Raw genomic sequence first — 72,089 nt, 5'->3', positions numbered from 1 at the left:
TGTTGTTAATAGCTCTAGAATCAATACACATTCTCTATTATTTATTCTTTTAGGTGCTAATACAATAGGTACAACACATGGACTCAAACTTTCTCTAATTAATCCCTTTTATAGCAATTCATGCACTTGTCTATTAAGTTCTTCATTCTCTATAGGTGTCAATCTATATGGTACTTTGTTTGGTAAACTATCTCTATGAATCAAATCCATACAATGACTTATACTTCTTACTCACCATAAACCATTGGGAATTTCCTCTACAACAATCTCTATATACTCATTTAGCCATTCTATAATTTCTTCTGGTACTCGGCTACCACTATCTATTGTAGCTTGTTCATTACTAGCTTTTGTTGCTCAGTCATTACTACCAACACTCGGTCCTCTAGGAACTATAGAAACAAAAACTTGGTTTCTTTTTACTTATTTTTCAAATTGTTTCCCATTAACCATGAAAACTCTCACAATAGTACAATTAACCTCATTTGGAATTTCAATCAAAGGAAGCAATATTTACTTCTTCCCATTCACCCAAAGGGTATATTGATTCAATCTTCCATCATGTACAATGTATCTATCATATTTCCAAGATCTACCCAGAAAAATATGACAATAATCCATAGGCATAATATCACATAGCACTTCATCAAAGTCATGTCCAATCTTGAACTTCACAATGCATTACTCACTTACCAATATCTTATGCTCATCTTTCATCCATGAAACATGATAGGGTTTAGGATGCTTCAACCTCTGCAACTACAACATTGTAACCAACTCTTCTGATGCAAAATTTGTAGAACTTCCAGTATCAATGATCACCTTTTAGCATTTTTCAACCATCTTACATCTAGTCTTGAAAAGAAATCTTCTAAGGAGAGGTTCCTCATCACTTCCCTTATTACATAAGGTTCTTCTAAGTGTTAGATTTTCTTTAGCCTCAGGTCCACTCAATGAACTCTCAATGTCTTCTTGAATCACATCATTTCTATTACCTTGCCCTCTTTTAGAGGATATACATTCAAAGATCTATGTCCTTCTTTACCACATCTAAAACAATTACCATAGAAACCACCTCCAGAATAAGAATTACCTTGTCCTCAGTAAGAACCAGTACTAAGAACCAGTACCTCATTGTATGCACTACCACCTTTCCACTCAATCTTGTCTTTGTCATCATTCTTCCATTCAGATTTTCCTTCATTTTGAACAGAATTTTCTGATCTACCACCCTTACCATAATATCTACCTTTTCCTCTATGGAATATACCACCTCTACCTATTTATCTTTATTCATGCTTCTTTCTCAAGATCTCCTCAAATTTCAAGGCATATCGATATGCTTCTTCCATACTTTCCAATTTCACAAGACTTATCTCATCTTGAATTATAGATCTCAAACCATTTAGATATCTTACAATTTTCTCAACATCATCATTCACATGTTCAGATCTGATGTCCAATCTATAAAATTCCTTAGTATACTCTTTCACACTCATGTCTCTTTGTCTTAAATTTTTCATCTTTCTCAATAAGCTAACTTGGTAATTAGTAGTAAGGAATTTGTCTTGTTCACCATCTTCACCCAAGTTTTGATCTTTTCCTATACTCGCTTTTTTCTACCAGTTTGCAAATGCTCCCACCATAGTCAAGCGTGACCTTTTAGCCTAGTAACTGCAAGTTTCACCTTCCTATTATCAGGAGTGTTTTCATACTCAAAGAACTTCTACATATCAAAGATCCAATCCAATAGAACATTGGTGTCCACTTTTCCATCATAAGGAACAACTTATACATTAGGCTTCAAATGTGCCCTAAATAATACTCTCAACAATCTTTCCTCATCTTGATCTTCTTCAAGTTCTAGATTAAGATTTGGTGCTACTACTTCATCATCACTCACATCCTCAAGATGCCCTCCTCTCCTGTGGGTTATCTCCACAACATATACTCTAGCTACAATTTGTCTCAATGTATCCAATATGGCATTATTGGCATTTCCTTTACCACAAACCATCTTTACAAACTAGTTTCATGCAAGATCATAACCCTCTACAAGTTATAGGTCAAATCCACAGATCTATAACCCTACAACCAAATCCAAATTAGGTTTCTACATGATCCAATATCCACAAGGATGAACCTCAAGCTCTAATACCACTTGACATAATGAGGGAAAGAATAAATAGAGCCAAAGGCATGCCTAGCAATCCTAACCAACCTTGCAAAGTTAACACAATGGAAGGGAACACACAAAGAGAACAACACTAGAGAGAGAGAGAGAGAGAGAGAGAGAGAGAGAGAGAGAGAGAGAGAGAGAGAGAGAGAAAAATATTCTTTTATTGAATGATCAAATGATTAGCATACATGCCCAGCTATAAGGCCTTCTAGGTCTACAATTGCAACTTTGCAACCAACTCTTCTGATGCCAAATTTGTAGAACTTCCACTTGTGTGTGAGAATGTGGATCACGTACATGAAAAAAAAACACACTTCAATATAGACATTATATCATAGGGTTAGCACATATAATGAATCAGAATTGAGCATAAAACCTATGAAACTATCTTATTGCTCTCTAACTAAGGAATGAGTATGTAAATGGAATTAATTGCTTTTAGAATTAAGACCAAATCAGTGACATTGACACCCCTAGAATGAGAGGTTCAAGCTAGCATGAATGCAACATTCAAAATTAGAATTGAAATGAAATTAAGCTAGCATGGAGTAAAAGCAAGCTAAGAAACAAATCAATTAAGCTAGAATTGAAATATAAAAGAAATGAAATGTTAGAATGCTTAATCTAATAGAGTTTCTTTGTTCTAAAATTACCTACCTTAGCTCTTAGAATGCCTTGTATTTATATATTTTTCCAAGGGCTTGGGGTAGAGTTTGATCCAACCATGGTGAGGTTGGGGGTTGATTATTTTATCCATGGTGGAGATTCCTCTAGAATAAATAATACAGAGTGGAGATCCCACTTAGAATAAACAATCTAAAGTGGAGATCCCACGGTGGGCGCCAAAAATGTGTGCTAAAATGTTGTCACACTTCTATGAATCATTACATGTAAGAAAACTCAAGAATGACCCCTCACAAATCGATCCATAGCTCTCTACTCATAGAGTGCAAGGGTTTGCAATGGAGGCCCTTAGTTTGACCTATTTTTGTGCCCATGCAAGTACACCATGAGATGAGAGATTCAAAGAGGAAAAGCAAGAATTCTAGTCTCCATGATCTTCAAATATGCATAAAAATAAGATCTAATCTATGAAATCAAAATCTAATCTATAAATGCAAGATCTAAGCTAAAAGCCCATGATGGGTGCAAGAGAGAAAAAGACAAGAAAATAGAAGTTCTCCACAAAAAGCTTTTGTATTCAAACTCCTTCAAAAATTGGTCTTCAAACCTGCAGCATAACGATAGCATAATCATGGGTCTCTAACATGAGGAGAGGGCTCTCCCTTATAAAGGAAATTATGGAGGTGAGAGGCTTCTCACAACCAATATGGGATAATAGAGCTTGATCCATGTGAGACAAAATTCCACCAATGAGAAAAGAGGAGTGGTTGAGAAGAAAGTGGTGATCCATGTGAGACAAGATTCCACCAATTAGAAAAGAGGAGTGGTTGAGGAGAAAGTGGAAAGATAAATCCCACTTAGATCACATTTTTAAGTGTAGAGAAATTAAATAAAAAGAATTTATTTTATTTTCTTTTTTCATCAAAGGAGATATTTAAGTGGGATTTTTATTTAATTAAAAGGGAGCAAGTTCTTTTTAATTAAATAGAAGATATTTAATTAAATTAAAAGAGAGGTTTTTCTCTTAATTAATTAAATGTGGATGAACTGTTTAATTAAAAGAGAGGTTTTCTTTTAATTAAATGAGAATTTTATTTTATTTAATTAAAAGAGATGATTTTTTTTTAATTAAATAAGACTTGGAATAAAATGATCAATCTTAGAAATGAAATAAATCGAATTTGATCAAGAAAATTGATTTGAATTGATTTAATAAAATATTACAAACCATTGATTTAGAAAATTTGATAAATTGATAAATTGAATAATGGGGGCCCATAGTCTAGTTGACCATTTTTGGGTGCATACAAGAATAAACAATCAAAAGTGGAGATACCACTCAAAATAAATAATTTGAAGTGGAGATCCTACTTAGAATAAACAATATCAAGTGAAGAACCCACTCAAAATTGTTTAAGAATATTCTTGGACCCCATAAAGAATAAAATATTCATTTATGGATAAGGGCTCCCTTATCAATATTAAATTGATTTCTAGAATAATGACTCATTAATGCTTATTCTGAAACTAATATTCATGTGTCAAAATTCAAATGGGTTGTAATAGTTGATTTGAATCAATTCATTTTATTCTTTGATTCAATTAATTCAATTTGAACTATCACCATGAGATATAAGTCTACAATTAAAGGACTGACCAATTTTGGGTGATTACATTTTTTCGCTCTTTGAATTGATGTGTGAGTAGCGCATTGATGTAAAGAATAGTTTGATTTGAAGTGTAGAATAAGAATTGAGATTGGTTCCAATTTTGATTATATGAAGACAGATTGATAAGATTTTAAGGACTATCTCGAGAACAAAGCTTAGTCCTCTAGAGTCTGGGTTACAATGCCCCAATACTAGTCCATAAAATAGATGACAAGATCTATCATGAGTCATAGGAATATTCCCAAAATGAGGCTTAATCCTCAAGAGTTAGGGTTAGAATGCCCCAATACTTCACCATCGATCTATGATTTGAGTTGTCATAAGTTTGATTGACATAACTGACATAAATTCAATTAGTAGATTGATTGATAGGATAGATAAAAGATGGTGTGAGATGTAGAGTAGAAATGCCCCTATAAATGACGACATTGACTTTAGATTCGGTTGACATATTGAAGTAAGATTTGAAGAAAGAAACAAGATTTGGAGTAGAATTTTGAAATAGAATTTTGAAGAAAGATTTTGAAGAAAATTTTTTGAAGAAAGATTTTGAAGAAAATGTTGAAGAAAGATTTTTGAAGAAAGCTTTGAAATAATATTAAATGATGTAATCATCTTAACCCCTCAGGAGCAAAATTGAAAGATGATACTTCAAAAAAAAGAGATGTAGAGTAATAGATGTAGATATGATGAGCGATTTAGAAGAATGTAGAACAGATCAAAATAGATTGTAGAAAGTGTAGAGTCCATTCAGAGTGATGTGAGGGTCCATATGATTAGGTTTGACCAAGTTTGATAATGGTTGTCTCAAAGTCAAAGAATATCAGATTTTGATTTTGACCCCAAAAATGGACTCATGCTTATCAAATTAAGGAGGGGATGATGAAATATAATTTGTGTTGAATATTCTACCCCTTGTGTTGTCAAAGGCTAGTCAAAGAGCTATGGGAGATATTTTGTAGTGCAAAGCTAAGCTAAAATGCAAACCTAAAATGAATGCAACCCTATGACTTGCTCACTAAATTAGTATGGTTTAATTTTCATCATTCAACAGAAAAAGTAAAATGATATAGTACAATCACCACTAGTTCAACCATGGCAATATGAATACTTTATCATTCCAAGCCAATATGTACGTGAAAAGAAAATTATTTATAATAATTACCAATATGTAAAATAATTACAAAATTGTCACAATAAAACACCATAGTCAGAAAATAAAGAAAAAGTTCATATTTTTCATCCTGGCATCTCTAGTCTTAGACATCATCGAGTTCCTAGAAAAATCATGACTAAAAAAAAATAAACATCATGTAATCTTCATGTGCATATTTGTTTGAAGAACAATTATAAAAAATAGTATGAAATTTGTCACCATGCAGAAAATAAAGCCAGTGATAGAACCATGTGGATTTGTTGGCAAGTGAAAATAAAAAACTCGTTGTAGCAAATAATTAAAGGTTTGTCTATTGTAATAATATTTTTGGATGCTCATAGTATTCAACCAAGTAAAGATTAGATAAATCATTTTTGTAAAGAATCTTACAATTTGCATTGCATGTGATGTGTTTGTTGAAGTGTGTCAGTTTTTGTCTTGTTTGGAGGACAAGCATGAGTGCACATGGGAAGCATCATTTGGAAGAAACAAGAGTGCAGTGCAACTGTCAAAAGGCATTATGTTTGATGTGCTGGCAAGATGAGGTTGGTTTTTGTGTGATTATTATGTGTCATGAGATGTACAAAAATTAATCAGAGTGGCATTATTACGTGTCATTTTGAAAAAGATGGTGGACAACTCTTCTACCCCTAAGAAGTTGGCAGTATGTAGTAGAAGGTATTGACAGTTTGTTTCCATAAATAGGTGAATGAGTCTTAATGAGTTGATTCATAGTGTGTAAAAAGCATCAAAAGACTCCAAAAATCCATAAGAAGATAGTTGTATTTATTTGTGCGCAAAAATAGCCATGGCAAGATCACAAGAAAAATTGCAACAAGAGTATCAAATGGGAGAAGCAAAGCTTGGTGGATGGGTGGATGATGATAGTGATAGTGTGGTAGATGGAACACAATGGAGAAGACATAGAAGAGCAAAGTTTAGCTAATCAGAAGCAAGTGGAGCATCCTCTCATCGAAATGTGCATCGATGTGAACGGGACGCTATAGAGGCAAGTCAAGGTGAACTGCCCTAGGATCTAACAAAAGAAAATGAAGAGGATTGTACCCTATTGCAAATTTTAGTTGAAAGTGTGAGGCAGATCGTAAGGAAAAATGAGAAAGTGGAGGAGATAGAATCTCTAGGTGATGGGATGCAACTAGAAGATAGCAACGTGCATATCTGCTTTACTAATAGCTAGACAAAAGATCAAATGCCTATAGAAAAGGCTATCACAATCATTGAGCAAGAAACTATGGTGAAGCTAGTAGCATTACCATTTTGGCATGGGAAGAACATCCTGGGGGGAATGATTGACTTATCTAAAGAGAAGGCGAGTAGTTCTATTATGTATTCATTTTGTCCTTTTAGAGAAGCATAGCTTGGTATTGTCTTGCAACTAGTTCATGATGCAGTCATGGCAATGGAAGAAAAGCTAAAGAAAGTGTTGGTGGTAGAGACATAGTGGGTCAATAATGTAGAGAAAGATGTAGAGTTCTTTCAAGGTTTTATTGAGAGATTCCAAGAAGATGGAGCACACGAGGAAGTGAAACGGGAAAAAGTAATGTTGGTAGTAGAGCAAGCGCGAGCAGAGACTGCAAAGGAATCTCTAGTAGCAAAGCGAGCATCAGTGGAAAAAATTTTCAATGAGATGGTTTTGCTAGGAGCTCAGGTGGAAGCACTTAGAGAAACTATGGAAAAGACTAATGCCACAGCGTATCAACCGCAAGATCAATTAAATGCTGCCAATGCAAGGATCACCCACTTCATGAATCAGATGCTTGAACAAGAGGCAACATTCTACATGGGAATGTATCATTAGGTAGTCCCTCCAAAGCACAAGAGAGGAGTATCCTTCTTAGATAGAATATTTATGACAGAAACAAACACTATGTTGAGATGTGGCCATATCCGAATTCCTATGGATACAATTTGGGAAGGTGCAAACTAACACTAGGAGGTTCATGATCTGGAACTACACAAATAGGAGTGGGAATGCCACCAATTGGGAATCCAAATATCCAGCCTCTATGAGGAGGAGCTCGATGAGCATTTTACTTTATGTTTTGGCTTTGTGTGTTTGTAACTAATGCTTTAGATACTCATTAATAAAATGCATTTTTTGAAATATCTAAACATTGTCTCCAATGTGTATCACTTATTGTGATGATCTTAATTCAATATGAATGTTTCAAATTTTTAGAAATTTTGCGAATGTTTTTTGGGATTTTTGAAAAAAATTTATTTTGTTTTTTATTTTGTTGATATATAGATTTTTTTGGTAGTTTTCAAAAGTAAAGCTCAGCATAGCTCAAATAGTTTTAGTTTTTAGTTTTCAAGTTTGGTATAAGTGGATTGATGTCATGTTTGAAAGTCATAGTGTGAGTGTGAGAAATCTTTGTAGTAAAGCAATAGAAAATAAACGTAGTTAGAATAACTGGTGACTGAAGTGAGAGAGTTTCTGAGAACACTAAAGGAATCTCATTGTAGTAGAGTGATAGTATAGGACATTTCCCCCTAGAATATGTAGGTTGCTCCCTAGACTTATGAACAATTTCAATCCATGTAGGTATGAGAAATATTTTGGAGTTAGATGAGAGCTTATGCACAAGAAAAGATAGCAAAGCTAAAGTATAAAACTTGCAGAGAGAAAATCACTCAAAGCAGGAAAGAATAAAAGACAGTTCTACAAGAATGTTGAACATTTTTTTGGATTTTTTGGACTTTTACATTTATTTATTTTGGTATTATCAAGATGTCTATTGCTAGGTTTTCACCAGGATAATAATTTTGTCAGGACTTCTTACAATTTTTAGCAATTTTTTTTTAAAGAGATATCTAGCTCTCAACCATGATCACATTGATTTGTCCCCAATGTCTAGCAAGGTGTAAAACAAGATGTAGTAGCAAGTTAGTGGATAAGTAGAGATGGATATGTAAGGAATATGAAGCAAGTGAAAGTGATCCCCAAGGACTGACTCCTCAAGAGTACCCAAGCTAGGTAAAAGGATATAGCAATATGGTGTAATGGAAGGTAGCATGTAGGATATTGACATGATGTCATGAAATGTAAGTTATCCAAGAGAATGGACATGTCAAGAGGTTTCTAAGAACCAATTTTCTTTTTCTTTTTCTTTTGATCAAGACCAAAGGGTCAAGCGAGTAGGATAGAAAATTTTGGTACGCAGGCTACGAGATGTGGGATACACAAGATCATGATAGGGAAATTAATAGATAAGATAGCCAATGCTCATAGGTAGATCAACTTTGTCAATATCAAAGGTGAAAGAGCAGATAGATGGGTGATGGAAGAATTACACATGATGCTTGTTTGCCAATTTTTCATCATGGTACTTGTCCAAAGTGCCACATGAAGTGGTTTTCACCATATGACATATTAATTTTTACTTTTATTCTTTTGCTACCAAGGTGCCACAAGATGTGGTTTCAACCAAGGCACTTTATTTTTGAATTTAAAAAAAGAAAAGAAAGGAAAGATTCCAAGCCTTTTTCAATTTTAATAGTGCTCCTATTAGAAGGATAAGTCATTATAGACCAAGACCATAGAAATGTATGCTCAAAGATGTTGATAGGGTAATGGAAGGGAGATTGTATCAAAAAGAGAGGTAGATAGATGATAAGGTTGTAGGTTTTGGATGGATAGATGGAGGGTGGATAATAGGGAAGTGTAGGCTTCAAAAGATTGTAGAATGGTAGGTGTCAAAGTGGGAAAGATCAAGAAAGACACACAACTTGAAGGGTAGTGGAATATTTGAGTAGATATGGATGAGATAGCTTGAGGTTTTGATTTAGGAGATGGTATAATTATTTTAGAAAAAGATGGAGTGGAAGGAATTGAAACCTTTTAAAGAAGATGTTTGGAAGAAGATAGAGTGGAAGCCTTTGGAAGATTGAATATCAACTTTGATTTCTTTTCAATATTCAAGTCCTTCAAAATAGACTTGGGACCTTTGTGGTCTCTTTTGTGCATTTCCTTTCTTATCATTCACATGTCTATTCAAGGAGACATAGTGATTATGTTCATTTTTAATTGATCATCCAAATTGCTTCGAAAAGGTTGGGGACTTGTGGATGATTAAGGTTGATATGGTTGGTTTAGATGGAAATCATTATATGAAGGACTCAAGGATATATATCTTTGTTGATCTTGAGGTAGGTTAGGAGAAGTAGGTAATGAGTTAAGAGTGGAATCAAGAGATGGAGGAATATAAGGTTCCAAAATAGATGGAAGGTTTGAAGGCTTTAGGTTAGATGGATAAGGAACAAGGATAGATTTAGAAGATACAAATGGATAGTGGATAGGGATATCAACATCCTTAGAGTGAGCAACATGACCTAGGCCATTAATAGACTCACATGTAACTTTAATAGGAGAAACACCTTTTATAGGAGGACTTATAACTTGAGTGTAGATTTGAAGTGGATGTAGATAAGTAGAACAAGAGGGTGAGGGAATACTTTTATCTTCATAAGGAATTTTAGGTAGCATAGTAAAAGTATCCTTCTCTTGATCTTCAATAATCTCATTAGTGATGGTGGAAGGAATATCATGTTCGTTCCTAGTAGAGAGGCATGATATGTGAGATGGAGGACTATGTGGCTCTTGAGATGGAGGGATGGCATCTTGAGGGAGATGAGAGGGTTCTTGATCTTGATCTTTAAGTTTTCTAGAATCCTCTTGACATGGATCCACTTCTAAGGACAAGGTAGAATGTGGAGTTTGCATGGTAGGCTCTTATAGAGATAGTGAAGGACTAGCTAGAGTCGGAGTAATAGGAATAGTCAACCATGAATGTTTTGGATATTTAGTTTGAGTAGTATGGGAGAGGTTTGCAGCTAGGTCAAGATTATCTTGGCTTTCTTTTAGTGGTAGCCCTTGAGGGTACACATAGTCAATAGAGAAAGTAGTGAGTTCTTCATTCGGTGGAGGTATGTTGGAAATCTTAGATGCTTTAGAGGGTGATGGCATGTTGGTGATCTTGTTCTTCAGCTCCTTACAATGTGAAGTTTTATGTAAGTTATGTCTATGATAGGCACAATAGTTACTCATAAAGGAAACTCCCACCAAAGTGACCTTAGGTAAAACAAAGTTTTTCTTCAAGAAGTTCATCCAAGGTTAATTCGTAATATTTTCCCAAAGGTGTGAAATCATGCTTTGGTTTAAACTTGAAAGGTTTCTTTTCAAAGATACCTTTAGATTTCTTGGGTTTTGTGTATTTTACAAATGATTTGGTTTCAACATCATAAGAAGTTGATGGATCAATATCTTTAGATGAACTAGAATAACTTTGCAAGGAGAATTTTCCCAATGATTTGTTTTCCTCTTCTTTTAGTCTTTGAAGTTGAGTGCTTATTGTTTCAATTTGTTTCTTCATTTTTGCAATTGAATCTCTTCTTTCTCACTAGGAATGTTAGACTTAGTGTATTTATTGTTAACTAGTTTGATGTACTATGTTTCAAGTAGTGATAGTCAAGTTTTAGAACATAAGTCCACTGTAGATAGAGAAATAATGTAATGTTTATAGCCACAAACAATGATGAAAAACAAAAGCCTAGACAAGGACCACACAAGAACATAGGCTCAAAGTTAGATAAGAGTGTTGTATACTAAGGTATGAGTAGTCTGAGTAACAAATAGAATAGCCAAAGATTATGACTATTGTGACATCGAGTATGAAAAGCACTAAAGGATAAGAACAAGATAACTGAGAAATGAGACTAGGTTGAGTGTAGGTCACAAGTTGTTAACTAAGCAAGATGTCATTGTTTGAAACTATTTACAGATAGAAAAGTGGTGAAATTTTGTAGGTAATAGACCAAACCTAGAGCATGGATAGCTCTAATAGAACAATTTGACAGTTTTGAGACAAGATCCTGAAGGGGGTCAAAGCACTATAACCCAAGGTGTAAACAAGCTTCTAACATTAGGGTCAATTTCCTAATTTGAACTGGATCATCATAGGAAGACTAGAAATAATAGGATAGCAAAGAAGATTGATCATAAAGTCTCAAGTCAGGAACTCAGATTTGGTTCATTTTAAATATCCAAATAGGTGTGATTAATCTTGAATCATGAACTAAGCACACAAGACAACAATCAGGGATTTCAAGAAAACATCTTTAAACAATGAGCAAAGGACAAAGCAATCTTGTACATAAACAAGAATAGTGTCATAGTACCAATCTAATCCCTAGAACCCCCATTGTCTATGTTCTCAAAAAAATTTCCAATTACACACATAGTCCTAGAAAATAAAATTTGGCAGCACTATGGTTCTTAGTAATGTTCAACTCTACAACTTTTACAATCTAGAGTTGGTGGAATCCAATCCTGACACACCAAAGTTTTGACATATTCTGGGAATTTAATCAATTAGAGATACTGAGGAGATGTGACAACCCAACAAAAGACTATACCTATGAGGATCTCCCCCATAAGGACATTTATATAGCAGTTTCTACTACCACGTCAAAAATGGCTATTACCGTTTGAGGTTTTGTACACATGGTCGACCCAATAAAGGGAATGTTTACTATGGTTAACCCTTTCTAATTAAGGAAGACTCACAAAGTCATACCACATGGGGACTTTTTTTGGATTCAAGGGTTCCAAGTTTCTGATGTACCCAAAAGGGAATAGAGCATAATCCTCTAGCCTTTTCACCTTACCCAAACATAGCAAACAAGATTCTTTGACACGCTAATTTGAAATCACCTCACCAAATTTTTGTAAAAGCCTATAACAAACACCACCAATCTCAAAAGAGAAAGTAGTAATGGATTTTGAGGACAAACCCAAGAAAAATAGTGAGATACTAACAAATATATTTCCCTACCTATTGGGGGATCTATCATTGAGAAGAGCTTCTCATGTCAGGAAAGTGAATGAAGCACATTCCCTCGAGAACTCCACAAATACTTTTCATAGGGCCTAATTACTATTTGAAACACATATTCATGAAAGTAAATCTAGATCCAATTTTTGAGCACCAAATGAAGTGTGAGTCTATGAAAGTGTGTAAAAGAAGTCAAGCCAAACACATGAGATAACTCATTTTCTTTCCAAATCCAAATGTTGTACAGATCCAAAAAAATACTTTTTAATCCTTGCAATGCATCTTTTCTCTATTGTACCTTTCATTTGTGCTTGGACACTCGCTCACAATGAATAAAGCAACATGCAAAACAAGCAAACACAAGATATGCAATATATATCCAACTTATGCAAAACTAGGGTTAGATCTAAATATTTGATTTTAAAAAGTGATAATAACCAACATATAACCCAAATAAAATCTCACATCCTACATTTATCCATGTGAAAACTAAATGCAAGCTATTCATCAAATGCCCTTTTTTTAATATTGGTTTTTGACCTAGTCAACAAGATTTGATTTATTTATTATGATTTTGGCCTCAAAAATAGAAGTAAAAAGAAGGTACCCATACTAAAAATCAGAGAGGTTTCTAGAAATGTAAGAATTTTGATCGTATCTACCCATTTGCTCCTATGGGACCCACTTTGTCAAAATAGACTAGTTTTGGGAAATCAACTATTTGAATATTTATATAACATGTAACCTAAAAATAAAAATAAAAAAATGCCTCTATAATTTGTAGACCTATCCAAAAATTCTAAGTTGGTTGAAAAATTTACTGATTTGCACCGAAAATCTCATTTTTTGGAAAACTAAAGAAACATGAGAATACAACTAAAATACCAGCAAGAAAATGGAGCTATAAACTTGGTTGTTGCCCCATGGTGGGCAGCAAAAATGTGTGTGAGAATTGTGGATAACGTATCTGCAAAACCAACACACTTCAATATACACATTATATCACAGGGTTAGCACATATAATGAATCAAAATTGAGCATAAAACCTATGAAACCATCTTATTTCTCTGTAACTAAGGAATAAGTATGTAAATGGAATTAATTGCTCTCAGAATTAAGACCAAATTAGTGACATTGACACCCCTAGAATGCAAGATTCAAGCTAGCATGGATGCAAGATTCAAAATTAGAATTTAAATGAAATTAAGCTAGAATTGAGTAAAATCAAGATAAGAAAAAAATAAATTAATCTAGAATTGAAATATAAAAGAAATAAAATGTTAGAATGCTTAATCTAACAGAGTTTCTTTGCTCTAAAATTGCCCCCCTCAGCTCTTAAATTGCCTTGTATTTATAGATTTTTCCAAGGGCTTGGGGTAGAGTTTGATCCAACCATAGTGAGGTTTATTTTATTCATGGTGGAGATCCCACTAGAATAAATAATGTAGAGTGGAGATCCCACTCAGAATAAACAATCTGAAGTGGAGATCCCACTCAAAATAAAAGAATAAACAATTTGAAGTGGAGGTCCCACTCAAAATAAACAATCTAAAGTGGAGATCCCACTTAGAATAAACAATCTAGAGTGGAGATCCCACTCAAAATAAATGAATAAACAATATGAAGCGGAGATCCCACTCAGAATTGTTTAAGAATATCCTTGGACCCCATAAAGAATAAAATATTCATTTATGGATAGGGGGACCCTTATCAATATTAAATTGATTTCTAAAATAATGACTCATTAATGCTTATTCTGAAATTAATATTCATGTGTCACAATTGAATGTGTTCAAATTGATTTGACTTGTTTGATTTATTCAAACTTATTCCATTCTAAGATATAATTTTGCATTTAAGGATGTGACCAATTTTGGGTGATTACACCACTATCAATGATAACCTTGCATCATTTTCCAGCTATCTTACATCTAGTCTTGAAAAGACTTCTTCTAAGTATAGGTTCCTCATCACTTCTCTTACTACATAAGGTTCTTCTCACTATTAGATTTTCTCTAGCCTCGGGTCCACTTGGTGAACTATCAATGTCTTCCTGAAGGACAACATTTCTATTACCTTGCCCACTTTTAGAGGATCTACATTCAAAAGATCTATGCCATTCTTTACCACATCTAAAACAATTACCACAAAAACCACCTCTAGAATAAGAATTACCTCTTCCTCGATAAGAACCAGTACCTCCTTGGTATGAACTACCACCTTTCCACTCGGTCTTGTCTTTGCCATCATTCTTACATTTAGATTTTCCTTTATCTTGCATAGAACTATCAGATCTGCCACCTTCACGATAAGATCTATCTCTGCCTCTCTGGAATCTACCACATCTACCTCTTTGTATTTGTTCATGCTTCTTTGTCAAGATCTCCTTAGCTTTCAAGGAATATTGATATGCTTCTTCCACACTTTCTAATTTCACAAAACTTATCTCATCTTGAGTTCCAAATCTCAATCCATTTAGATATCTTACAATTTTCTTAACATCATCATTCACATGTCCAGATCTGATGTCCAATCTATAGAATTCCTCAATATACTCTTTCACACTCATGTATCTTTGTCTTAAATTTTGCATCTTTCTCAATAAGCTAACTTGGTAATAAATAAGAAGGAATTTGTCTTGTTCACCATCTTCACCCAAGTTCTAATCTTTTCATGTCCTCTCCTTTTTCTATCAGTTTCCAAATGATCCCACAATAGTGAAGCATGACCTTTCAACCTAGTAACTACAAGTTTCACCTTCCCATTATCAAGAGTGTTTTCATACTCAAATAATTTCTCCATATCAGAGATCCAATCCAACATAGCATTGGTGTCTAATTTTCCATTATAAGGAATAACTTCTACGCTAGGCTTCAAATATCCCCTCGATAATACTCTCAAGAATCTTTCCTCATCTTGATCTTCTTCAGGTTCTAAATTAGGGTTTGGTGCTACTGCTTCATCATCAGTCACATCCTCAAGAAGTGCTCCTCTCCTTTGGGATATCTGCACAACATCTACTCTAGCTGCAATTTGTCTCAATGTATCCAATAGAGAATTATCAATATTTCCTCTACCATGAACCATCTTTACAAATTAGTTTCATGCAAGATCATAACCCTCTGCAATTTATAGGTCAAATTCATATAACTATAACCCTACAACCAAATCCAAATTAGGGTTCTATTAGAAATCCTTTAGAATAACTAAGAGGGGGGAGAATCATTTATTCAAGGTCCAAATGTCCTACTCAAACTTTTCACTAAGTATAGTGAGCCCATTCAATCATGTATTCATCCAAGCTTTAACTTTTCTAACTACCAGGTTATTGTAAATCAACATGCAAGCATAACACATTATAAATCAACACATGAAATAGTGATTTATGTGGAAACTCAATTTGAAAAAAACCACTAGTTACATGTTACTCAATTCTTAACACTAACTATATTTTTCTTGATGCTTGACACCTAAAGATCACTTGGCACCAACTAAGATTTTCTGATGCTTGGCACTTGATCTTCACTTGGCACACACTATAATTTCCTATTACTTGACTCCAACTAAGAATTTTCTCAGCTTCAACTAACTTGCTTGGAATCCACTAATGATCTTAGTTTAAGCTTTGCAGTCAGCCTTGTTACAACTTCTTCCTCCAATGTTTCTGAGTGTGACCAACCTCTGTATCTTTGAGTAAGTTATCAATACATCATTTAACCATTCTCCTAACTAATCTTTTCACTTCATTAGAACATCATAACTCAACCTTTCCCTTAGGTTCTCTTGTTACATCTTGTTGATCAAATCCTCTTCATCAATCAACTAAGTGATAGTACTTGGATCTTATAAGAAAATATCATTCCTACAAATAGCAGGTTTGACATCAATGACAAAACAATGATTGAAATTAGTCTTTTTAACGACAATCTTCTTTCTTTGCAACAATCTCCCTCTTTGATCTTCAACAATAAGCTTTTCAATCAGAATTCCAACAATCTCCCTCTTTGGCATTGATGGCAAACCAAACTGATCAAACGTCAGACTAAACTATTCAACGATATGTTAACTAGGTTAGAATAGTAAGTCAAATGCCAAAAAGTACTTGTATTACCATCAGTTCTCACATCTCCTTTTAGTATTCTAATTGCTTCATTTTTGCTTCTCCCTCTTAGCTATTGTACCCTTGTTCTTTGTTTCTCTTCCCTTTGTATTGTTCATCTTCTACTATTCTGATCAACCTTGATTATTTCTATCAACTTGTCCATCTAGCTTCATTTGATTACCAAATCATCAACATGTGATCAATTTCTCACAACTTTTCATGTTGATCAGTTTCTCACAACTTCTCCCTCTTTGACAACAACGCCAAAGACATTTGCATCTTAATATGCAAGTGTTGCTTATGCAGGTTCATTCCATTTCTCCCTCTATCACCTTGCTTGTGACTGATTTGGAACTTCAGCACTTCTGCTACTTTAGGCATGAATCCTAAACTAAACATCCTCTACATTAATGTGTAAAATCTTCAATAATCATCTTATTTGATGCAGGGAATTCTTGTTTTTTCTTCAAGTAGCCTTGGCTAGGGGTATCACCCCTAACTTACCTCTAAGATACTCAAAATCATCTTTAGGTAGTGCTTTTGTGAAGATGTTAGCAACTTGTTCCTTTGAGCTAACATATTCTATATTCACTTGTTTATCTTCCACCAACTCTCTTACATAGTGATACTTGATTACAATGTGCTTGGTTTTAGCATGCATTACGTGGTTCTTTGATATGTTAATAGAACTTATATTATCATAGTAAAGTATCATAGGCTCAATTACCTCTTCCTTCATACCTTGCAACAAATGTTTGATCTATACAATACTAATGCAATGTATAGCAGCTACAATATATTCAGCTTCAGTAGTGGATTGTGAGGTACAACTTTACTTTTTGCTAGTCCATGTAATCAACCTCTTTCCCAAGAAAAGTGCTCCTCCATTGTTTCTTTTTCTATCACCAATGTTACCTCCCCAATCTGCATTAGTGTAAGCTCTTAGTTCAAATTTTTCACTCCTCTTGTAGTACAAGCCAAAGTCATCAGTTCCTTTCAGGTACCTTAGTATTCTCTTCACTGTCATTAAGTGATTTTCTCTTGGATTTGCAAAAAATCTTGCCACTATTCTAAAAACTAATGTAATGTCTGGTCTACTATGTACAACATATTGTAGCTTTCCAATCATTGATCTATACAATGTTTGATTCACTTTAGCTGATTCATCATTCTTAAATAGCTTATGGCATGTTGCCATTAGTGTGCTGACTAGTCTTGAGTCTTCTAACCCAAATGTCTTGAGTATCTCCTTGATGTATTTGAATTGGGTCACAAATATGCCATGTTTCAATTGATGTACTTGAAAACCAACAAAGAATTTGAGTTCTCCAAACATTGACATCTCAAATTCATGTTTCATTTGATCAGCAAAATCCTTGCATAGAACATCTTTTCCTCCAAATATTATATCATCAAAAAATATTTTTGATATCAAAATGTCTTTATCTTTCTTAGCTTTAATGTACAATCTATTTTTTTCATATGTTCTCTCAAATCTTATCTTCACAAGTTATTTGTGCAATCTCTCATACCATGCTCTTGGTGCTTGCTTCAATCCATAAAGTGCCTTATGCAATTTGTAGACCATGTTCTTGTTCTTCTCATCTACAAATCCCTCTGGTTCTTCTATGTAGGCTTCCTCTCCTAGTATATCATTTAGAAAAGAAGACTTCACATCCATTTGGTACACTTTGAAACCTTTGTGTGCAGCATATTCAAGTAATGTTCTTACTCCTTCCATTCTTGCAATAGGGGAAAATGTTTCCCCATAATCCAGTTCTTCTTCTTGTGCATAGACTTTACAAACTAGTCTAGCCCTATTTCTTGTTATCTCACCAATATTATCAAGTTTGTTTCTAAACACTCATTTGGTACCAATCACATTCTTATCAACTAGCCTAGGAACTAAGGTCCATGTTTTATTCTTCTCAATCTGATCTATCTCTTCTTCCATGGCTTTATACCAATCATCATTGTGTAGTGCATCCTTCAATGTTTTAGGTTCAACCTTGCTTAGTAGACATGATTCATTCCTCATTCTATTCCTTCTCATTGGTTTGGCATCCTTGTCACCAATGATTTGATCTATAGGGTGATGCCTTCTTACATACTTGGCTAATCCTGGTTCTATCCTTCTTTCCGTGTTTGATACTTCAGCTTCAAAGTCATTTTTTTCTTCTTCATCTAGCACTTCATCATTTCTCTCATGTATACTATTTTAGAATTAGAATGTGCATTTTCTACATTCTACAGCTCGGCTTGTGAATGCAAATCAGCATTCACAGGCTGTGAAGCTACAAATACTACAATTTGTTGATGATTCCCAACTTGATTTACAACATTGTCTTCAACAGTCATTCCTTCAAAGAAGTATACAAAGGATCTATAATCCTCTAATTTCTTAGAATCATCAACTTGAACTTCTGCATGCTCATCAAAATTTACATTTCCACCCTCCACAATCTTGTTAGTGTTAGTGTTTAAACACTTATATGCTTTGCTTCTAGTGGAGTATCCAAGGAATATGCCTTCATCACTCTGCATCAAATTTTCCATTTCTAGCATCTTTAACAATATAGCATTTACAACCAAATACTTTAAAATGTTTAACATTAGGTGAGTGACCATACCATAGCTCAAAAAGTGTTGCATTTGTACCTTTCTTGACTTGGACTCTATTTAGTGTGTAGATTATAGTACTAACAGCTTCTCTCCAGTATTTTAGCGCAACATTTTACTCCAGCATCAGAGTTCTAGCATAGTCAATCACTGACCTTTTCCTCCTTTTAGCTCTTGAATGGCTGAAACTCTAATAGCATAGATAGGGAGTAGATTTCTCAAGTATTTTCTAATGACAATTTCTTCTTCCAATTCACCACCTAGACTTCATATTGCACTTACCACTTCTTTCATTCTTGCAGCATATTGAGTAGCATTTTCACCTTCCTCCATTTTTATGTCACAAAAATTTCCTCTTAGGCTTTCTCTCTTTGCTCTCTGGATATTTTTATCTCCTCCATAGATATCTGATAAGGCTTTCCACATCTTGAATGTAGTGTCACAATCTTTGATGTCATCATATTCTGCATAGTTAAGTGCAAAGGCAATCTCCAACATTGCATGATTGTGCTCCTTCTTTTTATTTAAATCATTTGCAGTAAGAGGTCCTACTGGATTTGCATGTTCTGTTCCAATCGAGGTTTGTACATAGTCACCTATGGATCTAAGGTGCAATTTTATCATACTCTACCATGCAATAAAGTTTTCTTTGTTGAACTTGGGAACTTCTCACTTGGACATCTTGATCTTCTTGCTTCTAGTACCTTAAAACCAAATTAGAAGATGGCTTTGATACCAATTTTTAGAAATCCTTTAGAATAACTACGAGCAGGGGGGGTGAATTGGTTATTCAAGGTCCAAATGTCCTACTCAAACTTTTCACTAAGTATAGTGAGCCCATTTGATCATTCATTCATCCAAGCTTTAACTTTTCTAACCAACAAGTTAATGTAAATCAACATGTAAGCATAACACATAAGAAATCAACACATGACACAGTGATTTATGTGGAAATCCAATTTGGGAAAAACCACCAGTAACATAGTACTCAATTCTCACTCTTCTGAAGTGATGCCCTATGAAAGGCTTGCCTTGTTAAAGGCTTACAACACACTCTCAAATGTGACCTTGTTAGAGGATTTAACCACATTGTTAGAAGTGGGCCTAGTTAGAGGACTTTAGAACATTCACTTGGAATGCCACCCTATTAAAGGATTTACAAAAGACTATTAAACCAACCTAAGTCCATAGGATTTTTAGATCTAATACAATTGTTAGAGAGTACTAGAAATTCTTTGACCTAACTACAACATACAACTTATCTTACAGATCTCAGATCACTTCTCAACTCATACCATTGCCTAGCCTTCAATCACTACAACTCTGATAGCTTACCCTCCTTTCAAGCTTAGTCTCCTTGAGTCTCCATGCTCAATGTACTAGTGCAATCATCTCTTCATGACCACTTGTAGAAGTAGAGCCTCTATGCTCTTCCTTCTCCTAGATGTCTTCTCCTTGACACCCTTCTAACCACTTTGCAAATTTGGCTCTTTAGTAGCAATAGTATCATCAACATTTCCTTCTTGGTCTATGACTCCTTAAATAGAAGTCTTGGAGTTCTTTTCTCGCTTGATTCTTCCACTCTTTAATTTCAATTCATATGGATTAGGTACGATTCATTATATCTAACCCATATTTTGTTTCCTCTAGAAACTTCTTGAATAATCCTCTTGAATTCACCTAAAAATGGTTTACATAGAATTTTGTGCCACCAACTCATCATCCTTATCTTCTAACTCATTCACAAAATTCAAGGTGACCACTTTGTCAGCTCAGATTTGGCAAATCTTCGTCATTTGAAATAATGTAGCAACTTGGCATTATTGAAATACTGGTGCCTAGCATATACTGTGTAACTCAACATCAATTGTATTTTTCCTGATGCTCGACACCTAAAGATCACTTGGCACCAACTAAGATTTTTTAATGCTCGACACCTTGTCTTCACTCAGTACCTGAAGATCAATTAGCACACAATAGAATTTCTTGTTACTTGGCTCCAACTGAGAATTTTATCAGCTTCAACTAACTTGCTTGACACCCATTAATGATCTTAGTTTAAGCTTTGTAGTCAACCTTGTTACAAATTCTTCCTCCAATTTTTCTAAGTGTGACCAACCTTTGTATCTTTAAGTAAGTTATCAATACATCATTTAACCATTCTCTTAACTAATCCTTGCACTTCATTACAACATCATAACTCAACCTTTCCCTTAGGTGCTCTTGTTACATAATGTTGATCAAATCCTTTTCATCAATCAACTAAGTGATAGTACTTGGATATTGTAAGAAAATATCATTCCTAAAAATAGTAGCTTTGACATCAATGAAAAAACAATGATTGAAAATGGTCTTTTTAACAACAATCTTCTTTCTTTGCAACAATCTCCCCCTTTGATCTTCAACAATGAGCTTTTCAATCAGATTTCCAACAAATTCTACACAATCTAATATCAATAAGGATGAACCTCAAGCTCTAATACCACCTGACACAAGGAGGGAAAGAATAACTAGAGCAAAAGGCACACCAACAATCCTAAGCAACCTTGGAAAGTTAACACAATGAAAGCAAACACACAAAGAGAACACCACTAGAGAGAGAGAGAGAGAGAGAGAGAGAGAGAGAGAGAGAGAGAGAGAGAGAGAGAGAGAGAGAGAGAGAGAGAGAGAGAGAGCGAGAAAGAGAGAGAGAGAATAATATTCTTTTATTGAATCATCAAACGATTAGCATACATGCCCAACTATAAGGCCTTATGGGTTACAACTAGCTACAAAATATATTTTAGATCCAAGATCTAGCTTCAAATTTGCACCTACTAGACACATATGCCACAAACTTTCCAAACCTTCTCATTCTGCCCTAACTTTGAGGCTAAACACCCTATTTATACTTGCCAAAATGGCTTACAAACATTACAAAATAGAAAGGTCAACCCAACAACGGTATACACACATCCCAAGACAAGATCTAATAATAAATTTTGTGATCAAAATTAATCCCACAAGTTGGCTCCCATCAAAAATGTAGAAAACTCATCCAAAATGCTAACACTTGACATCAACAGGAATACTCGACACATAAACGATCACTCAGCACATGAAGGATAGCTTGTCATACACTACGGAACTCGGCACACACTGCAAAGTGATATGAGACAAAACACTACCTTGAGTGTTAACATAACATGGGATAATTTTAACTTGGATTATGCTGCAAAATTATTGGTACTTGGCAATGACTATAACTCGAAAACAACAAGCAAAATGAACACAAATGACCAAGATAACATGTCAACCCAAGATTCTCTTGCATCATGGATGGAATTTTTAAAAACATCTGTGTATCTAGATAGGGAAGATTGGAGGATAAAATAGAAATCCACTTGAGGTTAGGGTGATAATGGGGAACACTAATAGGCTAGAACGGAAGTTGAGGTGAGTCCTTAGAGAAGAAAATGGCTTAAGAAGCAAATCCAATTTACATCACTCTTCTAGGCTTTAATAGAACTATCTTCTCCACTTAGTGTTATGATTAAACAACACATTATCTTACCAAAGTCCAACTGATCAAGTTCCCTTTTCAATTTCACATAACTCAACCTTTCCACAAGGTCCTCTTGTTATCTATTCTTCTCAAATCCTCTTCATCAATCATCTCGATATGGTAGTCTACTCAAGTAGCGACTATCTCACCAATAAGGTTTGACATCAATGACAACATAACAATTGTTCCAATTGTAGTTCCAACTAAATTATCCTTTCTCCAACTCAACACAATAGAGCAATTATGCTACTAAATATGACAAACACTAGAACAAAATAATCACAATAGCATTAAAACACAATATGACTATTGGCTCCATTTCTATTCATGAACATAAAATTCATAAAGGAAACACACATTCTAGTAAGAAACACTGCACATAGGATGAGAGCACCAATATCATACTCTATTTCATCAAAACATCAACCTTGAATACATATTACATTCTTAAATCTATAGGAAACCCTTTCCTTCATGAAATTTTTGGAGCTAGGGATTTTTCCTTGCAATAAACATGCTAAAAATACTAACTTTATAAAAATTATGTACAAGTAGACTCCTAACTAGGTGCTAAGTAGGCATGTGCTCTTATTTTTATTCATTAAATGGTGCACTTTGGGACTTACAAGATCCCAAGCTTAAAAAATCACTAAAAAATTAGACTTCCTAGATTTGAAAACAATTTATGGATTTTTCTTAGATGAGGTCTTGGAGCACTTCTATTATTTTTTTCTTATTTTTCTGTTTATTTAGGCCCATTTGTGCACCTTAAGAAAAAGGGGGACCTTGCAAAATCCCCAAGATGAGTAAATCAACAAATAATCAAAGTTCCTAGATTTGAAAATGGTTTTTGGGTTTTTCTCAGATGGGGTCCTTGAAAACATATATATATCTCATTTTTATGATGATTTAGGCCCATTTGTGCATCTTATGCACCTTGGGAAAAAGGGGGACCTTGGAAGGTTCCCAAGGTGAGCAAATCACCAAAATAAAATGTTTCTAGATTTGAAAATGGTTTTTGGGTTTTGCTTGGATGGGGTCTTATAAGAGCACTTACAGGCATTTATTTCTTATCTTTTGATGATTTATGTCCTCCTTATTGTCCAACATTGGCATGGACTTGAGCTCCATGTGCATCTTTAATCTAAACTACTAAGGTGTCTTCGTTGAATCCTCAATTCATATCAATTTTTCCAACCTTCTTCCCCTAAGGAGCTTTTTTGTATCAAGTATTTATCTTGCACTATCTTATCAACTTCTTATTTGTGTTTTCTATACTAGTTAAGTATTGTGTAGTGAGCGATGTTGAATTGATCAACATTGGGAAGGTGGAGAACCCTTTCAATGTTATCTAGTTATATGTCCCAAAATAATCTCTCCCATGATGTTCTTTACCACCCTCAAATCTGGGACATAATTTTGAGCCAAAGCTACAACAAGCTCAGAAGATTGCAATGATGTCAAGTGGGATGTTGTGTTCACTAAACTATTTTGGATCATGTCACACATGAACTCAGGTCTCTTATGAGGTTTGTTGCATAAGATGAGGAATTCATTGAGACTTACATGTCTAAGATCTATATCTTTTATCTATGAATGTAAGTTCACAAACCCAAACTTCTTGAGACTCCTTTGCAAGTGAAGGTCACTAACTTAGGTGAAATCTTTATTGCATTTGTTGATGATGAGGATGCCATGGTAATCTACTCAAAACCAATGGGTAAGTGCACAAAGATGAGTCTCAATTTTGTGGAAGTCCATAGATTGAGATCATGTTCTTCTACAATTAGGCACCCATATTAGGCTTGGGTGCTCAATCTGAATTTCAAAAAATGGGCACCCATTTTAAAAAAAATTGGGTGCCTACTTTTTATTTTAAAAAATGGGTGCCCATTTTTGAAAAAATAAAAAATTTGAATTGTTTAAAAATGGGCACCCATTTTTTAAAAATAAAAAATAGGTACCTTTTTTTTTTAAACAGGTACCCATTTTTCAAAAATTGGGTACCCATTTTTCAAAAATTGGGTACCCATTTCTTTTTTTTAAACAAGTGCTTGTTTTAAATAAAATCAATTTTTAAATTTTTTTAGGATTTAAAATGTGTTTTAAACATTGAAAATACTTTTTCAAAATAGGTGCTCATTTTTTGAATTTTAAAAAATGGGTGGTCATTTCTGACAATATGGTGTGGGATTTTTTTCTCCCACCTTGAACTTTGGTTCGAGATAGGCTTGGTGAGACCAAGCCTATGCCTTGACCTCTCAAGATTTGGCTAAGGCATTGAACTAACAAATTCAGGCCTTGCGATAATTTTTAGAGGGTCTCCCAGATTTTTTTTTTTACGAAACAAAAACCTATTAGAGTTCTCATTGTCCTTAGTTCAGAAATATAAATTTTCTAGCGTTATTATTTTATTTTCAGAAATAACTTTTTTATTTTACAATTTTACTTAAATTAATTTATATGTCATCAATCTAAATACAATTTCTTTGAAGTTAAATTTTTCTTTTGAAAAAGGTGAAATTTCGATCAAATTATGGTGTCCGTACATGAGAGGTTTTAAAATTTAACTTTATAGCTAATTAAAATTTAAAAATAAAAAATAAGAAAAAATAATTTTATCAATCTTTGGTGTGTTAGGTAACTTCCTTTAAAAGGAAACCATTTATTTGTGTCAAATTATGGTATTCATACATAAGTGTTGTATGGTCCTGAAACAAACATTTTTTAAAAAGTGATTTTTAAAGATCCATACCAAAAACAAAATCTATCATATGTGTACACAAATAAATTGCATATTCAAAAAGTAGATTCTCAGAACTATAAGCTTTTTTTCTAAATATTTTTTACATTCAATCTCTAAATGTCTTAGATTTTGACATCAATTGACAAGAAATTTTAAAATTAGGAAAAATACAATTCCACTTTTTGCCAAAAAGTGAGACGCAACTTCTTGCACTTACCCCAATAGAGGTCAGAAAGCCATGTGTTTAGAAGGTTAAAAGCCTCTTAATGACTCAAAAGGATGGAAAAAACCCTAAGACTGTAGGCAAACTAGCAAAAAATGTAAGATGCTTGTTTCTGCACACTTGTGCACATCGTGCATCTGTGCAGGGTACGCAAGTGCACATGGAAAAAATGGTCAGAGGGGGAGCTGTGTACATTGCACACTTGCATATATGCACATGGTGCACAAAATGTGCATGTGCAAAGACTACAAAGATGCTGGCATTGTTCTATTGACCTTGTGCATGTGTACAAATATGTAAGTGTGCAAGGTGCACATTACCCAGATTATGTCAAAGACTAAATTTTCTTGCCACCAGATTTGGATAATGTTACTTTTTCCCAACTATGAGACCCAAACCAATTATACTCCTTCTCTCTGGGGCATCTCAGGAGACACTCTATTCTAAAGAGAAGATTCCCATGACCTAAAAGAAAAAAGCGGTGCTCCCCATTTTTAAAGTAAAAAATGGGGTGTGTGTTGTGGATGTTAGAGTAAATAATTAATTATTTATTATTTATTCTATTTACTTAAGCTTACTTAGTTAAATGCATTTATTTATTAATTGTAGCTAGGAGTTTGTTATAAGTTGTTGAGAATACGAGAGTTTGTCCTCTCCTAAGTCGTACTTATCCTCTCACATTGTTTGAGGACTTTCCACCTTATGTGGATGTATGCTTAATTGTCACACTTATCTCGTAGAATCTTCTAGCTTGTTCTGGAAGATTCCTAGAGCTCTTTATATTCATGTTCCCTCATTGTATTTCACATCACTTTTCATCATATTGTAAATACATATTTTCTTGTGTTTGCATATGTGCTCTCTCATGTCTATTTAGGGTTTTTCTCTTGCTCCACGCTCTTCCTTCCTTGGCTTCTCTTTGACAAGTATTTGCATGCAGGTGATCTTGGGCATCTTTAGAGTTGGATTTCATCAACTCCAACATGGTATCAGAGTATTTTGATTGCTGCTTGGTTGAAGGATTTTTGAAGCCATGATTTGAAGTCACGAACCCTAGTTTGTTTGTGCATTTTTCTTCAAATCGGGGGAACAAAATTTTTTTGGAGTATGTTCAGCCCAAATGGATGTTGCCATTAGATTTGGAAGGCCATTTATAGTCAGGATTCATATAAAAATTGTCAATTTTTGAGACGGAGCTCCGGGATGCAAAAAAAATTTGCTTACAAGCCCGTACCGTATTGTCATACAGACAATGTCATCAAAAAGAAATTTTTTAAAATAATTTTGGGCCGTGCTATTGTGGTACCACTTAGCAGCCACTACAGGGCCACCCATGCACCACCTGTGCTCCTCCCAAATAGGTCATGCCACCTCCTCAGCTAGCACTCCACCTGAGTGTCTCCTCCTCTGGTGGTGTTTCCTCTGTCATTGGCGCAACCTCTCCTCTCCTCTGCTCAACCTAGTGCTGTAGCTACCTTGCTGCTTCACCAGCAGGGACTCCACCTTAGTACCACCCTCTACATGTTTATAGCACCAACATCCACTATGGGGGTGACACATGGGCTGGGTGCCACATGGTACCTTGCCACGTAGACCTGCCATGTCACCCTTGCCACATCATCATTGGCATGTGGCTACCACATGGACTTGCCACCTGGCGTGCCATGTGGCTTTCTTTTTTGTTGTGATGGCCATTTAGCTGTCAATTTTAATGCCATGAAATGATGATGTCAGCATTGCATCATCCTTGCTTGCACATCTCCTAGGTCCTTTTTGACCTACTTGCAATTTTTTACCCATAACTTGAGCATATGGAGGTATTTTTTCGATCCAAAAGAAGCACCAGAAACCTAGTTCTGAGACAGAGACGTTTTTTACTCTAACATGCATATCTTTGCGTCCCATGTTAGTTTTGAAAACTTTATATTTTTGGAAAGTTGGTTGTCACCTTTTCAGAAATGTAGTCATTTTTCTTAGTTTTTAGCCCATGCTCTTTCTATCATATTTTTGGCATTTTTTCTATATGGTGGATATCTTGAGTGTTTTAGGCTCGAGGATCATTTTCCTAGCATGGTTTCCTTTGTTTTAGGCTATACTATGTTTTGTTGCAGCTTGTTTTTAGTTTTGATCATTGTAGCTATCGTTTTGAAGTGCTTTTATGTATCACACTAAGATAAAGTGCCACTTTTGCATTCTCGAGATCATGAACGTTGTTTTGAGTCAATTGTACATGCACTATTTTCATAAAGCACCATGTGGGGATAGTTGTTTTCTATTTTAGGAATTTTCCCTTTGTCAAGTGAGTGTCCCTTCCATGACATTAGCCCCATGTAGCATCAGTGTGACTATGTCTTTATAGGTGTCTGTACCTCTTCCTCTCTCGTCGTTCTTGGTTTGTCTACAAGAGACTCTGGCCCACCTTTTTAGTTTCCTATCATCTCACCCCATTTGAATTAAGGGGGGGTTATTCTGATGGTCTAATGCATCCATGGTTCGATGGTTCAATAGCGTGAATTATGTATTTAGTGGTTGATCCTATGTACAAGGTGATTGCAGTGGTTGGCTACCTATGCATTTCGGTGAGATGGATAATCTACCATATAGACATGCTTAGTTTGTGCCTTCTTCTTCCATGGACGTTCTTTAGATCAGTAGTTTGATAGATTTTTGGCTTCCATATGCTTCAGTGATGCTCAGTGATAGATTTTTGGCTTCCATATGCTTTAGTGATGCTCAGTGATGTTCTTTCTTGATCACTCCTTGTTCCTATTTTAGGGGACATTTCCCTAGTTGGAGGCTTCTTCAGTTCTTCACTAGGTTCTTACCTCTTTTTGGGGGAGCATTTTTCCCACGTGGTTTTCTCTCTTTCCCCATTTACAAAGGTTGTATTTCTTTTCATTGTACTTGGGTACCTAAAATGGCCTCGTTTCCGACCCATTTTGTATTTTTTCCTTACTTTTGTGAGCTTAAGGCATTTCCCTAAGTTACACTTAAGGGGGGGGGGGGGGGGTTGGGTGTTAGAGTAAATAATTAATTATTTATGATTTATTCTATTTACTTAAGCTTACTTAGTTAAATGCATTTATTTATTTAATGTAGTCTAGGAGTTTGTTATAAGTTGTTGACAATACAGGAATTTGTTCTCTCCTAAGTCATACTTATCCTCTCACATTGTTCTAGGACTTTCCTTATGTGGATGTATGCTTAGTTTTCACACTTATCTCCTAGCATCTTCTAGCTTGTTCTAGAAGATTCCTATAGCTCTTTATATTTGAACTCCCTCATTGTATTTCACATCACTTTTCATCATATTGTAAATACATATTTTCTTGTGTTTGAATATGTGCTCTCTCATGTCTGTTTAGGATTTTTTCCTTGCTCCACACTCTTCCTTCCTTGGCTTCTCTTTGGCAGGTTTTAAAATGTAGGTGATCTTGGGTGTCTTCGAAGTTGGATTTCATCAACTCCAACAGTGGAATCACAAAAATTATACTTCTCAAGTTTTGCATACTTAATTTTGTTTTCTCAAGTTCAAATGTCACTGTAGTAAGTTGTAATCTCAAATCTCAACTCTGATTGCTTCTTTTTCTCATCTTCTAGCATACTCATCTTCAATTATGTGTTTCCAAGTTCATGCTTCAAAATTTCATTATCCTTATTAAGCTTTGTAGTTGACTTATAATCCTTGATTTGTTCTGGTGAGTCCTTTTTCTTTGATATTGTACTCTCAATCCTATCTTTCATCTTTTGAATAAAGTATTGTGCATCCTTAAGCTTGATTTTTAACATGTTTCTTTCATCATTAACCAAATCTGATTCCTCAAGTGTTGCTTCAAGATTCTTCAACAAATGTATTAAATTTAAAGTGATCTCCCTCAAGTTACTAAACTTTTTTGAGTAACTATGCTCTGATACCAATTGTTACAAATTAAACTATACTAATATAACTAGGGGGGTTGGTGAATTAGTTATGTATTTTAAAATTTTTTTTGCCCAACTATAGATATAATTTACAAATATTAAACTTGCATGTACAATATTAAACTAAAAAGAGAAACCACGTGTAACATAAGGAAACTCATAACACCATATTTTGTTATCTAGGGAAACCCCATAGCCGAGTAAAAATTCTTGATGGGGATAGTACCCAAAAAATGATCAACTAATCAAAAGAATCTTGTGAAAGATATTGACCCTATTATGAGTCTATTACATTTATATAGTGTATATGTCCTTATGAGAGGACTAGGCATTGTCAGACGCCTCAACGCTATTAGAATTTGTAATTACAATACAAAATGAAAGTCAATCCCACTTCCAAAATTTTTATATACAACTTTACAAGTTATATGAATAGATACAAAACCTCAACTATGTTTATATCTTGAATGTATAATGTGTCCGTGTAGTCCCACATGTACAAAACTTCATAGAAAAATCTCCCCTTCTTTGCTCATCAAATTTGTATCTATATAGTACATACAAAGTGTGCTTGTAGCAATCATATCATTAGAATACAATTTGTGAGTTCAATAAACAAAAAATATTCTTTTATACCAAAAATGTTGAACTATCATCCTTATCCTTCTTCACATGCTACAAAAATCTTATATTAAGTTCTTCCATTTGAGAGTTAATTTTTAGCATATTGGCCCAACATTGCCAAGCAATTATTTTGACAAGTCAAAATAATTCCTTAACCAAAAACTTACTATTCTAGTACTCTATTTTGCGATGTTATACCTATTATTACAAAACTTCCCAAAACTTTGTTGGAAATAACAATGGGAAAGTAAACTTTGAGAGGGGGGTGTGAATCAGTACTTCAAAAATTTAATCATAAAACATTCACCACACATCCATCTCATGATTTAGCATGTAAACTGAAATAGCTAACTACACATGTTCATCCATAGCATGAAAAAAATAGCACATAACACAGTAAATTTGTTACCCAGAAACCCTCCAATGAGAAGGTAAAATTGGGGTGGAGATGCCACCCACAAATCTTTACTGTTGCAACTGTAAAGTGTAGCTGATTAAGGTTACAAGAATTTTGACCATAAATTATGATCTGCCCTATGAAAGGTCTTCTACATAGATAATTAGATCTAACTCTATTAAAGGATTTAAAAACCTTGCTAAAAGTGTGCATTGTTAGATGACTTAAACTTGCAATAAAACAAGCACTTGGTTAAGAGATTTACACAAGCCTGTTAAGATTGCTCTGTTAGGATATTTTCTCTACATCACTTGTTATAATGATTCAACACCATGATCCTTCAGTTAACACTCTCTTTCGAGATGTCAAATCTTGTCTTTATTGGTGTGTACTTGATCCTTCTGATAAGATATGTCTCCTCTATCCTCTCTCTACTCACAACCTCCATAGCTATCATGAGTTCTCTTTGTACTTAGCATTCATCTCTCTTGTGTCTCCTTCTCTTCCTTCATGAAATAAAAATGTTTAGGGTTTGTCTCCTTAAGTAAACACAAGTTGGCTAGGGTTAGGTTACAATCAACAACTAAGGTTGATCCATTTTTCTACTTAGAACATCCCTCAATTTGATTGGTTGCATGCACTGCATAGGAATTCATGATATACATTTGTATACATCTTCTAGAATCATAAAATAATTGTTAAGTCAGACTAAAAATGGTTTGCATGGAATTTTATGCCATTACAAACAACTAGGTCCAGATTTTTTCACTCGACAATTGAAGTCTCTAATGCTTGAAATTCACTATATCTTCAATGTTGTAGCTCATCTTCTAAATGACTTGACTTCAATGTTGTAGCTCATCTTCTGAATGACTTGACATACTCTGTTTACTCAACTTATGAGTGACATAGTATTAACTATCTACTTGGCACATACTTCTGGTTGGCACTAACTATGTATATTACTCGACATGTATTGTCTAGCAACTGATGCTCCACATGACTTGATCACTCGGCATGCACAGATTGCTTGACTATAATTTTGTTTAATAATGACTAAGTGTTTTGTCACTACCTTATCAAAACCAATTTGAGATTAACAATCTCCCCCTTTAACATGAGTGGAAAAAACATGTTGTCATGCAATACAATCCTTATTATGAGCACAACTTAGACAATATATATGTGACTCAGTTGTTATACAAAATTTCAAAACTTCAAAATTTTGCAAAATGGATGATGAATTATCATACCTCATTCATCCATTACTCCTTTACTCCCCTTGAGTAAATATTTCTTTTTTGTATCTGAATTTGATACTCTTGTTGAGTATATTAGTTGTACCTTTGTGGACAGCAACAATACATTGATGAAGAAGCTACAAAAAAAGAAGCGTGTTTTAGAAGAAGCCAAACCTACTCCCAAGGTTGCTCATTTTTAGAATTTGAAAATTTTTAATGATGGAGCCTTTAAAGAACCCTTGCTGGCTGAAGATGGTGCTTTAAAGATGTCAAGATTCTACTATGCACATATTGAAAATAATGAGGAGGAGCAAAGCAATGCTAAAGAGCTCCTAAATTCAAGTAACAAGGTTTTACTACATTCTTTCTTCAGCCCAGAAGTAGATCTCTCAAATCCACAGGTATAGAATGTTATCTAGTTTCAAATGGTCCAGATGATAAAGATTTTTAGAATGGTATTCAAAAGTTTAGTCTCACTAAAAGAATGAGTATTGATGATTCTTTGCATTCTGAAAATTGTAATCAACCAATTAAAGAATCTGTCATTTGTGATAATGAAGCAATATCATATTATCCACCTAGATCTTGTGTTGATAATAAGATGACATATGCTGATGATAATGATTTGTCTAACTCTAAAGATTTGTTATACAATGTGAATGTTGAGATGGAATGGAAACATAACCAGGCCTATGCAGCACTACAACAACAAGAAAGATTAGTTATCAAAAAAGATGACCTTTCTGTAAAAAATTCAGATTGTGGCAATGAGGTTGAGCACTATGATGATTTGATAAATCAAGAAGTAGATGGGATGCTTGGTGTGCACAACAATGATGATTTACTTCCACCAAGTGAAGCAAGTATTCCTGTAAAGGTAGATTTTGTGTTTAATGAAACATTTTACTCTACTGGAACATGTCATAATATTAGGGTTCATGTAGAAAATAATGATCAGCTTGTTGAGAAAGTTCCTATTTGTGTAAAAACTGCTAATGATGTGTTACCAAAAGTTTAATCCTTTTTTTTAAATGAGAAGGTTGAAAGTGATATGTTCGATTGTGAAAATGATGGTCAACACTTTGAAGAACCTTGTCACTCTAAAAATGAAAGTGATGTTTATGATGAGATAAAGATGCCCTAGGCTGGAGCTTCTCATGATGAAATTCTTTTAGAAAAACCTGATGACTCAACCGAAATGCTGAAAAACACCTTTTTCAATGAGGAAGAAGATATTATGCAAAAATTTCTATCATCACTCAAGTCAAATTTTTCCTCTCAGGCTGATTCAGGTATTCATCCAAATCAAGTTGAAAATGAAACATTGGTAAATGAATCTATTTTCCAATATTCTATGCATGGTTTCTCTGATCTAGATTGTAGAAGTAATTCTGAATAATGTAACGATACTTTTGAAAAGAAAGAAGACAACATACACTGCATGCTTGATGACAGTTTGTTTCTTGGAAGAAGTGGAGATGTTGTACATTCAGGACTTGATCTCACATTAGAGGAGGCATATTTTTGCCTAGAAATTGATCATGATATTAGGAGCCACATGTAAAAGGTGAGTATTAATGACAACATTTTTGGATATCATGCATCTTTTCTTGAAGAAACTTCAACAGTCTTTCAGTTTCAATTTGAAATGAAATCCTATCTGATGAGTGTGGAAGATCAATTTTCAAGTGAAAAGGAATGCTATGATGAATTGTGGCTGTTTGGGAAGGAATGTTTGGCCAACATATTTATATGTGCTTTCAGCATGCAATTTGGCATTGAAGATGTTTCCTGTACGTACTGGTTTGGTGTTGCTCAAATGAGACATGACTTACTACTCCAAAAAGGATGCTACTTCTCCCAGCCGATAAATGGATTTGCATGACTTTTTCTTGTTTCTGGCTCCTATGGTAGGTTCTTTTCCTTCCTTTGTAAATATTGTAAATAAGTTTTTGTTGTGTGTAGTGTAGTCTAAATAATGTGCAAGCCTCATGCTTGCTGGTTGTTTAGGTGTGTGTTGTTGGTTTTTCCCTGCTCCCCTCTACCCTCTTTGCAAGCAACTCCTAGTCTTTTTTTCTTGCTGACTCTATCTGCCTAATGTTAAGGCACTATTCTTTTCCCAAAGATTGCTGGAGTTCTCTGATTTTGTATCAAAATTAGTCCCACAGTTAGAGCCCATGTTAGCACCCAATATGATCACAGTTTTAAAATTTCAAGTTTAGAGTTTTTGAACCTTTTTGAACTGAAGTTCGAAGTAGTTCAAAGCGGTTCGACAGTTCAAATGATTTTGAAAATGCATATCAGTTAGTTCAAAAAGGTTCAAAATTTAGTCCTTGCTTGTGATTCAATTTCAGTTAGCCCAACAATTTCAAAAGATGTGAGGTGCAAAGTTTTTGAACCACTTTGAACTGAGGTTTGAAGAAGTTCAAAGTGGTTCAATGGTTTAGTAGTTCAACACCATGAAAATAGCTCCCACTTGAAAGGTATGAAGTTTTGAAGTCATAGTTTTGAATTCATGCTTTGAGGTTTATCAAGCCAATCATCATCCACAATGTTCAAGCTAGAATTTGAAGATTAATAGTTTGAAGATATAAATTAGTTTAAGGGTAATGGTTCAACAATTTGAAGTTCAGCTGGAAAACTAAATCAGATTCTGAAATGAAGTTTTAGGTTCTTGAATTCAGATTCATGGTTCAAAGTATAGAATGGTCGATTCAAAAGAGTTCACAATTCATGATCAGTTTTTTTTAGTTCAATAGTTTAAAAGGTTCAACAGTTCAGAGTTCAGGTTCGAAACATGACAGGGTCCAAAGTGGTTCAACGGGTGATGGTTTGATAGTTCTATATACCTAGACTCAGTCTTCAATAACTTTTGAGTTGAACATAATTTTCTCAATCACTCTAGTCAAGTTGTGAAAAATTAGGATCTCTCCAACATATCCAAAAATGAAGGAAATCCAACTGTGGAATAATTAGTTATGGCCCCCACACCGAGACCCATTTGACTATCAAAACAAATCTGCCCAGCAACAAATTTTTATTATTATTTTGGATTGATTTATTCATTTGTCACTTGCCCAAATATGCTAAGATATCATTTGATTTAGTGAAAAATGTTTAAAGCTTAATGTCATAAAATTCAAAGAAAAACTATCAAGGAAGCTGAAGAGAAACGGTTTCAAGATTCAGTTAGGGAAATTGAAAAAGCCATGGGAAGTGGAAAGATAAAAAGGCCAGCAGCAACAATGCAAGGGGTTCCACTTTTTTCTTGTTCTGTAGAGTTTGGACTATAGAACAGAGGAGTTGGATTGAAAGTTTCATTTACTGGGAGAGAAAAAGTAGAGTTTTGTTTAATTTTTCAAACTGTGAGCTCAAAAATAGGGGATATTTTGATTTTGAATGTATGCACGGAGAAGGAATTCAGGTTTCCTTTTCAGTTAGTGATTTAGATGTATGATGTAATGAGAACTTTGTTGTTTCAGCATTTTTAGAGGAGGGAGACTCAGAAGATAATTGCATACCAGAACTTTGAGGCTGGGCAATTTTCTTTCCACTCAGTGTTATCTTTGTATGGCTTTCAGTTTTCTCTAAATGCATTTATGTCATGGCTTTCTAAATATATTTGATTTCAAAGTGTCTTTAAAGCTTTGAGTCTTGCTTTCTTAGGCTTCATTCTCCTTTTAACGATGCATGCAAATGGACTTTGTGTCATTTGTTACTCATTTTCTTATAGTCATCTAGCTTTCCACGTCTACTTTGTATTTACAGGTAGATGTTTGTAATCCTTTTGTGCTTTCTAGTTAAAATCAACCATAATTAATTCATTGAATATCTTATACGGGGAGCTATACCCAATAAAATTCAGAGGAAGGTTGTCATTCCCACGATAACCTATCCAACTGTTAGTGATATTTTGTCCTTTCACTTGGGCATATAGGGTTAAATTTGCATATGTTTCTTCAAAGGACAATCTGTTCACTAACAACCAGCATCTTAGTGATAGTTATAGAGTGGGAGTAAGTTTAAAATGAAGATCTACAAGAATGCATGCAAGATCTATGACTATAATGAAGATTATATGAAAATAAAAACTCTTAAAATGCTATGACAATGGTCATACAATGAGCCAACATTTAAAAAATAATGTTAAATGACATAAAAACAATGATAAAATGATATGAATTTGCTAGAATGATATTGCTAAAATGATGAATCAAAATGTGCCTATAGTGCAGATGCCTAAAACTTGGGTCCTTTGGCTCTTGGATTTCTCTCCTATTTATAGAATTTTAGAAGGGGTTGGGGTAAGAATCAAGATTTTTACCTTTGATTGGTGGAAAAATGTGAAACTAAAAATATCTCATAAGAGACTAGGAGGAATAATCCAATAGACTTGGTTTTGAGGATAATTGAGGACATTTCTAATTCTTTTAAAATGAAAAAGAGAGATTTTCAATTTGTGAGGATAAATGATTTTTTTTGTTTTAATAAATGTCTTATTTATTCTCAAAACTTTATCTTTTCCTCCTCCTTTTTTGAATTTCATTTCATGAATTTGAATTATTTTTCTTCTCTTTTAAAGTTGGTTTAGGTCTTGTCAATTTGATAGATAGTTACTGACCTGATGTGATTTTTGATTTGAAAATTTGTTGTGTTTCTTCTGATTATCTCTTTAATTTTCATTGATTGATCAAAATTGTGTGATTTAGGTCTTTGCCAATTTTTCGGTGTCTTTAGTGGTTGCTTCTATTGTTGTTGCTTCCTTAGTGCCTCCCATACTACCATCCTTTACTGATTCCTCTTGTGTTGTTTGTATTGTCACTTTTTCATCTTTCTTAGGATCTTTCATTTCTTGCTCACCTTAGTCTTTTATTGTAGAAGTGGATGACCCATAGATTGTTTTCTAGATTTTGTGTACTCTTGGTCACCACATCCTCAATATTCTTGTTCAATATATGGAAAGCTCTATATATCAGGGAAAATTTTGACTTGTGTTTTTCCATAGCCTTGTTAATATTCCTCTTATCCAATTCTGGCATTACTTTGGCTAGAGTGGATTCCCTGATCTATCTCTCAATTTGTAAACTATATTGTTATTTCTGCTCAACCCGGTCATATAGACTCTTAGGTAGGGAGTTGGCAATCTCAATAGGAGTTGATTTGAATATAGCCACTGTCGCATATATGGCTTCGTCAACAGTATTTTTTTCAACCTTTCCTAACTTATCAAAATCTATATGTGCAAAAATAGTTTAATATTGTCACACAAATTATCTAAGTCAGAGGAGGGATTGTGGCTTACCACCTTGATTTGACTCATGTCATTACATTCTATCTTCTCCTCATCTAACTGAGCCACTAGACTGTATTTTCTCCTCACATATGTCTTCTTGGCTAGCTATCTTAGCTCTACTAAGGCAATAGTCCTCTTTCCTTTAGGTTTCTCAACAACCTTAACTTTCTTGATGGCTACCCTTGTGCTAGACCTAGTAGCAGGTATTGTTGGCTTTTATTGTGTAATTTTCACAAGCTTCTTCTTAGGTTTATCCACTTCAGGCTCCTTATCATTTCTCTTCTTCTTCTCAGTAGGCTTGGGTGTTTCATCAACTTCTTCTCTCTTGACACCTTCCTCATTTACTTCATCATCTTCTCCTTGTCCTTGAGTGAGTTCCAAAGGGGTTTGGACTTGTTCATCCTCTTCTTCATCTTCATCTTCTTCTCCTACTTTGCCAAATCTCTCTTTAAGCTTCTTCACAAGTTTATTCTTCTTCCTTACCATAGAATTTGTCTTCAAGGCAATTGTAATTCTGGACTTGGCTTCCTCAGAGTTTCCAAAAGAGGTGGCACTTTTATCTTTTTCTTTTGCTAGTAGAGTTGTGATAGTTGTAGATGCCTCATCAACATTGATCACATATGGCAAGGTATTAAGACATTTCACCCTAGGAATAGTTGCTTGCACATATGTATAATCTGCATCCACTAAGAAGAAAACATCATTGTAATGTTTCTCCACTACTGACACAGGAATCCTTAGTCTCTTTTTCATGGATTTCTTAAAATCCTCAAAATAACTAGTCATCCCTAACTCAAAGTTATCTCCAAGTTACTCTATGAATTCTACAATATGTACTATAATAGACCTATTGTTCTTCGAAGCAACTTTTCCAAATGTAGGAAATGTGTTCTGCACATAAAAGAATATACAAACTAGTAAAGAATAAAATTTGTAAGATGCACTCTTTTTTTTCCTTATTTCCTCCAAGTTTTCAGATAATTGTTGAAGTTGCAACTCGACAAGGTCATAAGTGTGGTCTCTCTTCACTATTTTGTACCCCAAATCTATGGCCATGTAAGATACACTATTCAATCTGCTAGATTGAAAGAACTTTTTAGCTACCACTCTCACAATAAAGTCAATTAGTAGGTCTAAGATAGAAACTATAGACACCTCTTGCTCAATACTACACCTGTGTTCTTCTCAATTATCTCCTTTGAATCATTTCACATGCTCTTGGGTCTGTCTAAGGTAGGATACCATGTCACTTAGATGATGATCCTTTTAGTGATTTTAATTGGTTTTTTTTCCAACCATACAAAGTCATCAAATATTCTACTAAGCACAATATTTATCCATTTAGTTTTGAATATGTTAGGGAAATCTAGGGCATAGGTCAACCCTTTCTTTTCTACAATTTTATTCTCTTCCCTTAAGATTTCATCTACACAAAGTTGACTATACAAATCCCTTATCTCCATGACTCCTATACTCACCTGACATCCTGAATCATAAGAACCTTTGGTATCATCGATAGTGCACTAGACAGGTCTCCTTTATAGGCAATTTCAGGTATTGCTCGGAAACATGGTTGTCTTACATCATTACTAATTGATTTCACATTAAACACTTCCTTTCCTTCCTTCCTTCCTAACACTTGTAGAAGAGCTAGCTACCATATTTGATACTTAGGGTTTACAAAAATTCAAACAATGAAACTCAACACTAGTAAAATACCTTTCCAATGTTATGAATATGTCGAGTTTCAGTTGAATTCAGTTCACAAATGCAAGAATCTCCTATTGCAATTTTTCTTTGTGCTCTCTTTGATTGTTGGTGAATGCAAATGAGTCAAGAAACAATTATATAACCCTTAAAATTCTGCAATAAATTCTTAATGCTTACATAGCTATAATCTTGGTCAACATAGGGTTTCTAACTCACTCAGCATATGCATTATTTCCACTTTTCTCAGTTTACATAGCAAACTCAGCCAATACTACCATACCTTCATTACACGAAAATGACTGAAATTACATTCACTCTTAGTAGTAACTACGAAACCTTTCATGCTCAGAAACAACATGAAAACTAACAAAGCTATAGATTTCTTCCAAGTTCGAACCAATACATTGCATCTTAATTCATGCATATATAATCTTTTCAAAACTTAGATTCTCAGAACTGATGTAAAATATATTATTGCAATATAAGTCCACACATACTTTTGATTGCCTAGTTGGAGGTAATGTGATCACCTAATCCATTGGATGAAGTGACCTCATCTAAACCTAATGTGCTGAAATATTCCTTCTTCTTCCATGTCTTGTTCATTTGCACTTTGACCTTCTCAACATTGACCTTTTCATTGCCTTTATTGTTTCCATTACTTGGTGTTGGTGATCTAGTTGGACAATTTTTGCTGATATGACTAGTCTTCAAAAAGCTAAAGCATGTAGTCTCACTCAACCATCTGTTGTAGTTGCCTCTGAAATGTGTTCTAATGCAATTCTTGGGAACATGTCCATATTCTTGACATTAGTGACAAGTGTACCTTGTATTGTAATCCCAATTGTAGGATTTTCCATTTTGTTGTACTTTTTTTTTCTTGTTAGATGTCCACTTGGCATTATATCTACATTCATATGTTTCATGTCCATACTTCTAACAATTATTACAATATCCTTCAAATCTTTCTATGCTTAAGGTCTTGGTTCTTCATTCATGTGCCTGATATCCTTGCTTGTTACACTTATGGAAATAAACCTTGAATTTCTACTTAGGGTTCTAATTTGCATTATTTCTCCTACAAACATTTTTTGTATGACCTAACTTTCCACAATTATGACAAGTGGATTTGTAGTTCTTACCTTTTTTGTTTCATTGTTCACCACTTTTAGATGATTCTCCTTCCTCGGTTTTGGTGTATCCCAATCCAATAGTATCATTATTAGATCTAGGAGATCTCATCAGTTTCTCAAAGTATTTGATGGCTTCACTAGGTTTGTTGAAACTTTTAGCAAAATCCTTTTCTTTTCTCAAATCATTCCTCAGTTGTTTATTCTGTAACTTCAGGGTTGTGATCTCAATATCTTTTCCATTCAATTCATGATTGGAAATCATCAATTGATTCATTGTATCCAAATGCATGTTAGGAATCTTTTACACATTTGATGTCTTCTCTTACAGTCTGTTGGTCAATGTTCTTTTGTCATTTTCAATAATGACTTTGTCCTCCTCAGATTTCTTCTTCTTCTCGATCACCTCACATAGAAATACTAATTGAACTTCTTGTTCTATCTTAAGATTTTTGACCTCTTCAGTTAGGGTACCATTCTTTTCCATCAGATCTGCAATAGCTGCATCAAACTCACTTGATTTTCCATTTGCAAACAATTCAATAGTGTGTCCATCTTAATAATGAGAGTCATTTTACTCAATAGATATTTCTTTCCTTCTCCTCAATGAACATTGTAGTTCATCTCTTGCTTCCATGAGTTGGTGTAGGGAAAGATGGATTTCAATCTTCTAGTTCCCAATAGTCTTTCCCAAATTGTAGACTCCCATCTTCAAGATATTTCCTCATAGTTATAAAGCTTTCCTTTCCAAAGAACAAGGCTCTGATACCAATTGTTAGAAATAATAATGGGAAAGTAAACTCTACCAAGGGGGTGGTGAATTAGTACTTCAAAACTTTAACCATAAAACATTCACAATACATACATCTTATAATTTGGCATGTTAACTTAAATAGCTAACTACGCATGTTCATCCATAGCAGGAAAAAATAACACATAACACAATAAATTTTAAACCCTCCGATAAGAAGGTAAAACTAGGGTGGGAATGACACACACAAATCTTCATGGTTGCAACTATAAAGTGTATCCAATTAAAGCTACAAGAAGTTTGACTATAATAACTATGATCTACCCTATGATAGGCCTGCCCTATTAAAGGCTTACAAAGACTATTAGGTCTCACCCTGTTAAAGGATTTAAACACCATGCTAAAAGTGTTCCTTGTTAGAGGACTTAAACTTGCAATAAAAAAATTACTCGGTTAAGAGTTTTACACAAGCTTGTTAAGACTACTCTATTAGGAGATTTTCTGTACACTGCTTGTTGGAATGATTTAGCACCATGATCCTTCGGTTAACACTCTATTGCTAGATGTCAAATCTTCTCTTTCCTATTGTGTACTTGATCCTTCTGATCAAATATGTTTCCTCAATCCTCTTTCTACTTTTCTCTATTCTCTCTAATTGATTTTTCAATTCATAACATTGTCACAACCTCCATAGCCATCATGAATGCTCTTTGTACTTAGCATTCATCTCTCTTGTGTCTCCTTCTCTTCCTTCATGCAATACAAACTATTTAGGGTTTGTCTCCTTAAGTAAACACAAAATTTGGCTATGGTTAGGTTAGAATAAACAGCTTTAGTTGATCCATTTTTTCACTTAGAACATCCCTCAATTTGATTGGTTGCATGTGCTACATAGGGATTCGTAAAATGATTTTTAAGTCAGCCCAAAAATGGTTTACATAAAAGTTTGTGCCATTATAAAAAATTATGTCCAAAACTATTCACTCGGCAATTGAAGTCACTAATACTATATTTACTCATCTTATGAGTGACTTGGCACTGACTATCTTCTCGACATTGACTATGTATATTACTCAGCATGTATTGTTTGGCAACTGATGCTTGACATGCCTTGATCACTCAATTCGCATTGATTTCTTGGCTTGCTCTAATCACTTGGCTTGTACTGTAATTTTTTTGAATAATGACTAAGGTTAATGTCTTGTCAAAACCAACTTGTGATTAATAAACTTATTCAAAACTTATCTTAAACTATAGTAGCCTTACACACATCATCTATTATGTCCATACTACCTTCTTCTAAGATTGTCTAATTTCATATGCCTTATGTGAAGTTCGCTAAACAAAATTGTATGACTATTTATTTTTTACCACTTTTATACTTAGATAACTTTCTAAGTATCCTATAGCTAAATTTTTCTTTTGATTTAATTATGTCATGTCCCTTTTTCAAATAATTAAAAATAATAATCTTTGCTAAGGCTGGCAGGCCAAAAAAGGCAAAGTTTCAGCGAAAGGGGATAATTTTTGGAAGCGAATGGACTAATAAATGAAAATTATTATTAAAATATGTTTTATTAACCCCTCTTGGACTTGAGTTAGGGTTATGCCCTCTTTTAAGGGGTTTGGAGGCATTTTGGGCTCATTCCAGAACTTGATTTTTGCTCATTTCTTTGTTGTTCTTCAGAGGCTGCCAAACTTGTGGAGAAGGAGACCCAAGAATAGGAGTTTGCAGGTTTCCAAAAAGGCTAAGGACAGGATTTTGAAGCCATTCCATGTGCATGCTCGTGCAAAGTTTTCCTTTGTGCTGAACAGTGCAGATTTGTGATTTTTTGGGTGGGTTTTTTGTAAGAGTTTGGTGTTTTCAGTTGAGTATTTCATATCAGTTTGGGTTGCTGCTGTATTTCAGACTTTTAGATGTTAAAATAGAGCTGAATATATTTATTTGGTCATGATTATAAATTTGTGATAGATTATTAGTGTTTTTGTGGTATTTTCGGGCTATTCTATGTTATTTTTCGGGAGCCCGATGAGCATTGTTTTTATCCTCTGTTTGGGATTTGTTGTGTAAATGTTATACAGATCTAAAAATTTAATTTTGTAGGCTGTTATGCTGCTGAAATTTCTTTAAAAATATCCACTTTCAGATTTACTAATAATATGTGAAGTTGTGAAGTTTTTGGCACTATTTTCGGCATACCCGATTTGGGATTTATTGAAAAATTGGTGGATCTTTGAAAGATTGGTTGTTTGATCTTAAAGATCTGATTAGAGGCTTGAAATATAATATAAAACCATAAAATGGAAATTTCAAATTACCTCAAAATTTTTGTTATGTTTCCATTAATGACAGCCTTGTCAACTATCCTTAGCCAAATTGCCAACATAGCCTTAGGTCTAGGTGTTCTTGTAGGCCTCACAGTTCTTTCAGCAATTAAATCTACCTTTGAGACCTCACCCTTCACAACCTTTGGAGGTGGTGTTCTCTTTGATAATCTTCTTGTTACTCTCTACAATGTAGGAGAAATATTTGTAGATGAGACCACTAGAGTAAGTGAGTCTGGTATGTCTAAACGTTCAAGCTCAATAATAGCTTCACCTTGTACCATCATAGGGGTAGAAACCTTTGCTTTCGATTGCATAGATTCACCTTTTTTCCTATGTTCTTCCATATTCTCTTTAGAAATTCCTTCTTTCTCTACAATGTTATCAACTATTTTCTACACCTTCCTTTTCCTTGAATTTCTTCTCTGCTCCTCCCATACCTTCTAAGATTTCTCTTGATAAGTTCCCCATCTTTCTACATTGAGATCCTTCTCAAAAGCAAGTATGGCATCCACATGTTATGTTACAACAAATGGATCTACTTCATAACCCATAAGAGTTATCCATTGAACTCTAGGTTCAACTGCCTCCATACATGTATAATGTGTCTCTACCATAAAAAAAGTTCTATCTACTTTCCTCTTTGGCCATTAAAAGAGGAACTTCACACAATCCAACAAGCGAGCATTAATGATATTATTTTCTCTTTGTTTCATTATTTTGTAACTCCCTTAAAAAGACTCTAGGGTTGTGATTTTTGAAACTTATTAATTCTTTCCTTTTAAAATCACATATCTTATTTTTTAAATTTGTCTCAATCATTCATGTTTCCTCATTTTTTTTTGGTTTTCTTATATTCTTTGAAATGTCTTTAATCAGCCTTGAATTCTTCATCTTACTAAGGATTAGATGAGAAAGCAAGAAATATCATTGGTGTGTTTTAAGTGTTGTACCTAGTACGTCTTCTAGGCACTAAATACACATTTACTTAAGCTTACTTAGGTCTACATAGGAATATTCCCCTTTTAGTGGTATTATTACATTTTCAATTTTCCACCTTAAGTGTCAATTCACCTTTGGTGGACTTATCATATTGGCACTTTTCTACATTAGGTGGGTAATAAGTTATCACTTTATGTATAAAGGCATAATATTAAGATGTTTACATAATCTTATACTTTCCTATATCTCACCTTGGCCTATTTAACCAGGGGGTCTCATGTGAACTTAATTCTATCGGTTCCATCTAGTTGCATTTTTGACGAGAATACAATTTATCCTTCTCATATTGGTTATCTCTTGTTATAACACTTTTGATCATACCTCTATATCTTGGGTAGCTACCTCCATAACCAAATTGTATATGGTATGAAAGATTGATAAGTGTCTTTAGATAATGTTTTAAGACATTTTGAATTTATTTTTGGTAGATTATGTTTGGTTCCTTTATCTGGATTTATATTTCATGTCAAAATTAGTCCATGAAAATGCATTTATGAGGTCGCTATCATGATCAAGGTGTTTGAATTAATTAAGATAGTCTTTAGTTTTTATCCAAATGAAAAAATGAAGGAAAATATATATACAAGCATTTGAAGTTTCCATGTAGTTGCCAATTTTAGGAGCTACCTAGGATTTTACCATACAGATTTAAACAACTCGATTCAACTCACAAAAATAGAACTGTTAATGCACATTAAAATTAATACTCCAAAAATGATGCAAACCTCCAGGATACTTACAAATTCCCAACATAACATCACCTAAAATTGAAAAAGTGATAAGCAAAGAGTCATATCACCAAATTCATTGAATGTGTAGGAATGAAACACATTTATATAAATTGAACACTATCTTTCTATATAGGTTGATACTCATAAGAACACAAATTTTGTTGTAGACAAAATGGGAACAAAAAACCTAAGATCTAAAATACTTTTACATTACTTAACATCATACTACAACCACGAGATGATATGAATCACATTCTTTTACATCTACCAACATTGCATCACAAGTAGGAATTGTAGAGGTTGCCTATAAAGGCAAAAACTAAGGTCAGCGCCCTTCACAAAGAGAAAACACATTATTTTTCCTATGAAAGAACATTAGCATGATATATTTAGTGTTCTAAATTTTGAAGGATACAATAAAGTATCAATGAGGAATGAATGTATTGAAAGAAGGAAGGGGAATAGAGGGATCACAATCCCAATGAGAGAATCATAGGTTTGAATAATAAAAGTAGATAAAGAAGACCTACATAAGTATTGGCTGGAAATAATATAAAGGGGGCAACAATTAGGATGGATTCTTTTTACTTTTCTATTAATAGTTTGAAGATCTACAAGAAAAAAAATGTAGATAGCAAAGCTCCGTATGCTACTTTAGAGAGAGTAATTTATTTTTAAACAAATAGGCTATAAGCCTAGTAATATATTAATTATAAATAGTCAATAACAAAATAGGAAAAAAAGGCTCTTAAAAGCCAAATATTTATTTTTCAAGGAACATACATACTAAGCCTAGAAACTTATTCTAATTCTATGTTGTCACAAAATTGGCATATTGTCACATTTAAACCCACATATGAAGCATATAACTCCATTGTCACTACAAAACTACAATGGGTAGAAGTATCGTTTACTATGTGATTTACTCTTGAAGTTATATTTCCAAGTTGTTGGACTTCAATATTGGGGGTTGGCTTACAAAAAATGAAGCCTGAACATTACATCTCTTTGTTAAGTTTTTAATCCACGCAAATGAACTTTAATGAGGGGAAACCAAACACATTAATAGAAAAAAAATAGGCAAAAGGTATATTCCTTGTGAAGCAAGAAAACTGAAAGCTTTTTGTGGTTGCACTTGAGCAACACCCTTGTTAGAAAGGTTAATCTTTCCTTGGATATATTAATTGGGATATTCCAAGGGTCCCTAAATGTAGTTTGTCCTCTTGTACACATGTGGAGGACATGTCATTGTTTGTCCTTTATTCCACATGTAAGGACAACTCTTGTTTATTTCTTTATTTAGTTTATCCTCCTTAAGAGGATTGTGACACTTTACACACACCTATTATGAATGTGACATTCATAGAAATGGGAGTTACAAATGCAACTCCTCTCTCATCTCTATATAAGAGATGCTCCTCCTTCTTTCTTCTACACTCTTAGCACTTGATGTTATTGTATTGAGCTACTTTTGCTCCAACACACACTCTCTCTCTCTCTCTCTTCTCTAGGAATTTTCCTTCATTCATAATACTCACAAGGGGTTTTCTTTGCTTTCCCCTTATAAATCCTTGTCTCCTTTGTTGAACCATCTTGGTGTATGCTCTTGGAGTTGCTTATCTTATGGTAACATTGTTTCACACTTAACTTACTTGGATTGTTTCTCGTTCCTTGCTCAACATTATTATTTCTTACAACCCTCAAGGAAAATGATTATAGAAGTGAGTATATTGCAGCAATATACTGATCACTTTAATGCACAAGACTTTGATGGCATATAGGAGATCTCATACTACAAAGACAAGTTCAAATAATTTCCTAACCTACCCCTTGGTTTGATGAGGGATGCAAGGCTGGTAAAGAAAACTTACTCAAGACATTGATGGACCACTTGCTAAATTCTTGCTCCAAACTCAAGAGAATTTTTAATGGTGCCACATAAAGCAACAACCCAAATGAGTGGACTACTAGTGTTATTATTGTTATCCTACTTTTATAGAGAGGTGATATCAAAGAATCACAATAGAAAACTTGCATCAGAAAAAAAAGTTGAAAACATGTTAAATGCTATGTTCCATAGCCCCTTAGGCCGTGGTCTCCTTAAGGCGATTAAGACTCTTTTATTTTCTCTTCAATAAAATTTTAGTTATTTCAATGCATATGACAATTGTACTGGATAGTTGTGTAAATATTCTTACTCTTCTCTTTTGTTGAAATATTGTATACCCTAAATGCATTGGCAAATAAAAATAAATGAGCCATACAAATAAGGAGGAGAAAATGTTTTTGAAATCCAATATCAAAGAAAGGAAAAAAATATATTTACCATGGATGTGAAGTAATCAGATTTGCGTTGCTCTAGTGGAGCCTAATGGTGGAACCTCTTCTAGAACTTACAGAGATTGTTATGCAAAAAGAGGGGTAAAATTTTATTAAGACAGAAAGGAATACAACAAGGAGAGCTCAATAAGGAGCTCGATCCTGAGCAACAAGATCATCAAATTCTTGCACCATCTCAAAGGACAGTTGCCTCCTATCCCTAATATTCCAACCCAGATCATGACTAGAAGCCCATTTGGCTAAACAATCAGCAGTTCTATTCCATTCACGAGGAATATATCTGAACTTAATGAATTGAAAAGAGGAAGAGAAGAAAAGAATCTTCTTAAAAATAGTGGCCAGCTGCCAACTAACATCCTCAAGCTCTTGCAAAGAAAGCATGTCCACCACCACCTGGGAATCAGACTCACAAATAATCTTACTCCATCCCCGCAAACAACACTATTTCACAGCATATAAAATAGCCTGAGCTTCCATGAGATTGTTAGTATAATCACCCTTATGAACTGAGAAGAAAAAATTAACATCCCCAGAACTACAACAAGCCACTCCGCCAATACCATCCAGACCAGGATTCCCATGGGAAGAACCATCAGTGTTAATTTTTAGAACTCCACAGGGAGGAGGAGTCCAGTGCCCATCCCAGTTAGCCCAACCCTTACTCTGATGGTGAAGCTGCCTGGAAATAGAAGGAAACCTATGAGCTGCAACCACATCCTGCAGATGAAAATTGAGGCGATTACAGATAGCAAGATCAATCGGATCCATACCCCCATCAAGTTCACACTTCACAAGAATAGTTTCCTGAAGAGAATGTGATATTTTCCACCAAAGATGCAAAACACCAAGCCAAAAATCTTGGAATATGCGATGATTCCTCTCCAACCAGATATGCCAAAGCATGAAAGATGGGCCAGCAATCCAAGCACCATGGAGAGAAGAAGACTTAGAGGGAGCACTACCCAAGGGGGCCCAGAACTCAAGCAAAGAGGAAGCATTCCGACAAAAGCAACCCCAAGTGCTCCACCAAAGGTGCCATATCTTAGTAGAATATGAGCAATGGAAGAATAGATGGAAGACAGACTCTTCTCCATAACCACACAAAACACAATAAGAGGGGCCTTGAAATCCACGTTTACAAAGATTATACCAGGTAAGACAACGGTTGTGAGCCACTAGCCACATGAAAAAATTGCACTTGGACCAAGAAACTTTATTCCAAACTTGCTTCCACCAAGGGACCTCAACATCCCCAAATAATTGTCTAGTTGTCTCCTGATACCCAGTAGAGACATGATATTTACCAGACAAGGTACTGCCCCAAGCCAAAACATTTGGACCAAGCAAAGAAGAACACTCTCTAGAGGCCAAAATTTGAGAAAGCTCCTGACGATCCATGTCTGTACCTCCAGGAGGCCAATCAGAAGAATGCTTCCATCTATAACCAACAACAGGTCCCAATTGATAAGGAGTCTTGTAATGAGCCACTTTATCCCATCCAATGGCAAGAAAAGAGTCACAAAGAGGCTGAAGATGAGGGTATATGGATAAAATGGAAGGGAATCTATCCCAAGCATCAAACCAAAACAAAGCTTGAGAACCTCCTTTACATATCTAGAATAGACCCCTGTTCACCAACATCGCACCTGTCTTCAAAGTATGCCAAACCATTGAGCCACGACCTTCAAGAGGAAGTGCAAAAACAGAGCAAGGATCAGCACCATGAAAATATTTATGAGTGATAATACGAGCCCAAAGTTGATTTTTTCTAGAGCACGATCACCAATAAAGTTTAGTAGCTAAAGCTTGACTACTCAAATAGAGTAGATCGAAGACCAAGACCACCCTCCTTTTTAGGCCTACAAACAGTTTCCCAATTAACCAAGCTCCATTTAGTACTATGCAAATTACCACTCCAAAGGAATTGTCGAGAAAGAGCATCAAACTCCTTGAGAAAGTAAATAGGTGCAGCATGAACCATGCTTCTATAAGTAGGAAGAGCTTGGATAATAGCTAGAAGAAGAGTAACCCGGGCAGCAGTAGAAAGCCATCTATGAGTCCAATGATTTACCTTATCCTGAAGCTTGGTAATCAAATTTTGCTAGAAGAGACATGGCTGCCTGGAAAAAGCAATAGGAATGCCAAGATAAGTCAAAGGAAGTGAACCTATCTGAAACCGTAGGATACCAACAATCCTGTGCTGAATAGAATCAGGAGTGTTAGAAAAGTAAATGAAAGATTTGTGCTCATTAACTTTCTGGCCTGAACTTTCCAAATTAATGTCCAAACCATGTCGAAAGGATTCAGCTTCCTTGATACTAGCAAGACCGGCAAGAGCAGAATCATCAACAAATTGAAGATGAGAAAGAGAAGGTAAGCCATTACCCCACCGCCAGCCTTAAATAGAATTCTGGGACACCTGATGCTTAATGAATCTGCCCAAGCCTTCTACCACGATGATGAATAGATATGGGGAGAGAGGGTCACCCTAGCGGAGGCCTCTAGAAGCACCAAATAGTTGAGAAGGTAGACCATTAATAAGAACAGAAAAAGAGGCAGAAGTAACACAACTCATAATCCAACTCACCTAGTCAGAGCTAAATCCAAAAGAAAGAAGAATACTCCTTAGGAAGCTCCATTTAAATCTATCATAGGCCTTAGCCATATCCAGCTTAACAAACATGGCTCTCTCCCTTGAAGTAGCCATAGAGTGAATAGCCTCAGTAGCAATAACCACCCCATCCAAAATTTGTCTGCCAGCAACAAAACCACCTTGTTCTTCTGAGATAATAATGGGAAGCCACCTTTTCAGTCTCTCAGCAATGAACTTAGTAATAACTTTGTAAACCACATTACATAAGGAAATTGGTCTAAAAAACTCCAATTGATTAGCATCCTCTCTCTTAGGAATAAGAGTCAAGAATGTAGAGTTCAAAGCTCGAAGCATCTACTTGCTAGCATAGGATTCTTTAAGCACCTCCAACAAATCATGATTAATGATGTCCCAAAATTCCTAAAAGAATTCAACTAGAAAGCCATCAGGACTAGGAGCCTTCCCCTTAGGCATGCCAAAGACCACCTCCTCTAGCTCTTCCAAAGAGATAGGACACATGAGATAATCATTCATTTCCTGAGTGATAAGGGAAGGAATACAGGACAAAATAATATTTTCTTCATTATCAGCAGGAGGAGAGTCCTCAGAGAAGAGGGTAGAGAAGTACAAAATAGCCTCCTGGAACAAAGTTGGCAAAGAATTCAGTTGGATACCTTAAGAATTAACCAAAGAAGAGATAGTGCTCTGATTCCGGCGAGATTGCACTATTTTATGGAAAAAGGCAGTGTTTCGATCACCTTCCTGGAGCCAATCAACTCTAGCCTTTTGCTTCCAAAAAATTTCCTCTCGAAGTTCCCATTCTTCTAAAGCTCTAGAAGCAAGGGATTCAGCCTTGCCAAGATCCTCTGAGAAACCTCGATCTCTAATCTCCCTTGTGATAACATCAAGATCTTCTTGAGCAAGCCTCTTCATAAAGTGAAGGTTCCCAAAGCATTCCATATTCCATATCTTGAGCTGCCTTTTAACATATTGAAGCCTTTTAGAAAATGAGAACATTGCAGTACCATATGTAGGAGCACCATCTTTCCACCAACAAAAAACAAAATCATGAAGAGAGCAGTCACAAAGCCACATCAACTGGAACTTAAAAGGAGGATGCTTTGGAACATAAGCCCCGATAGTGGAAAATTTGATTGGCCAATGATCTGAACCCCTCCAATCAAGGATTTCTGAAGAGATAATAAGGGTGCCACTGACCTAGAAGCAAGAAACAAGAAATCCATCCAGATGTTCTGAGATAGCAGCAACACCAGTCCTGCGATTATTCCAGGTATAGAGACCATTAGAAGGCTTAACATCAGAGAGATGCAAAAGAGATATGTGTTGCCGAAGAAGAGCAAAAGAAGGCCCCAATCTAGCCAAACCACCATGCTTCTCCTCTAGACTTAAAACTGAATTGAAGTCCCCTGCTAACACCCAAGGATGATAAGGATAACAATTTCTAACATATTGATTATGTTCCAAAAGTTCCTCCTTTCCCACAAGATCAACAGGTGCATACACATTAGTAACCATGATTACCTCTCCTGAGTCTAAAGTAGAAGCTACCATAGAGAGAGCTGAGCAAGAAGACATCCAGCCAAGAGGAGAAATTTTTTGAGGATCCCAAAATATAGCTAAACCACCAGTACTGCTTGTTGCCCCAACACATTGGCATTGGCCATGAGACCAAATACTAGAGGCATGTTGGACCATAGACTCCACAAAGAGCTTAGTCTCTTGGATACAAAAAACATTAGGACTATGATCAACCACCAAGTTATGAATAGCCTTTTGTCTAGGGATGCTATTCAACCCCCTTACATTCCATGAGAGAATAATCATCATTGGGTAGAATTGGGAAAATGAGAATCCAAAGGTTTCACTAAACTAGACTCAATCAATATATCTCCTGTGAGTTTAATCTTCTCTTGGTCTATTTTGCACCCACTCCATAGAGGGGGAGTAGAAGAAGCCCGCTTAAAGGGTCAAGGCAGCAACCCCAAGGGGAGAGGAGATCCCTTGCCCTTACCTGATTGTAGCACATCCTTAACCAAGTCAGCCAAAACAACATCATTATCTTCCAACACTGCAAGAGTCACCAGAGCCTCTATCACAGGAGCTACAAGAACCTCATAGTTCTAATATACTACAACTTGAGATGCCCCACAAACATCATTAGGAACAGATCTCTCATCTAGGCAAACTGGATCAGAAGAGATAGGAGGAGGAATACCCTCCTCTAGAACCATACTATCCAGCACCTCAAAGCAGTTAAAACCTGAATCAGATAATCTTTCTTTCAAAGGCCTCTTTTGACCACGTCCCTTAGCTCGAGGGCGAACAGGGGTAAATCCATCCTTATCCTACATTTGAGCCTTACCCTTACCTGTAGCATCTTGCAGATTCATCCCCTTGGTACTATTAACCATTTGAGATTGTCCTTTCCTTGTAGTATCTACCAAACCACTAGCATTGCCAGCTGTAGAACCATCTACTTCTTTGAAACTCGAGTTACGGGGGCACTGACGCTGTAAATGACCATATTCATGACAAATCTAGCAACAGAAAGGGAGGGATTCATAATCTAACTGTTGCACCCAAGAAGAATCCCCCAGACAAATTAAGTTCATTCATTTTATTTTATTTTTTCAACAATGAGGTTAAAAGCATAACATACTAAGAGTGCAAACATGTCACATGGTTTTTTTTAAATGCTGGCTCATTGTTGTCGAATAAGTGTAGTGTTGAAAGAAGCTATAAAAACATATTTAAATTTAACTTTCATATTAAATTGTAGTTCTTAAAATATTGGAAATTTAAAAGTTTGAAAATTTAATTAGATGAGCTATTTAGAATCTTGATTACATAAGTTTTTATGTCCAAAAATCGAATGCATAGATTTCTATGTTCTTCTTTGGATTCACTTACAGATGAAATGATTTCTTTGATTTCTTCTCAAATCCTAGAAACTAATCTTGTTGGGTTTCAGTTCCACCATAACTCTTCAAAGCGAGTCAGTTTTTCTTCAAAAAGTTGTCAGTACCTGTCATATATTAATTATAGTTCTTTAAAAGAGAGGTTCTTTCAGCTTGGGATCATAAATGGAAGGACATTGAAGTTGTATACTGATTCTGTCGTGTGGATAAAAGAATGCTCTTCCTTTTAAATGTATAGATGGGTAGGTTGTAGCCCAAACTACAAAAGAATGAGTTATAGTTCTATTTTGATGTATCAAAAACTGGTTCAATACTTGATCCATATTTGGATCAATATGACCCGCAATAATGTCAAATGAACCTCCTATTTTTTTCAAGTACTTAATTATCTCCCTATTGTAGTCCAATCTGAAAATTGGATGCAAAGTGGTAATAATAAGTTGACAAGAAAACTAATTTGCACTTGCATGACTTTCATGAACTTCTCCATGCCTTTTCTGTTGGCATTATATTTATTAAAGGATGAACATGATTTCTTTGTTTTGTACAAAATTGTATGTGTACACAGTCATTACTACTGACTTATGGGTCGAGGACTTCAATGAGGATATATTGCTGCCTTCAGTAAAGCTGCAACACAAAAAAAACAAGACATAGATGTCTCTGAAATTATGTTGAAGGGAACATATCTTTTATCAAAATAATCTCCCTCACTGAGGAGCTACTGCTTCTTAATCGTTCCGACCATGCTGCAAGGATGCTCAATCCTACAGTTGTAATATTAGAAACATGTACCTTGTTCACAAAGCAATGGAGCTTTGTTCCCTACAAAACACAATCCAAAAGAATTTGTCATTATAATTACCAATGCAGATTCCAAGATAAATATTGAAATAGTCATTAAAACAAAACAAAGAAAAATAAACACTTCCAATAAAAATTGTTATTCTTTATTTACCTCAACTCATTAGAAATGAATGAGGATGTCATCTTATAGTAGACCCAACAAACTTAACGGGCGTTTCTTCAGGCAAAATATGATATTCAATTTGAAGTTCCTCAAGCATAACCTTCATTTTCAGTAGCAATGCAGATCTTCTATTTGATCTCTCACTTATGTTTTGATAATTCATTGTATGTATGAGGAAAAGGCCCATTCTCATCCTATTAGTGTTCTCAATCTCCCTAGTAAACAAATTATAATCTGGGTGCCAATGATGATGCTTGCTTTCAATATAGCTGCATAAACAAACACAGTGCCTAAATATTCATACAAATCAAGGAAATACCTGTTTCATAAATAAGATAAGCTAACCTAACCTTACTAGCCTTTAGGCCAAAGTGGATCAACGGACCTAGAAGAGTTTGTTTATGATTCTCTTATTGCTGAGATTTAAGAATAAATTACTAGAAACTTTATGTGATTAACCCAATCAAGTATTTCGTATGTACGGGTGTTTGCAGATTTATGTGTAACTGTGCCTCATATTATACCATTGCTAAAAAAAAAATCACATATAAAAGGACCTGCTTATTCTCTCCTTAAGTGCAGCAATTTTTTCCACAGTAGTAGTAGCATCCACAAAGAAGTCAACACTCTCTCCCATATCTGGACTCCTATGATAGTTAATGATTGGTTTCGTAGATAATATTGAGTTCGGGTAGTATACTTTCTCGTTATCACTCAACAGAAACACTATTGTGAGGATGTTCACTTCTTCCACAACCATCTGTACCATTCAAATATCAATTAGTTGTACGGTTGTATTAAAGAACCAATCTGTAACGTTTTCTACTTTTTCTTTTTTTGTTCATAGGTGAATCTTCAATCATTTCAGCCACTTGTGAAAGGTGAGAAGGATGACTTTTACCTGAACTCCATCAACAATACACCGATCACCCACGTCAAATGGATGCATGATAAATAAAAACACAATGGCTTCAAAGATTGTTTTGTAGGTATTTCCGAACATGAAAGCCACAAGCAGAAGGGAAGTTAATATTATAACAATAGCATGGGTGCTGGCAATGCCCAGAAGTACCAAAGAGAACATTACTATGATTATAACCACAACTGCATTGATGAGCCTGTGTAGCTGTTTAACTGCAGTTTTGGAGTCATTAAGAGACCGAGAAAGTAATTTCCTTTCTTCAAAAACATTCATCTGCCACAAAAAAGATACATTAGTCAGTATGTCCCAAGAAAGAGCTAATAGAACTAGATAATCTGTATTGCCTAGTTTAACTTATTTTGTGCTGCTTTCGTCAGAATAAAACAGCAAAATTAGGTCAAAAGAACATGCAATAAGCACAACGTTCCAAACAAAACTACATCTAGCTATATGTTGGAGTGATATTTAAAAGCAGTATGGAACTGATTTGAAATAGCATACCACCCAGTTTGCAAGAGATGATTCAGTGATCCTTCCTGTATCTGAGGCTCCTGTAAATTGGGGAAAGACTCTGCTCACCTCTGTTTTCCTCATTAACTTCAGCAGGTCATCTTCCTCAATATAACTGCAAAAGATGGGACTCCAATTTAACTAAGAAAAAAAAATTCTGAAACATATTCATTTTCCCAGAAGTAAATGAACCATGAGCTGTGGATTTTCCTGATATTCTCTGGTCCTATTTATGCTAGTAGGTTCATGCTTTTTCCTTGGTGCTTTTGTAAAAGTTAGATGTTTGAGAACAATGGCATTAGCACCAAAATGATCATACAATACAAACTGCTGCACATGATGCTTAGCAGAGCCGTTTTGGTATTAGTTCATGGTTTAGTTACCAAACACATGAATGGGTACATGGTCAGACTGCAGTATGGTTAGGAATACCAATTTCCAGTCCATAATGGTGATCAAGAGTGCTTGTGGATCTTATTGTGTGAGGATGCCAGTTTAAATGGCAACGGCGTTCTGTTAAGACATAAATAAACTGCCAATAGTATTGCGTGCTACAATTTTTTTTTGGAACAATCCACCAGAGACTAGAATTGGCATTATCTATGGACTATTAAATATTAGCTTTCTAATTCTTGAATAACAAAAACAAAGCTTAGTACGGCACCTCATTATATGACAAAGCTTATGTGAGGTAAAGGTATTACTTCAAAGAACAAGTCAGTGGATGCATACTCTGTTCCACGCTTAGCAACATTTTCAAATATCCTCTTTGCCTTAATTGCTGCTTGACGTTCACTATCGATCTTCGGATCATGTTTATGGTAATTCAAAGACTTGTCAATTGTGTTAGCGATTCCCGAATGCCTGATATTTCGGATCCATCTCTTCATTTTCCAAGCAGAGACATTCCTCTGATTCAGCTTCTGCAGTTGTTTAATAGTTATCCCATTGGTGCCCCCTTCCTCTTTGTGCCCTGCCCTATCATTATTCCTGTTATCAGGAGTATCTATTTCAATTTCTACTTGTCCTGCATTGTTCGTATTATTTTTATCTGCTAGAGCAGAGGATTGATGGATTTCCATCATTGGGGGCGGAGATATAGTTTCAAGCACATATTGATGGAATATGGACTCCTGAATTCTGTCAAAATATGTTTTCACATGAAAATTCAAAGCCAAAATCTTCACCAATAGTGTCTTGAATAGCCATAGAAATGAGGCGCACAGAAGACAAAGTAGAAATTTCCCTATGTTATCCAACAGGTTTTGTTCTCGGTAGCTCGCTCCAACTGATAGCAAAAATTTACCAAAATATTAGAATGTAAAAGAGATCACAAATATAAAGAGGAATTTGCAGATGAATAAGAAGAATAACCCTATCCTCAACAACAATAACAATTATGAAAATGCATTTCCATATAGAAGAACAATTATGAAAAACGAGAGTGTGGAACGGTTACTACCTTTTTATCAAATATGAGATACCATGCGAGCAAAACTAAGCCGAACCAGAGGCAATTCTTCGCACTACTCCTCACTCCATAGACAAAGTAGAGGACCCTCTTCCTCAAAATGAAATTTCTCTCGATTACGTAAACCCCCCCACGAATTATCCAGTCAGAAACGAGTCTCCCGCAGAAAACAAGCAGAGCCATCAAAAACCACTTCCATGACTCTAACCCCCAAATGTAAAGTTTCTTCAGAGGCCGGACTATGAGACTTGAAAGCAATAAGAGCCAATAAAGCTGCACATTCCAGAAAAAGCCATTTGTCAAATTCGGAGTGCTTGTAATTTGGAGGAAACTCCCCTTCTTTGATGGGGCCATATTTTTCTTCGACATCAGCTGCAGCTGAGGGAGATTTGTTCAGATTCCTTTCAGCCACTCTCGTAGATTTTTCCATTGCATGAAATAAAGAAATCGTATCCATGACACAGTGAATAAACTATGAAACATTGTATCCGTGACACGCTATATAAGCTATGAAAAACCTTTTCACTTTCCATTCCAGTCCACAATCCGTTCGAATAAAAAACCATTCGCCTTCCCTCCCTTCCCAAAACCCAAATTATAGTCCAATGCAAGCATTGCACTAGAAAGAAATAATGAGAACAAAATGACATTTGGTCGTTAACGTGGCATGATAAGAATTTCTATTTGATATTATACTAGCTTATATATTTATATATATATATATATAAAAGCTGTTATATATTTTTATATATATTTATATATATATATATAAAAGCTGTTATATATTTTTATATATATAAAAGCTGAGAATTATCCAGAGGTGCCTATTGCAGTTAGTTAGATTATGAAAATAGGTACTTCGAGAAGGATAACTCTCGACTTTTGTATATATATAAATATATATAAGCTATTAGCAGACGTGGTGCACAATTAATAAGCACAATTAATAATGTTATTTGTTTGAATATATTTTATTTATTTATTTTATTATTATTTTTTATTTTTAAAAATATTATTTTCATTTATTAAGTTTATTTAATTATTAGTATTAATAATTTTAATTATTAATAAATATTAAAATAAAATTTGACATAATGCATTTGAATAATTAATTTTGAACGACTTAATAAATATATTAATTTTTTAAAGTGTCAGTATCAATTTTATAATTTTATACATTTTATTATTAGTTTTGATGATTCTACATAGATAATATGGCATCTAACATATCAATGAGAGCATAACTTTTATACATAGTATACATATCAATGTTAGCATCAATTTTATAAATATTATTATTAGTGTTGATGATTATGCATAGAAAATGTAACATCAAATATCGTAAGTGTACCTTTAAACATCATTTGAAGAGTTGAATTTATTTATTTATTTTGTTGTTCATAAAACTCACATAGATGGAAAAAAGTATGTGTTCATGAGTTGAATAGTGAAAATAAATTATTCATCATGTTGTTCATAACACTTACATAGATGAAATAGGAAATATAAGCTGAAGTAGAAGTATTCAGATGAAATATAGGAAATATGAGAAGAAACTAAAAAAAGAACATTTCTCCATAATGACGTAGCTGCATCACATATTCCTCAGTGATAAGGATGGTGTTGCGACCTTTATTAGAGCAATGATCGCGATAGACTTCTTTCATCATTTATGGAAACACATCTGTTTTTGCAGATGTGTCATGCATAACTTTGGCAACATCTGCCATTTCCATTATTTCTAGTTCATCAACAGTATCAATTGAAAATGCAGCATTCTCCAAAGCTTTGATTATATGTGAGTATGATTCCTAGATTATTCGTTTACATTTATCTAAATCAGTCTCAAAGAAATTATTTGAGGTGACGGAAGCAGCAAGACTCATAAAAATGATATTTGACTCTCCAATAGAAGAATCCATAGCTGAAATGATATGCTACAAAATTTTAAACAAATACCAATACAAAAATATATAAAACCATTATAAGATATAATCAAAAAATATAGAACGCACAAATTAAATCTAGCACTGATACTTAAATATAGACCAAATAAAGTCAATAGAAATAAAGTTAAACTCACTAATTTTAAAAGTATGAAAAAAAATTAAATTAATATTGGAGGATAATTAGAATAAGTAAATTATATTGATTGATTTTTTCTTTGAAATTATATAATGAATCTTTTATTTAATAGTTTAAATAAAGAAAAGTTATCCATAATATTGTCATAAAAGATTAAGAGACATTGACGCAAAAGTAAATATAATTTGTAAACATAAACTAATATTACTGAATGAATCAGTACAATTATTACTTAAAAAACATTAGTACAATTAGTTAAGATATAATTATTATTTAATACATCACTACAATTAATTAAGATCTATAAAAATAAAATATCATAAGAAAAGATAGGGTTTCTCAAAATAGAATAAATTAAAATGAAGAAAGTATTTTTATCATTTAGCATTGTATGATAGAGACATTTTTAAAACACGGAATATAGTAGGAAGTGTTACAAAAAAAATACTAATGTGTCCAAAAAGACTTTTACAAACATAACATTTAAGAATAACATATCACATTAACTATCATCAAGGCACTTAAGTCTATTTTCTTCATCCTTGCGCTTCAAAATTTGTCTACCCTTTTTCATTTTCTCATAATGATCATATGTGAAAGGAGGAATTATTCTCAAACACTAGAGAGCTTTTACATGTGAAACTACCACAAATGTCAATCTTGCTCTTTCTCTTGGTCCTATGTCAATTGTTTCTTTGGGAAGTGTCAATCCCTAAGATTTGTGAATAGCCAATGCCCATGCCAACTTCAATGGCAGTTGAAGTGTTCTACCTTTCTATATTGGTGGTATTGGAATTATCTTTGGATTATGATCTTTGAATGGTAGTCCTGAATAACCATCAAACTCAACCATCACATATGTTGGAGGCTCAGGTGGAGCACTGCCTTGCTTGTAGACAATTTTTTGAATGTATCCAAGAGCCCCATTTACAAGACCAGCCTCTATCCATAGATTTGAAGTTAGCAGGACCCTTGAATCCTTATAGATTAACAACTCCAGATCAAGCTCATCATTTGAACAGTCATCTATTATAGTAATAGTACCTACTTTTGATGCAACACAACATGCAACAGGATGCTTCAATGAATGTAGCATTTTTTTTTATTGTGAGAATGAACATTTTCATTTGTTCAGAACAAATGAACATCATTATCAAATTCAAAATTTGTTGCAACATCTATATTGATAGGGGTCCTTGACATTATCAACCTTCAATCATCAATTTGTTGGTTTGCATCTCTTAGATTCATCAAAAGTTGTCAAAATATTTGTTGTTCAATATCTTCCCCATCTTGTCTAAATATCTTATCTAATGTGATAATAGTCTTGAATTCTTGCCATAGCAACTTTGAGCACTTATTACTGTCATATGCTGCTCTATCATTGATAAGAGGCAATTGGCCCAAATCTCACACCAATATTATAGATACACCTGAAATACAATTGAGGAAAATAATTATTTTAAAACTATGTATTAATTCATAAGTTTGATTCAAATATAGTACATTTTACACATGAGTTAGCTATTCATGATGCAAAAATAGAATCTTTACCTCCAAAGCTTATATGTGCAAATTGTGGGAATGCTTGGCACAATCATGAATCTATATTTTTCAACATGTTTTGACCAATGAAGCTCATTTCATCAATCAAAATATATTTTATATGTGACATTTCTTCTTGAAAACTTGTGAGTCTTGCTCCTTCTAGTTAAGAAAAATCTCTTATTGGTATCTTCAATTTTGAATGAATTGTAGAAGCTCCTATATTGAATGTTGCAACTCCTATTGGTGCAAGTAATAGAAGTGGAGAATGGGAGGGCATTGCTACATTTTGAAGAGATTGACTAATGGCACCAATTAGATATGATTTTCTTGTTCCTGTTGTTCCTTGAATTATCATAAACAATGGTTCTGCATTTTGATTTATGTGGTAGTGTGTCATGATTATGTTGCCTACCTTTTTTGTTTCTCACCAAAGGTCATGTAGTTTATGCATTGAGGAATTTCATCGTAGATAAGGAACCCATGATTCTTCATGTTACTTATGAAATTGATTTCTCTGGCAGTGTACTCTTCTCCTTGATAATCAACAAACCAATTTGTTTGTCTATCAACATCTCTTCTTCCCAACATGTCTATTTCTAAGCAATGTATATTTTGACCCTAGTGCAACCTAGATATAATCTCCCATTCATGTTCTATAGTATTTCTATGAACATCTTCATTGTCTTCAATTTCAGAATCATTTGGGCTTTTAACATCTTCTGCAGACATTGTACGTTGAACATGCCAAGGGTTGTAATTGAATGTCTCCCAATTTTGTATGATAGAGGCACCATCATTACCAATATCCTATTCAGTATCACAGAATGGCTTGTAGAGAAGTAACTCTGATAAAAAAAACTTAATCCATTTACCTAACTCACATGAAGGGATATGTACAAACCTAGGAAATACTCTAACAATTGCAAATTTTTCCCTAGGCTCCCATTTGTTGTCTCTTTTTCTCCTAGGATTACATATCCATGATCTAGCTGCATTAATTAATGTAACACCTTGCATACATAATGGCCTTTTTTTATAACCATCAATGAAAGATTTTATTTGTTCTTCATTGTTCTCTTCATCATTTTCATTTTCATTATTTAGAGCTACAGACTTGAACATCTCAAGTGAGACATTTAGATTGACAAATATTCTACTACACTCCACCAATGGAAGCTCTAATAACATATGACAAGTTTCTTGAGCACCAATGTCTCTTTCTACAATTGTCTCAGTTAGAAGCCTCCTATATGCCTGTGTTGCTAAATCATCTGGACTTTCCATATTGGATAGATGCATCAACATTTGGTGGTACATTTCTGAGCTTTTCTCTACTTTTGCTACATACTTGGCGATATATTTTATCATAGCATGTTTGGAAAGAACAAGTTGCCAATCTATATTTGCTCTTCATAATTGTAGTATGTGGCGATTATGTGAATTGACTCTATCATCATTTGTCATTGGTTCAAATTTTTTTCCCCCTGTTTCCATGTCTTCATATAATTTTGATCCCCCTAGGTTAAATGGCAAGGGAGCATTATACCTACAATCCATGTAAGAAATATTATATTAAGCCCTGCCATTTTGTAGTAATTATTTATATATATCTAATAAATATTCATTGGGATGAAATAATTACCTGCAAACCATCTTTCCCTTTTTTTCATAAGCATGCACCCTCCTTACATATTATGTGTCGATCCACACTGCTTAATATTTCTTCATATTCACAATTCAAATCCACCTCTGCAAGTTGTCTTATCTTTTTGAGACATGGATGTTGTTGAAAATTGATAAGTGCCCAAAATTCAAGGTAAGAAAAAATAAGTACACTAATTAATATCACATTACATGAATATATATAAATATTTATTAAAATGCTTATATATTTCATTGATGAGGATCATTTGTAGGGTTCCATGCATGAACAATGGAGTGAAAATATCTTTCAGCACTTCTTCTTTCCTCCTCATTTTACCAATCAATTTTATCCACATCAGGTGCTCCTTTGATCCATATGAATCCATGTACATGTGGGGACCCCCTATGTTTCCATTCATATCTACACCAAAAGTCCTTAACATTCATTCCCTTTTCTAGAATCTCTTTTCTAAACATTGAGTGTCTTAAGTGCATATAGTGTACGACTATGTGAGGATAGTCAATAATATTTTTTCTTCTCTAATTCTGAGCTTCTTGTGGATTAGATGGCATTATTCCTGGCATAAGTGCATGCAAATTAGGCCAATACATATCTATTGGACTTAATGTGAAAAATATTGTTGGAGTACCAATTTGATGATGCAAATCTATCAATTCTACACAAGATTTAGTCCAATAAGACCATGTTCCCCTTAATGATGTCCCAAATCCCATCAATTTATTTGCTAGATTGGAGTGGGGTGTGTTTTCCATATGTTGTTGCAACTCATGGATGGTAATGGGCATGTCTTTAAAGCTCCTTTTCATAATGATGAGTTTTGTGCACGATGTCTCACTATCATGTTCAACACAAAATATCTAAATCTGGGATGTTTTCCAAAATGATGATCCTTATAATGCATCAGATGTTTCACAAATTCATGAAGATAAACTTGCCACAACCGTGGCTCTAACCAATCACAATTTCCATCAAGAAATAGTGTTGGAAATGCCATATCAAATAATCTCAATGTGACATATTCATTAATTGGAGATACATCTATACTTGGCCAATCTATCAATGATGTTGGATTCACATCAGGGTTATTGACCCATGCACGAATAAGTTCCATTTCTTTTTGGGCATTATGTGGTCTTGAAGCCATTGATGTTGTATGATCTCTTATATTTCCTCCATCTGACTCCATGACTGGGCCAACAAAAATAATCTCATTTGCATTTGAATCAAATTCCATATTGACTATCTTTAATCTAACAAAGATATTTTCATCTACATTTCTAGGTAGATCGTTGAGAGCATTTTCATTAATTTGGACATCTAAATAAAATTTATCATGCTCTACTTTGTATTTTAGTGCTTTGTAGACATGACCACTATTCACAATAAACTTAATAGTTTGTTCCACATTGATGTCTTCATCTAACAATAATAATTGGCAAATTGTCTAGTGTGTGTGGCAATATATTGGAAACATGTTCTATATTTTGTGCAAAACTTATTGTATGTCCTTTATATTTATATTGACCACTTGTTGCATGTGTAACTTGAAGTATGGGGCTGACACGTGTAATTAGCATTTCCTCAACTTGGGTCAAGTTCACAAACTCCTTAAGTTGTGGCCCTAGATCCATATTATTTAAAGCAAAAAACTATTGTTTCCCTTTTCTTGTCAACATCTATTGCATAATGGACCTTTTGGCGTACATAACACTTTCATTCGTAGATAGAATTCTTGACAAATATAACACATATGTGGCATTCTCAAGCTATCCATTTGTTGTTAAAACTACATTTGGAATCTATAGAAATTATCCTGAAGAAATTGGGTTGGGTTTTGTATATTTTCTATATTGCCTTGTCCACCTAAAATTATCCTATTTTGGCTTGTAGGACGAGGTGTTTTAGAAACACACTTTGTTGTTCTTGAATTTTCATTCTAGTGACTCATTTCCACAAATGCAAGTAATGCTTGATTGTACCTCTCACTTGATTCAAAATCAACTTCATACATGTCCCTTGTGTTTGAAAATGAGATACTTCATCAGATGTTTGGTGACAAGTAATTCTATCCCTATTTTTTAATTCCAATTCTTGTAATGGCAATTATGCCCTTCTTCTAGCATAATTTAGTCGTTGGACTTCATTGTTCCTTCTTCTTTCTTCTTCTCTTTCAGCTTGTGTCATTTGTTCTCATCATTGTCTATGATACTCTCTATGGTATTCTCTCTGGTATGCTCTTCATTGCTCCATTTGGTATTGTCTTCTTTCTTGATTCGATTAGAAATTCATACTTGATATATTCAATTCTGTGAAATAAATTTGAAACCAAACATTTAAAAGAAATAGTAGATCTAGTAAACTATTTTTTTATAAAATTGGTTAAAAATATCACATAAATTTAGTGGCATTGTGTTTCAGATAAGATAGATATTTATTCATTTCTAATTAATATTTGAACAATTCACACATACATATAGAAGGAACCTTTTGTGTGGATAAGAGAAGAAGATCTACAAATATACTAAATACCAAATAGTCATGTATGTATAATACTAAATTTGTTTAAGAGAAAGGAAAAATAACATACATTCGTCAAAACTATTAAGTCAAACATACAAATTTATAAAAAAATGATAATGTCAAATAATACAACTCCTAGATTTCATTATAGTGATGCAAAAACATGTGGAATTCATTAGTGAGGAAAAGGTTGTTCTCGCCATCCATGTGCTCTTCATCATAGCGGATGTCTTTCATTAATTCAAAGAACCCAAATGATTTTTTCCATGCCTCATGAATTTCCTTTGTATATTGTCACATCTGTAAGATTTGAGAATCTTGGACACCTCGAACATGAAGGCTCGCAGTATGAATTTCATATGTAATTTTTTTACAAGACTCAAAAATGATTGTTCCCAATCTATCCAAATAAGTTTGAACAATTTGATTTGATTGCACCGAGTCATCTGCAAGAAGTCGGCTTGTGATAGTGTTTTCAAAATTATTTTTTTGAGCATCCATAGTTAATTTTTTTCTGATATCTATAATGTAAGAATAAAAAATGGTCAGTATCAAATTGACAAATAATAATAGAATTTCCTAAAAACTAAATTACCACAACTCTTGCTACTGCATATAGTAAATAAATCAAAACAAATTAAAAGGTTTTCTAATATCAATTATTTGAGAGCATATCTGAATTTTAACAATCTAACATGAAAAATAGTATAATCTTAAATTTTATATATATGAAAAATGATCTATCTATTAAAAAGATTACTAATTGTTAATAAAAATTAATGTATCATGCATTATAAACATATAAATGAATTATAATTGTACATATGTATCTATGTTTATTTATCTAAACTTGGATGTTGTATAAACTATATAATGGATTGGTTTCAAACCAAGTTTCTATTTAAAAAGAAAAAAACTCATGTTTTTATTAAAGAGTTTCTTTAAAGTATTAGATTTATGCAAAAATATTTTAATTAAAATATAATTTTATAATAGTATATTTATTTATAGCACATATTTATTATTAAATTTTGTATGGATTATCTAAATTTAAATTTGATGAAGTTAATTTAAATTGCTTCATGATGTATAATGAGCTGATCTAAATTATTCTACTACTATCTAATATCATGATAATAGTTGATAAGACCTATAATAGTATAATTAGCATAGTTCGTAGGACCTATAGCATATAATTTTTTGATTAAAAATTCTTCTACTTTTGTTGAACATCTTAATAATAGTTCATAGGAACTATAACTGATATAAAACTCCTCTACTTTTATTTAACATCATGATAATAGTTGACATGACCCATACTATATAATTAGTTGATCTAAAATCTATCTACTAGTCTTCAACATGATGATGATAGTTCATAGAATGCAACTTATATAAAGATTTAAAATCTTACAAGGTCAAATCTAAAAACAACATTGAACCCATCTACTACTACATTTTTTATTCTTGTTAAAATATTTTGAATATAAAATTTTCTATAAAGATAATTTGACTAAATCATAATTTTATACTAATATATTTCTCTACAACAAATTATTTATTTAAATTAAAAAAATTGTAAAATATATAATTATAAAAAATAGCAAACAATTACCATTATTAATTTGCCTACCAGATTCTTAAACTATCAAAGACACCCTAATTTGGCCACCCACCAGCAACTTCCAAGCCACCATGAAAGTAAGACGGTTCACCAATTTGCTTTAACAAAGATAAAACTAGTGCTTGCTATTTTTAGCTCTGAAAGAAGGATATTAGAAAATTAATTATATATCCAATGGTTAAAACCTAAAACTTTGAAAGCTCTATGTGAAAATCATCATATAAAATAGTTAGCATGCAATTAGATAGTTGGCTATAAAATCTACTGCTATTGTAGTATAAAATTTAAGGTCCCTCCCTACTGAAAAGCCACTTGGAGTATATATTTCATAATATTTTCCTCTTTTTGCACTTTCACATTAAGGAGGTCTCTCGAAAAGATAAATATTACTATTTGCATGCAGAGAATCTATAATTAACTCTCTTTATTATTGTCTTTGCAATTGCTAGTCTGTAATACCCATCTGGAAGGAAGTTGAGTTCTTCAAGGAGTACAAAACAAAGTTGGAGAAAATAGCAGGATTTGAGGAGGCCAACAAAATTTTGAATAAAGCAATATTCATTGTGAGCGCAGGCAACAATGATTTTATTGAGAATTATTATGTCAATCCATACACAAGATCCAAGTATAACATTTCCCAATTCCAAGACCATATCATACAAATCAGTTCCAACATGCTTCAGGTGCATATATTTATGGTTATTTCATTTGAGAACTATTGATCATTGTTATTTTTGAATTAGATCATAGTTTATAATCTTTTCATTCAATATATATTTCATCATCTATCATTTGTTTTCCATTTTCAAGTAGCTTTGTAATGTTATTCTAATAATAGATAAAGGAATTTAATCATTGATTCAAATAATCTAATGAAAAAGTTACATTAATTAATATTATAATATTTAAATTATAAAAATCTAATGTTTTGAATCAAGAGAAAGAAATAGAAAAAAATCTACAATGTTTCTAATCAAGTAGAATTTCTATTCTAACAAAGTTTCTAAGAAAATTTAAGGAAGTTATGTAGATTTCAAAATAAGAAAAAATCACACAATAAAAGTTTCCAAAATGGAAAAAATCAAAATACAAATTTGCAACGTTATTAATTGAGTAGAATTTCTATTCTAATAAAGTTTCTAAGAAAATTTAAGGAAACTACAAAGATTTCAAAATAAGGAAAAACCACAGAATAAAAGTTTTAAAAATAGAAGAAATCAAAACACATAAATATATATCTTTTTCAAAATATTGATCCTATTTCTCAATCCAATGTTGAATAGAAAACAAAATGGGCTCTTGCCATATATAATGTCGATGCTTAATGGTTTAGCTTCAAAGAATTGAAAACACATCTTACCTAAAACATGTAATGCCTAAAAATGGAGCATAAGGCAAGACATGTCGCTTTCTCTGCCATAATGAATTATTGGCTTTCTTGTTGATGGGGTGAATGACAAAGAAATATATTTAGAAACATTTGAATGTTTCTTGACACTATCAACAACAAAATGTTATTGAATTACCCGACTTGACCTGACGTTTGTAATTAATGACTCATAGGACACGTGTTTAGCGTTTGGAAATATCAAAGCCTACAAACAAAAAATAATGTGTGGTTAATGAGGGAATGGGAAGCAGTATTAAATAGGTAAAGAGTCAAGAGAGAATCCCATTAGTGTTAAGCATTTTCGGTCAAGTCAGAATGGAATTCCAATAAAGGACATGGTATAACTGTTCAGCTACCTATCAATTTTTTTTAAAATGTTAGATTATTTACAACAAAATCTGCTCCCATTGTAGAAGCCTCTTAGCTTAATTAATTATTATTATTGGTTCATTAATAGATAAATTATGATTTATTAATTTATAATTTGATTTAAAGATAGATGTATAGATAATAATAATAATAAATTGTCTTCACTAGTACAATTGAGAATGGGTAAGGTTAGATTAAAAAGATCAAAGTATATTATATGTGATTAATTGAATTCCTTTAAATATATAATATTAGGTCAATATGCATTATAATATCAAATTTATAAAATTATAAAAAAAAAAAATGAAAAAAAGTCACCATATCTGCTTTGGAAGATGTTCTTACAGTCATGTTCACATTAAGCTACACTCTTGTAAGGATTCCAAGAAGGATGTCATTATGTTTCTATATTTATGGTGAGGGATGCATTGCCTCATATCTAGAGTTAATGGACATGATGAAAATTTTTCCATCCAGTTGTAGTAAAGATGTATCTAGGTGGGTGTCATTAGCTTCACAGTTAATGAGGTCATTAGAAGAGCCATTGAGATGAGCTAGAGTGGGAAGAATATCTATTGACAAAGCAAGACCTCAAACATTGAAAGCTTGTTAAATTTATTCAAGGGGAACAATTGGTCAAGTGTCAAATTTGGTTTTTTTGACATCTACTTTAAACCACGTGACAATTTTCTTGGATCCTTATCAAATATCTCACCTTAGGTAGGAATTTTAACTATTGCTATCATTATCATTTTTTGTTTCTTAATTTTCTTTAATACAAAATCCTTACAAGCTTATCATTTTTCCACATTTCATTGTTGGAAAATTTTATTAGGGAAGTTGAGGTTTTTTCACGCCAAATAAAAACCCAACAAATACATAATATTTCTATTAACGCTTAATTACATGCATGTATCACTTTCACCTCAATTTATTGTTTCTAAACTCATTCAAGTCACTTTTGTGAGGAAAAAAAAAGCAACCTAGTTGCTCTATGTTAAAGGAAAAATAAATCCAAGAGCTCTTTGAAGGAGCAAAGCCCTATAGATTTAATTTTATAGGGTTGTCTTAATATTAGTGACAATAAATTTTGGAATATACATTACTTTTGAATTGATTTAACTATAGAGTTATTATCTAGGATTCTAATGTGTCTAATACAATACACATAACATTGTTCACTGCATAATGTTCACAAATGTATATGACACAAATCTATCATATCAATAATTCTATGTCTCTTATGATGCTTATGAAATATTTTTTGTGTATTTAATGATTGTGGTACTTGGTTACCTGATTTGATTTGGATGTTATTTCAGATTCGGTTTATATATGTGATGAGCTACTTAATACTAGGTTATTTCATGTGTTCATGATTATTTTGATGATGATATATGTATGTTCATATAGTGATTTAAGTTATTTCATGATGACAATTAGATGGATGATTTATATGCACTTTCTACATGGTTACTTACTCCATACTTGCATGTGTATGCTGTACTTGTATGTTTTACTTTGTGTTTGATGTTTCCAATATGGTTGAGGGAGGGAGTCATAGTCACCTACTAGTTGGAATCTACACGATGCACCACTTCTCATCATTGCCTATTTAGTTTAGAGTATATGTATATGTACATGCTCGAATTTTGTGTAGTTTTTAGGTATTGGGCATCAACTTCCTAGAATTGCCAAGATGAGCGTGCCCTGTCACAATATCTCAATGGAAAAAGAGGGGAGATAGTTTTTGAGTCCAAATCCTACCCTAAGCCAATTATCCTAGAAAGTAGGACAAGTATTTGAGTTATTTAACCTTCTAAATTTGTCAAGTGATGTGAGTTCGTGATTTTGACCCTTGAGTTGATTTAGTACATTGTTTATATATTGAGTTTTCTTATTTAGTTTTGTAGGTATGTTGTGATTTTCAATTATAATTAAATCAAATCAAATATTATTAAATGATTTAATTTAATAAAAAATTTATAAAGAAAAATCAATATTTAATTAATTGAGAAATTAATTAAATAAAAGAATTAAATTTTAAGGTTTAATTATAGTTCTAATTTTGGCGTACTTATATTTATTTTATTTAATAATAATTTATTTAGGAGTTACATTTTTATAATAAAATCTAAATATTATTATTAGTTAAATTAATAAATATTTTATTAAAGATGTCTTGTGATTTAATAAGAGAGAGAAGGAATTAATTTAGTGAAGTTTATTTTAATTAAAATACAAAAGTTTGCACATGAAATTAAAATAAAATTAAACATTAAGGAAAAAGGTTTCGCGTGATTGTAAAACTAAAACCCTAAAGGGAGAAAGCTCTTTATTAAGAAATTAGAGCTAATTTCTTCACATACAGGTTTGTTGGAGCCAATTTCTAAGAAAGAGGGTTTCTGAAAGGAAGATAATTTTCTTGTGAGCTCTGAGCATTTGATCAGTTAGCATCAAAAGGATCTTGTGAGTTTTGCATAGTAGTTCCTCTTTGAAATATCTCTCTCTTCTTTGTGTTTGGATGAATCAATTTTTAGAATTTAATCTGGGTTGAAACCCTTGTTTGAGAAGAAAATTTAATTTCATTATTGAATCATTTATAAATTAACCCCATCTAAAACCCTTACCTGAGTATGCTCATTTTGGATATGGGGATGGATTTAGAATATTGCACTACTACATTTGGGCCCAATTGTGATGGCAAGGCATCACAATTACTATGATAACTTGTCGCCCAACTAACATTAGTCATAATTGGCTCCCTTTAGATAGGCGTTAGACTTTTTTAGTTGCAAGTTGCGACAGCAAGGTCAACCGTTGTAATTGTGATAGCTACATGTGTCATAAATTGAGCTAACATTCTGGAAAACCATTCATTTTCACCATAACAATTGTGATGGAAATCTATTGAAGACATCGTCGCAATTGGGACATCTTTGTGACATAAATGTTATGGGGCCCACGACAAGCCATGGGAATTATCTATTGCAATTGACATGGGTATGTGGAAGGATTGATGACGTGTTGTATTAATATAGAGAAATTGGCGGCAAACATTGAATAGCTATTATGCAATCATAGGTTAATATTGAACTTCACTTGGTTTCAAGAATAGTTTAATATTCTCTACTAATCAGGGGCAACCACGTGAAGGTGGAAGGTCATTCCCCACTCCCCCCTCCCCCCACAACATCTGAATTCCTCATTAACATCTGAAATATTTAAGAAAGAATCAATGTTTAAAGTTAAAAAACGGTTCCAGACCTTCAAAAGTGACATCATTTTCCCATCTTCTCATCCATGCCATTTTTTTGTCACATCCAAAATAAGATTTTACCCCTCTAAATCGAGAATGCATGTGTAGCTGCATTCTATATGCATGGACAATAGAAGGAGCCGAAAAACCCCTACACATTTATATTTATTTAATAGGTCTATGAAAACCTCTAACAAAAATGCAAACTTGTTAGGTTTTATTTAGCTCCACCTGATGTCATATGCATATGAATTGAGATTACATCACTACAATATTTTTGGTAAAATTGCTATGACAATTGTGACGGCGGTGTAATTTGTGGTCATTTTCATGTTTTTCTTGCAGTTGTCACTGACATTGTCACAATATCAACATTGGAGTCCTAATTGTGATGCCATCGTGAGCATAAAGAAAAAATAGAAAAGAAAACACGACAATTATTTTCCATCTATTTTGATTTTGGAGAGTTGTGTGGAGAGCTCTAAATGAGGGTGGAGAGTTGTGACCGTTGTTGTAGCCCTTGTGATTGGTGCATTTGGTTGTTGTGCCCTCATGATCTCTGCATTTCATTTCCATTCCCTTTCTCTTAGATGTCATTGTCGTGTCAAGCACATCTAATCTACATGCCCTAGCTCTACAATTTTCTTGAAGGGCGAGAAGAGGTACCTATGTAAAAAAAATTATTTTCCTTGTAAACATGTATGTCTTTATATTTCCTTCTAAACATATATCTCTTTATATATTCAAAGAGATCATTTTCAAGGTACTTATTATAGATATGATCCAAATACATACATATTCCATAATCCAAATAATAAAACAATAAAACTCACTTAACTCATGCTAAGTGACTTACCTCAAGATCCTGCACAAAAATAATGTAGACCATGAAAAATGGGACGGGTATCAAATGCTTATAAGATTGTTTCAAGGTTGGGAACCACTTCAACATCCTTTGCATGGTTTAGAGGTAATATCATTGTGGTAGAAAGATCTCTAAATATACATGTTCAAAGAAAGATATAAAGAGATACCTATTTA

The 72,089-nt window shown here is 33.8% G+C and overlaps 1 protein-coding gene across 1 annotated transcript; it reads right to left on the bottom strand.

Annotated features, from left to right (window-relative positions):
* Window positions 1-37,409: 37,409 nt before the first annotated feature.
* Window positions 37,410-57,044, bottom strand: LOC149527983 (mechanosensitive ion channel protein 4-like). Its single transcript, XM_089807966.1, has 8 exons — window positions 56,741-57,044; window positions 55,849-56,404; window positions 55,108-55,231; window positions 54,586-54,879; window positions 54,242-54,444; window positions 53,722-53,953; window positions 53,440-53,539; window positions 37,410-37,870 (listed from the first exon to the last, which is right to left on the bottom strand). Exons 1-8 carry the CDS (start codon window positions 57,042-57,044, stop codon window positions 37,410-37,412), a joined length of 2,274 nt encoding a protein of 757 aa, XP_089664092.1.
* Between the last annotated feature and the right edge of the window lie 15,045 nt (window positions 57,045-72,089).

The sequence above is a fragment of the Cupressus sempervirens genome, chromosome 11, assembly GCF_028749045.1.
Source record: "Cupressus sempervirens isolate cs-2001-9-10 chromosome 11, ASM2874904v1, whole genome shotgun sequence".
NCBI lineage: Eukaryota > Viridiplantae > Streptophyta > Pinopsida > Cupressales > Cupressaceae > Cupressus > Cupressus sempervirens.
The sequence above is the reverse complement of the archived record's forward strand: the minus strand, read 5'-3'. Positions and strand labels throughout refer to the sequence as shown.

What these genes read in the sequence shown, in the direction of transcription:
- LOC149527983 (XM_089807966.1), bottom strand. Translation starts at nt 57,044, where the DNA reads ATGGATACGATTTCTTTATTTCATGCAATGGAAAAATCTACGAGAGTG. An exon ending in CATCTCTTGCAAACTGGGTG is followed by an intron (nt 54,880 to 55,107) that starts GTATGCTATTTC and finishes TTTTTGTGGCAG; the next exon opens with ATGAATGTTTTTGAAGAAAG. An exon ending in AAGAAACGCCCGTTAAGTTT is followed by an intron (nt 53,540 to 53,721) that starts GTTGGGTCTACT and finishes TGTGTTTTGTAG; the next exon opens with GGAACAAAGCTCCATTGCTT.